The 52,829-nt window shown below is 58.7% G+C and overlaps 1 protein-coding gene across 1 annotated transcript; it reads left to right on the forward strand.

Moving 5' to 3' along the window:
• Window positions 1–90: 90 nt before the first annotated feature.
• On the forward strand, window positions 91–51,055 carry LOC140265465 (plectin-like; the record flags this gene model as incomplete). Its single annotated transcript, XM_072361404.1, has 6 exons — window positions 91–204; window positions 23,352–23,413; window positions 27,874–27,888; window positions 35,242–35,331; window positions 40,574–40,609; window positions 50,978–51,055. Coding segments are annotated over 6 exons (395 nt in total), but the record flags the coding sequence as incomplete, so codon positions are not given.
• Between the last annotated feature and the right edge of the window lie 1,774 nt (window positions 51,056–52,829).

Below are 52,829 nucleotides of genomic sequence, written 5' to 3' on the forward strand. Positions count from 1 at the left end.
TGTGGGCGTGGCCTAAAGAGGGAGGGCAAGCGTGGCCTAAAGGGGGGTGGGCGTGGCCTAACGGGGGAGTGGGCGTGGCTTGCGTGACAGTGGGCGTGGCCTGCGGAGGGGCGGAGCTTATTGGGCGTTGCGGGAGCTTTGCGGTGCGGATGGAGCGCTGCGGGAAGAGCCGGGCCGATCTGAGCGGCAGGATGTGCTGCGCCGGTGGGTCGGGGGGGGGGGGGGGGAGATATATAGGGGGATATGGGGGGCGATATGGGGCGATATGGGGCGGGGGATGGGGATGGAGGGGGGCAATGGGGGGGAGGGGGCGGGGACGGGACGCGGTTGTGGCCACGCCCACTTTGGGAGCGGCGCCGTGCCGTAGGCCACGCCCACTAGGCTGAGGCCACGCCCCCTTCCTGTAGCTTCATGGTAATTGGCCGCTTTGAGGCCACGCCCATCGCTCTGTGGCCACGCCCCCCCCCCCGCCGCCCTTCCCATTGAAGCTGCCTTAGGGAGGTGGAGGCCACGCCCACCTCTCCGAGGCCACGCCCACCTCTCCGAGGCCACGCCCCCTTTTGCGTCGGGTGGCGGGAATGCGTGGGGTGGGGCGGGGTGGGGCACAAAGCTGCCATGTGGGGCAGGGAAGAGAGGCCACGATGTGGGGCAGGGAGACCCCAATGTGGGGCAGAGAGACCATAATGTGGGGCAGAGTGCTGCCATATGGGGCAGAGGGGCCACAGTGTGGGGCAGAGTGCAGTGATGTGGGGCAGAGAGACCATAATGTGGGGCAGGGAGACCCCAGTGTGGGGCAGAGGGGCTGCTATGTGGGGCAGGGAGACCATAATGTGGGGCAGAGAAGCCACAATGTGGGGCAGAGTGCAGTAATGTGGGGCATAGAGGCCATAATGTGGGGCAGAGAAGCCATAATGTGGGGCAGAGTGCAGTAATGTGGGGCAGAGAAGCCTCAGTGTGGGGCAGAGAAGCCTCAATGTGGGGTACAAAGCTGTCATATGGGGCAGAGAGGCCATAATGTGGGGCAGAGGGGCCGCAGTATGGGACAGAGAGACCACTGTGTGGGGCAGAGCCCCATGATGTGGGGCAGAGCACTGTGATATGGGGCAGAGGGGCCACAATGTGGGGCAGAGTGCAGTGATGTGGGGCAGAGAAGCCATAATGTGGGGCAGAGTGGCCACAGTGTGGGGCACAAAGCTGCCATATGGGGCAGAGAGACCGCAATGTGGGGCAGAGAGACCACAATGTGGGGCAGAGTGCAGCTATGTGGGGCAGGGAGACCATAATGTGGGGCAGAGAAGCCTCAGTGTGGGGCAGAGCACTGCCATATGGGGCGGAGAAGCCATAATGTGGGGCAGAGTGCTGCCATATGGGGCAGAGGGGCCACAGTGTGGGGCAGAGTGCAGTGATGTGGGGCAGAGAGACCATAATGTGGGGCAGAGGGGCCGCTCTGTGGGGCAGAGAGACCATAATGTGGGGCAGGGAGACCCCAATGTGGGGCAGAGAGACCATAATGTGGGGCAGAGTGCTGCCATATGGGGCAGAGGGGCTACAGTGTGGGGCAGGGAGACCCCAATGTGGGGCAGAGGGGCCGGTATGTGGGGCAGGGAAGAGAGACCTCAATGTGGGGCTGAGGGGCAGCAGTGTGGGGCAGAGAGACCATAATGTGGGGCAGAGAGACCCCAATGTGGGGCAGAGTGGAGTGATGTGGGGCAGAGTGGAGTGATGTGGGGCAGAGGGACCTCAATGTGGGGCAGAGAGGGCACAATGTGGGGCAGAGGGGCAGCTATGTGGGGCAGAGAGACCATAATGTGGGGCAGAGAAGCCACAATGTGGGGCAGAGTGCTGCCATATGGGGCAGAGGGGCCACAGTGTGGGGCAGAGGGACCTCAATGTGGGGCAGAGAGGCCACAATGTGGGGCAGAGGGGCTGCTATGTGGGGCAGAGAGACCATAATGTGGGGCAGAGAAGCCACAATGTGGGGCAGAGTGCTGCCATGTGGGGCAGAGAGGCCACGATATGGGGCAGGGAGACCATAATGTGGGGTAGAGAAGCCTCAGTGTGGGGCAGAGAGACCACAATGTGGGGCAGAGAGGCCACAATGTGGGGCAGAGGGGCAGCTATGTGGGGCAGAGAGACCATAATGTGGGGCAGAGTGCTGCCATACGGGGCAGAGGGGCCACAGTGTGGGGCAGAGTGCAGTGATGTGGGGCAGAGAAACCACAATGTGGGGCAGAGAAGCCATAATGTGGGGCAGAGTGGCCACAGTGTGGGGCACAAAGCTGCCATATGGGGCAGAGGGGCCACAATGTGGGGCAGAGAGACCGCAATGTGGGGCAGAGTGCAGCTATGTGGGGCTGAGAGACCATAATGTGGGGCAGAGAAGCCACAATGTGGGGCAGAGTGCTGCCATGTGGGGCAGAGAGGCCAAGATATGGGGCAGGGAGACCCCAATGTGGGGCTGAGGGGCTGCAGTGTGGGGCAGAGAGGCCACAATGTGGGGCAGAGTGGAGTGATGTGGGGCAGAGGGACCTCAATGTGGGGCAGAGGGACCTCAATGTGGGGCAGAGAAGCCATAATGTGGGGCAGAGTGCTGCCATGTGGGGCAGAGAGGCCACGTAATGGGGCAGAGAGGCCACAATGTGGGGCAGAGAGACTATAATGTGGGGCAGAGTGCTGCCATGTGGGGCAGAGGGGCCACAGTGTGGGGCAGGGAGACCCCAATGTGGGGCAGAGAGACCATAATGTGGGGCAGAGTGCTGCCATATGGGGCAGAGGGGCCACAGTGTGGGGCAGGGAGACCCCAATGTGGGGCAGAGGGGCCGGTATGTGGGGCAGGGAAGAGAGACCTCAATGTGGGGCTGAGGGGCTGCAGTGTGGGGCAGAGAGACCATAATGTGGGGCAGAGAGACCCCAATGTGGGGCAGAGTGGAGTGATGTGGGGCAGAGTGGAGTGATGTGGGGCAGAGGGACCTCAATGTGGGGCAGAGAGGGCACAATGTGGGGCAGAGGGGCAGCTATGTGGGGCAGAGAGACCATAATGTGGGGCAGAGAAGCCACAATGTGGGGCAGAGTGCTGCCATATGGGGCAGAGGGGCCACAGTGTGGGGCAGAGGGACCTCAATGTGGGGCAGAGAGGCCACAATGTGGGGCAGAGGGGCTGCTATGTGGGGCAGAGAGACCATAATGTGGGGCAGAGAAGCCACAATGTGGGGCAGAGTGCTGCCATATGGGGCAGAGGGGCCACAGTGTGGGGCAGAGGGACCTCAATGTGGGGCAGAGAGGCCACAATGTGGGGCAGAGGGGCTGCTATGTGGGGCAGAGAGACCATAATGTGGGGCAGAGAAGCCACAATGTGGGGCAGAGTGCTGCCATGTGGGGCAGAGGGGCCACAGTGTGGGGCAGGGAGACCATAATGTGGGGTAGAGAAGCCTCAGTGTGGGGCAGAGAGACCACAATGTGGGGCAGAGAGGCCACAATGTGGGGCAGAGGGGCAGCTATGTGGGGCAGAGAGACCATAATGTGGGGCAGAGAGACCATAATGTGGGGCAGAGTGCTGCCATACGGGGCAGAGGGGCCACAGTGTGGGGCAGAGTGCAGTGATGTGGGGCAGAGAAACCACAATGTGGGGCAGAGAAGCCATAATGTGGGGCAGAGTGGCCACAGTGTGGGGCACAAAGCTGCCATATGGGGCAGAGGGGCCACAATGTGGGGCAGAGAGACCGCAATGTGGGGCAGAGTGCAGCTATGTGGGGCTGAGAGACCATAATGTGGGGCAGAGAAGCCACAATGTGGGGCAGAGTGCTGCCATGTGGGGCAGAGTGCTGCCATGTGGGGCAGAGAGGCCTCAATGTGGGCCAGAGAAGCCATAATATGGGGCAGAGCACTGCCATATGGGGCAGAGGGGCCACAATGTGGGGCAGAGAGACCGCAATGTGGGGCAGAGCACCATGATGTGGGGCAGAGAGACCACAGTGTGGGGCAGAGAAGCCTCAATGTGGGGCAGAGAGACCGCAATGTGGGGCAGAACACTGCCATGTGGGGCAGAGAAGCCTCAGTGTGGGGCAGAGAGACCACAATGTGGGGCAGAGCACCATGATGTGGGGCTGAGCCCCATAGAGCAGCAGCTATGGGTCAGGATGTGGGGCAGGGCCGTCTGGGTGTTGAATCCGGGTCAGGTTATGGGGCGGTTATGGGGCAGAGTCCATGTGGGGCGGCAGGCAGGATGTGGGGAGCGGCCGATCTATGGGGCAGGGCGTCACGTGACGGCACTTATGGGGCAGAGCCTCTCCTAGGGGCGATGTGGGCCCTTAAGCCACGCCCACTTCCAGAGGCCACGCCCCCTTGGTCCAACGCAACCAACTGAGGCCACGCCCCCTTCTATGAGGCCACGCCCCCTTCATTACAGCATCACTGTTCAGGCCACGCCCCCCTTTACGAGGCCACGCCCCCGTTGTGTTACTCAGCTCTTGAGGCCCCGCCCACCAACGAGACCACGCCCCTCGGTATAGCTACGCAGCGACCGAGGCCACGCCCATTTCCCAGAGACCACGCCCCCTTCCTCAGTGGCCACGCCCCTTTTCACCGAGGCCACGCCCATTTCCCCCCGAGGCCACGCCCCCCAGTTCCGCGGAAGCGCCGCCGTGCCACGCGGTGGGGGGGGGGGCGGTTGGGGGTCCCATTCTGTGGGGTGGGGGGGGTCGCTATGGGGCCGGAGGGGGGGTGCTGAGCCCCATAAGTGTGGGTCCTATGGGTACCGTGCCCCATAAGTGTGGGTCCTGTGCCCCATAAGTGTGGGTTCTGTGCCCCATAAGTGTGGCTCCTGTGCCCCATAAGTGTGGCTCCTGTGGGTCCTGTGCCCCATAAGTGTGGGTCCTGTGCCCCATAAGTGCGGCTCCTATGGGTCCTGCCCCATAAGTGTGGCTCCTGTGCCCCATAAGTGTGGCTCCTATGGGTCCTGCCCCATAAGTGTGGGTCCTGTGCCCCATAAGTGGCTCCTATGGCTCCTGTGCCCCATAAGTGTGGGTCCTATGGCTCCTGTGCCCCATAAGTGGGTCCTATGGGTACCATGCCCCATAAGTGTGGCTCCTGTGGGTGCCGTGCCCCATAAGTGTGGCTCCTGTGCCCCATAAGTGTGGGTCCTATGGGTACCGTACCCCATAAGTGTGGGTCCTGTGCCCCATAAGTGTGGCTCCTATGGGTCTTGTGCCCCATAAGTGTGGGTCCTGCCCCATAAGTGTGGCTCCTATGGGTCCTGTGCCCCATAAGTGGGTCCTATGGGGTACCATGCCCCATAAGTTTGGGTCCTGTGCCCCATAAGTGTGGCTCCTATGGGTCCTGCCCCATAAGTGTGGCTCCTGTGCCCCATAAGTGTGGCTCCTATGGGTCCTGCCCCATAAGTGTGGCTCCTGTGCCCCATAAGTGCGGCTCCTATGGGTCCTGCCCCATAAGTGTGGCTCCTGTGCCCCATAAGTGTGGCTCCTATGGGTCCTGTGCCCCATAAGTGTGGCTCCTATGGGTCCTGCCCCATAAGTGTGGCTCCTGTGCCCCATAAGTGCGGCTCCTATGGGTCCTGCCCCATAAGTGTGGCTCCTGTGCCCCATAAGTGTGGCTCCTATGGGTCCTGTGCCCCATAAGTGTGGCTCCTATGGGTCCTGCCCCATAAGTGTGGCTCCTATGGCTCCTGTGCCCCATAAGTGGGTCCTATGGGTACCATGCCCCATAAGTGTGGGTCCTGTGCCCCATAAGTGGCTCCTATGGGTGCCGTGCCCCATAAGTGTGGGTCCTATGGCTCCTGTGCCCCATAAGTGTGGGTCCTATGGGTACCATGCCCCATAAGTGTGGGTCCTGTGCCCCATAAGTGTGGCTCCTATGGGTGCTGTGCCCCATAAGTGTGAGTCATATGGGTGCCGTGCCCCATAAGTGTGGGTCCTCTGCCCTATAAGTGTGGCTCCTATGGGTCCTGCCCCGTAAATGTGGCTCCTGTGGATCCTGTGCCCCATAAGTGTGGGTCCTCTGCCCCATAAGTGCGGCTCCTCTGGGTCTTGTGCCCCATAAGTGGCTCCTATGGGTCCCCCCCCTCAATTCCCCGCTATGGGGCGGAGCTTTGGGGCGGCCCCGAAGGGGTTAAGGGGAATTCCTGTGGGTGTGGGGGGGGCTCCGCCCCGCGCACCTCGGCCGGGAGGGGCCGCTCCGCCTCAGCCCCGCACCGCGGCAGCGCCCCATAGACGCCCCATAGAAGCCCCATAGACGCCCCATAGACTCCCCATAGCCGCCCCATAGACTCCCCATAGACGCCCCATAGACTCCCCATAGACACCCCATAGACGCCCCATAGACGCCCCATAGCAGCTGCAGTGCCCCATAGCCGCCCCATAGACGCTCCATAGACGCCCCATAGAAGCCCCATAGACACCCCATAGCCGCCCCATAGCAGCTGCAGTGCCCCATAGCCGCCCCATAGCCTCCCCTTAGCCGCCCCATAGACTCCCCATAGACGCCCTATAGCAGCTGCAGTGCCCCATAGCCGCCCCATAGCCGCCCCATAGCCTCCCCATAGAAGCCCCATAGACACCCCATAGCCGCCCCATAGACGCCCCATAGACTCCCCATAGACTCCCCATAGCAGCTGCAGTGCCCCATAGGCTCCCCATAGCTGCCCCATAGACGCCCCATAGACTCCCCATAGACTCCCCATAGCAGCTGCAGTGCCCCATAGCCGCCCCATAGCCGCCCCATAGCAGCTGCAGTGCCCCATAGCCTCCCCATAGCCGCCCCATAGCCGCCCCATAGACACCCCATAGCCACCCCATAGCCGCCCCATAGCAGAGCCATGTCCCGCGATGGGGCGGCGGACCCCGCAATGGGGCTGAACGGATCCGAGGAGAATGTGTGGGGAGCCGTGCTCAGAGCTGCAGAGGGACGGAAAGGTGCGGGGGGGGGGGGGGGGGGAGGGTCAATGGGGGGGGATGGGAGGGTAATGTGTGGGGTGGGGGGGCATGTGTGGGGCAGGGGGGGGATGGGGGGGGCGGGGGAGGGATGTATGGGGTGGGGGGGGGGATGTGTGGAGGGGGGCAGGGGGGGATGGGGGGGCAGTGGGGGGGGAATGTGTGGGGCAGGGGGGTGGTGGGGGGGCAATGTATGGGGTGGGGGGGCAATGTATGGGGTGGGGGGGCAATGGGGGGCATGTGTGGGGCAGCATGTGGGGTGGGGGGCAAGTAATGTGTGGGGCAGTGGGGGGTGAGGGAGGGATGTGTGGGGCAGGGGGGGGTTGGGGGGGGCAGGGGGGAAGTGTGTGGGGCAGTGGGGGGAATAGGGCAGTAATGTGTGGGGTGGGGGGGCAATGGGCGGCATGTGTGGGGCAGTGTGTGGGGTGGGGGGCATGTGTGTGGCAGTGGGGGGAATGGGGGGGTAATGAGTGGGGTGGGAGGGCAATGGAGGTGTAATGTGTGGGGCAGTGTGTGGGGTGGGGGGGAAGGAATGTGTGGGGTGGGGGGGCAATGTGTGGGGCGGGGGGGTGGGGAGGGCAGCGAGGGGAATGGGGGGGCAGGGGGGGGATGTATGGGGTGGGGGGGGAATGTGTGGGGCAGTGGGGGGCATGGGGGGTAATGTGGGGTGAGGGAGCAATGGGGGGGGAATGTGTGGGGCGCGGGGGGCAATATGTGGGGCAACATGTGGGGTGCGGAGGAAGTAATGTGTGGGGTGGGGGGGGGGGATGTGTGGGGTGGGGGGGCAATGGGGTGGATGTGTGGGGCAGTGTGTGGGGTGGGGGGGAAATAATGTGTGGGGCAAGGGGGGTGGGGGGAACATGTCGAGCAGTGGGGGCGATGGGGGTAATGTGTGGGGTGGGGGGGCAATAGGGGAGGTAAAGTGTGGGGTGGGGGGGCAGGATGGATGTGTGGGGCAGCTTGTGGGGTGGGGGGTGAAGTAATGTGTGGGGCAGTGAAGGGGGTGGGGGGGTAATGTGTGGGGTTGGGGGGTAATGGAGGGGATGTGTGGGGCGGGGGGGGCAGGGGAGGGATGTATGGGGTGGGGGGGGAAGGTGTGGGGCAGTGGGGGGCAGTGGGGGAGAAGTAATGTGTGGGGCAGTGAGGGGGGTGGGGGGCAACTGGGGGGATGTGTGGGGCAGTGGGGGTAATAGGGGGGAGTAATGTGTGGGGCAGTGGGGGGCAGGGGAGGGATGTATGGGGTGGGGGGGAAGGTGTGGGGCAGTGGGTAATGTGTGGGGTGGGGGGCAGGATGGATGTGTGGGGCAGCTTGTGGGGTGGGGGGGCGGGGGGGGGATGTGTGGGGCAGCGTGTGGGGTTGGGGGACAGTGATATGTGGGGCAGTGAGGGGACATGAGGGGGTAATGTGTGAGGTTGGGGGGCAATGGGGGGCAGGGGAGGGATGTATGGGGTGGGGGGGCAATAGGGGAGGTAAAGTGTGGGGTGGGGGGGGCAGGATGGATGTGTGGGGCAGCTTGTGGGGCAGGGAGCGGCGTGGGGGGGCAGTGAGAGGGATGTGTGGGGCAGTGGGGGGGGGAATGTGTGGGGCAGGGGGGGGATGGGGGGGTAATGTGTGGGGTGGGGGGGGCAATGGGGGTGTAATGTGTGGGGCAGCGTATGGGGTGGGGGGGAAGTAATGTGTGGGGCACGGGGGGGATAGTAGTGGGGTTGGGGGTGGCAATGGGGTGGATGTGTGGGGCAGTGGTGGGGCTGGGGGGGCCAATGTGTGGGGTGGGGGGGTAATATGTGGGGTGTGGGGGCAATGGGGGGCATGTGTGGGGTGGGGGGGGGGATGTGTGGGGTGGAGGAGCAGTGGGTGGGATGTGGGGCAATGAATGGGGCAATGTGTGGGGTGGGGGGTGTGATGTGGGGGGCAGAGTGTAGGGATGTGGGGCAGAGCGCCGCAATATGGGGCAGAGCAATGTGATGTGGGGCAGAGCAATGTGATGTGGGGCAGAGCACTGTGATATGGGGCAGAGCACTGTGATGTGGGGCAGAGCGCTGTGATGTGGGGCAGACCACTGTGATATGGGGCAGAGCGCTGTGATGTGGGGCAGAGCGCTGTGATATGGGGCAGAGCGCTGTGATGTGGGGCAGAGCACTGTGATGTGGGGCAGAGCGCTGTGATGTGGGGCAGAGCAATGTGATATGGGGCAGAGCAATGTGATGTGGGGCAGAGCGCTGTGATGTGGGGCAGAGCGCTGTGATGTGGGGCAGAGCAATGTGATATGGGGCAGAGCGCTGTGATGTGGGGCAGACCACTGTGATGTGGGGCAGAGCGCTGTGATGTGGGGCAGAGCGCTGTGATATGGGGCAGAGCGCTGTGATGTGGGGCAGAGCACTTTGATATGGGGCAGAGCAATGTGATGTGGGGCAGAGCACTGTGATATGGGGCAGAGCAATGTGATGTGGGGCAGAGCACTCTGATGTGGGGCAGAGCAATGTGATGTGGGGCAGTGCACTCTGATGTGGGGCAGAGCAATGTGATGTGGGGCAGAGCGCTGTGATGTGGGGCAGAGCACCACAATGTGGGGCAGAGCGCTGTGATATGGGGCAGAGCTGTGTGATGTGGGGCAGAGCAATGTGATGTGGGGCAGAGCACCATGATATGGGGCAGAGCAATGTGATGTGGGGCAGAGCACCACGATATGGGGCAGTGCTCCACAATGTGTGTCTGTGGGGCGGCCCATGGGGGTGTTCTTTGGTTCAGTTGTGGGGCAGAAGCCCACCATGGGGCAGCTGTGGGTCAGGATGTGGGGCAGGATGTGGGGCGGGGTCCCCGGGTTGGGTTATGGGGCAGAGTCCATGTGGGGTGACGCGGCGGGCGGGATGTGGGGCACGGCCCTGCTTTGTGTCCCTGTTACTTATGGGGCTGAGCCCCATAGCGGTGTGGGGTTGTCCCCGTTACTTATGGGGCTGAGCCCCATAGCGGTGTGGGGTTGTTCCTGTTACACTTATGGGGCTGAGCCCCATAGCGGTGTGGGGTTGTCCCTGTTACACTTATGGGGCTGAGCCCCATAGTGGTGTGGGGTTGTCCCTGTTACTTATGGGGCTGAGCCCCATAGCGGTGTGGGGTTGTTCCTGTTACACTTATGGGGCAGAGCCCCACATTGCGGAGGTTATGGGGCCCTGCATAGAGCTGGTTATGGGGCAGAGCCCCACGGTGCAGGGGGGTCCCATGGTAAAGTTATGGGGCAGAGCCCCACATTGCGGAGGTTGTGGGGCAGAGCTCCTCATAGAGGTGGTTGTGGAGCAGAGGCCGTATTGGGGTGGCGTCCCATGGTTAAGTTATGGGGCAGGGCGCCCTATAGAGCAGTGGCCCCAGGTAATTCTGTGGGGCAGACCCTGAGCTATGGGGCAGACCCTGAGCTATGGGGCAGACCCCATTCTATGGGGCAGACCCCGAGATATGGGGCAGACCCCATTCTATGGGGCAGACCCCATTCTATGGGGCAGACCCTGAGCTATGGGGCAGACCCCATTCTATGGGGCAGACCCTGAGCTATGGGGGAGACACGGTGTTATGGGGCAGATGTGGTGCTATGGGGCAGACCTTGAGCTATGGGGCAGACCCCATTCTATGGGGCAGACACTGAACTATGGGGCAGACCCCATTCTATGGGGCAGACCTTGAGCTATGGGGCAGACCCCATTCTATGGGGCAGATGCGGCCCTATGGGGGAGACACGGTGTTATGGGGCAGATGTGGTGCTATGGGGCAGATGCAGCGCTATGGGATAGGCCTGCTGTTGTATGGCAGAACCTGAGCTGTGGGGCAGACCCTGAGCTATGGGGCAGACCCCATTCTATGGGGCAGACCCTGAGCTGTGGGGCAGATGCTGGACTATGGGCCAGATGCAACGCTATAGGACGGACACTGAGCTATGGGGCAGACCCAGGGCTATGGGGTAGGCCCACTATTATATGGCAGACACAGCGCTATGGGGCAGACGCGGCGCTATGGGGCAGATACGATGCTATGGGGCAGACGCAGCACTATAGGGCAGGTACGATGCTATGGGGCAGACACAATGCTATGGGGCAGACGCAGCACTATAGGGCAGATACGATGCTATGGGGCAGACGTGGCGCTATAGGGCAGATACGATGCTATGGGGCAGACACAATGCTATGGGGCAGACGCAGCACTATAGGGCAGACACAACGCTATGGGGCAGACACAATGCTATGGGGAAGACACAATGCTATGGGGCAGACACAGTGCTATGGGGCAGACCCAGGGCTATAGGGCAAACACTGAGCTATGGAGCAGGCCCTCTATTATATGGCAGACACAATGCTATGGGGCAGACACAATGCTATGGGGCAGGCCCACTATTATATGGCAGACGCAATGCTATAGGGCAGTCGTGGTGCTATAGGGCAGATGCAGCACTATAGGGCAGATACGATGCTATGGGGCAGACACAGCGCTATGGGGCAGACACAATGCTATAGGGCAGATGCGATGCTATGGGGCAGACGCAGCGCTATAGGGCAGATACGATGCTATGGGGCAGACACAATGCTATAGGGCAGATGCGATGCTATGGGGCAGACGCAGCGCTATAGGGCAGATACGATGCTATGGGGCAGACACAATGCTATAGGGCAGGCGTGGCGCTATAGGGCAGATACGATGCTATGGGGCAGACACAATGCTATGGGGCAGACGCGGCGCTATAGGGCAGACACAGCGCTATAGGGCAGATATGATGCTATGGGGCAGACACAGCGCTATAGGGCAGACGTGGTGCTATAGGGCAGACACAATGCTATGGGGCAGACGCGGCGCTATAGGGCAGATGTGGCGCTATAGGGCAGATACGATGTTATAGGGCATTCGCGGTGCTATAGGGCAGACGTGGTGCTATAGGGCAGATACGATGCTATGGGGCAGATGCATTGCTGTGGGGCAGATGCAGCACTATAGGGCAGAAACAGCGCTATGGGGCAGACACAATGCTATAGGGCAGATACGATGCTATGGGGCAGACACAGCGCTATAGGGCAGACGCAGCGCTATAGGGCAGACGCAATGCCGTGGGGCAGACGCAGCACTATAGGGCAGACACAATGCTATAGGGCAGACTCAGTGCTATAGGGCAGGTACGATGCTATGGGGCAGACGCAGTGCTATAGGGCAGATGCAGTGATATAGGGCAGACACGATGCTATGGGGCAGACACAATGCTATGGGGCAGACGCGGCGCTATAGGGCAGACACAGCGCTATAGGGCAGATACGATGCTATGGGGCAGACACAGCGCTATAGGGCAGATGTAGCACTATAGGGCAGACGCATTGCCGTGGGGCAGACGCAGCACTATAGGGCAGACACAATGCTATAGGGCAGACACAGCACTATAGGGCAGGTACGATGCTATGGGGCAGACACAATGCTATAGGGCAGATACGATGCTATGGGGCAGACACAGCACTATAGGGCAGATACGATGCTATGGGGCAGACGCAATGCTATGGGGCAGACGCGGCGCTATGGGGCAGATGCAGCACTATAGGGCAGATACGATGCTATGGGGCAGACAATGCTATGGGGCAGAAGTGGTGCAATGGGGCAAACACTGAGCTATGGGGCAGGCCCACTATTATATGGCAGACACAGCGCTATAAGGCAGACACAATGCTATAGGGCAGGTACGATGCTATGGGGCAGACACAGCGCTATAGGGCAGACTCAGTGCTATAGGGCAGGTACGATGCTATGGGGCAGATGCAGCACTATAGGGCAGATATGATGCTATGGGCCAGACACAATGCTATAGGGCAGACGCAGTGCTATAGGGCAGACACAGCGCTATAGGGCAGACGCAATGCCGTGGGGCAGACGCAGCACTATAGGGCAGACACAATGCTATAGGGCAGATACGATGCTATAGGGCAGGTACGATGCTATGGGGCAGACACATCGCTATAGGGCAGGTACAATGCTATGGGGCAGACACAGCGCTATAGGGCAGACACAGCGCTATGGGGCAGACACAATGCTATAGGGCAGATACGATGCTATAGGGCAGACACAGTGCTATGGGGCAGGCCCACTATTATATGGCAGACCCACTATTATATGGCAGACGTGGTGCTATAGGGCAGACGCAGCGCTATAGGGCAGACGCAATGCTATAGGGCAGACTCAGTGCTATAGGGCAGACACTGAGCTATGGGGCAGACACAGCGCTATAGGGCAGACGCAATGCTATGGGGCAGACACAGCACTATAGGGCAGATACGATCCTATATGGCAGACACAATGCTATAGGGCAGACGCAATGCTATGGGGCAGACGCGGCGCTATGGGGCAGATGCAGCACTATAGGGCAGATAGATACGATGCTATGGGGCAGATGCAAAGCTATAGGGCAGACACAGTGCTATAGGGCAGACGCAGTGCTATGGGGCAGACGCGGCGCTATAGGGCAGATGCAGCACTATAGGGCAGATACGATGCTATGGGGCAGACACAGTGCTATGGGGCAGACACAGCACTATAGGGCAGATAGATACGATGCTATGGGGCAGACGCAGCGCTATAGGGCAGATACGATGCTATGGGGCAGACACAATGCTATAGGGCAGACGTGGCGCTATAGGGCAGATACGATGCTATGGGGCAGACACAATGCTATGGGGCAGACGCGGCGCTATAGGGCAGACACAGCGCTATAGGGCAGATACGATGCTATGGGGCAGACACAGCGCTATAGGGCAGACGTGGTGCTATAGGGCAGATACGATGCTATGGGGCAGACGCGGCGCTATAGGGCAGATACGACGCTATGGGGCAGATGCATTGCTGTGGGGCAGACGCAGCACTATAGGGCAGACACAGCGCTATGGGGCAGACACAATGCTATAGGGCAGATACGATGCTATGGGGCAGACACAGCGCTATAGGGCAGACGCAGCGCTATAGGGCAGACGCAATGCCGTGGGGCAGACGCAGCACTATAGGGCAGACACAGCGCTATGGGGCAGACACTGAGCTATGGGGCAGGCCCACTATTATATGGCAGACCCAATGCTATAGGGCAGACTCAGTGCTATAGGGCAGGTACAATGCTATGGGGCAGACGCGTCGCCGTGGGGCAGATTCCGCCGTGGGGCGCGGTGTCTGACGGGTGGTGTCAGGCTGTTGGTGTCAGTGTGTTGCTGTATGTGGGGCAGTGCCGCCCCACGCAGCCAAACTCCGCCCCATCGGCTGCCCCACGGCGCCGCAATTCCTTCCGCCCACGGCTGCACCGCGCCCATGTGCCATGCGGGGCTGCATGCCATGCAGGGATGGGCCATGTGGGGCTGTGTGCCATGCAGGGCTGCGTGCCATGCAGGGCTGCATGCCATGGGGTGCCATGCGGGGCTGTGTGCCATGCAGGGATGGGCCATGTGGGGCTGTGTGCCATGTGGGGCTGATATGTGGGGCTGCCTGCCATGTGGGGCTGCGTGCCATGCAGGGATGGGCCATGTGGGGCTGCGTGCCATGCAGGGCGGCGTGCCATGGGGTGCCATGCGGGGCGGCGTGCCATGCAGGGATGGGCCATGTGGGGCTGATATGTGGGGCTGGGACATGTGGGGCTGTGATGTGTGGGGCTGTGATATGTGGGGCTGGGCCATGGGGTGCCATGTGGGGCTATGATGTGTGGGGCTGGGATGTGTGGGGCTGTGATGTGTGGGGCTGGGCCATGGGGTGCCATGTGGGGCTGTGATGTGTGGGGCTGTGCCATGTGGGGCTGTGATATATGGGGCTGTGATGTGTGGGGCTGTGATATTTGAGACTGATATGTGGGGCTGGGATATGTGGGGCTATGATGTGTGGGGCTGGTATGTGGGGCTGTGATATATGGGGCTGTAATATGTGAGGCTGTGATATATGGGGCTGTGATGTGTGGGGCTGGGATATGTGGGGCTGTGATTTGTGGGGCTGTGATGTGTGGGGCTGTGCCATGGGGTGCCATGCAGGGATGGGCCATGTGGGGCTGGGCCTTGTGGGGCTGTGTGCCATGTGGGGCTGTGATGTGTGGGGCTGGGCCTTGTGGGGCTGAGGCTGATATGTGGGGCTGATGAGTGGGGCTGTGATGTGTGGGGCTGTGATATGTGGGGCTGTGCCATGGGTTGCCATGTGGGGCTGTGATATGTGGGGCTGTGATATGTGGGGCTGTGATATGTGGGGCTGTGTGCCATGCAGGGCTGTGCCATGTGGGGCTGTGTGCCATGGGGTGCCATGTGGGGCTGTGATGTGTGGGGCTGGGCCATGTGGGGCTGTGCCATGGGGTGCCATGTGGGGCTGTGCCATGTGGGGCTGTGCAATGGGGTGCCATGCAGGGATGGGCCATGTGGGGCTGTGTGCCATGCAGGGCTGCGTGCCATGCAGGGATGGGCCATGTGGGGCTGCGTGCCATGGGGTGCCATGTGGGGCTGGGATATGTGGGGCTGTGCCATGCAGGGCTGTGTGCCATGCGGGGCTGCATGCCATGTAGGGCTGGGCCATGTGGGGCTGGGCCATGTGGGGCTGATATGTGGGGCTGTAATATGTGGGGCTGTGATATGTGGGGCTGTGCCATGGGGTGCCATGCAGGGATGGGCCATGTGGGGCTGTGATATATGGGGCTGTGTTATGTGGGGCTGTGATGTGTGGGGCTGTGATATATGGGGCTGTAATATGTGGGGCTGTGATGTGTGGGGCTGGGATATGTGGGGCTGTGATATATGGGGCTGTAATATGTGGGGCTGTGATGTGTGGGGCTGGGATATGTGGGGCTGTGATATGTGGGGCTGTAATATGTGGGGCTGTGATGTGTGGGGCTGGGATATGTGGGGCTGTGATATGTGGGGCTGTGATGTGTGGGGCTGTGATATATGGGGCTGTAATATGTGGGGCTGTGATGTGTGGGGCTGGGATATGTGGGGCTGTGATATGTGGGGCTGTGATGTGTGGGGCTGTGATATATGGGGCTGTAATATGTGGGGCTGTGATGTGTGGGGCTGGGATATGTGGGGCTGTGACATATGGGGCTGTGATGTGTGGGGCTGGGATATTTGAGACTGATATGTGGGGCTGTGATGTGTGGGGCTGTGCCATGTGGGGCTGTGTGCCATGGGGTGCCATGTGGGGCTGGGATATGTGGGGCTGTGCCATGTGGGGCTGGGCCATGTGGGGCTGTGCCATGTGGGGCTGTGCCATGGGGTGCCATGTGGGGCTGGGATATATGGGGCTGTGATATATGGGGCTGTGATATGTGGGGCTGTGATGTGTGGGGCTGTGATATATGGGGCTGTGATATGTGGGGCTGTGATGTGTGGGGCTGGGATATGTGGGGCTGATATGTGGGGCTGGGACATGTGGGGCTGTGATGTGTGGGGCTGTGATATGTGGGGCTGTGATGTGTGGGGCTGTGATGTGTGGGGCTGTGCCATGGGGTGCCATGCAGGGACGGGCCATGTGGGGCTGGGCCTTGTGGGGCTGTGTGCCATGTGGGGCTGTGATGTGTGGGGCTGGGCCTTGTGGGGCTGAGGCTGATATGTGGGGCTGATGAGTGGGGCTGTGATATATGGGGCTGTGATGTGTGCGGCTGTGATATGTGGGGCTGGGCCATGGGGTGCCATGTGGGGCTGTGATGTGTGGGGCTGTGCCATGTGGGGCTGTGATATGTGGGGCTGTGATATGTGGGGCTGTGATATGTGGGGCTGTAATATGTGGGGCTGTGATATGTGGGGCTGGGATATGTGGGGCTGGGATATGTGGGGCTGTGATGTGTGGGGCTGTGATATGTGGGGCTGTGATGTGAGGGGCTGGGATATGTGGGGCTGGGATATGTGGGGCTGGGATATGTGGGGCTGAGGCTAATATGTGGGGCTGTGCCATGTGGGGCTGTGATATATGGGGCTGTGATGTGTGGGGCTGTGATGTGTGGGGCTGTGATGTGTGGGGCTGTGATATGTGGGGCTGGGATATATGGGGCTGTAATATGTGGGGCTGTGATGTGTGGGGCTGGGATATGTGGGGCTGTGATGTGTGGGGCTGTGATGTGATATATGGGGCTGTGATATATGGGGCTGTGATATGTGGGGCTGTGATATGTGGGGCTGGGATGTGTGGGGCTGTGCCATGTGGGGCTGTGATATATGGGGCTGTGATATGTGGGGCTGTGATATGTGGGGCTGGGATGTGTGGGGCTGTGCCATGTGGGGCTGTGATATATGGGGCTGATATGTGGGGCTGTGATATATGGGGCTGTGATATATGGGGCTGGGATATGTGGGGCTGTGATATATGGGGCTGTGATGTGTGGGGCTGTGATATATGGGGCTGTAATATGTGGGGCTGTGCCATGGGGTGCCATGTGGGGCTGGGATATGTGGGGCTGTGTTGTGTGGGGCTGTGATATGTGGGGCTGTGCCATGGGGTGCCATGCAGGGATGGGCCATGTGGGGCTGTGCCATGTGGGGCTGTGCCATGGGGTGCCATGTGGGGCTTTGATGTGTGGGGCTGTGATATGTGGGGCTGTGATATGTGGGGCTGGGATATATGGGGCTGTGATGTGTGGGGCTGTGATATGTGGGGCTGTAATGTGTGGGGCTGTGATATCTGGGGCTGTGATATATGGGGCTGTGATGTGTGGGGCTGTGATATGTGGGGCTGTGATGTGTGGGGCTGTGATGTGTGGGGCTGTGATATATGGGGCTGTGCCATGCAGTGCCATGCAGTGCTGTGCCATGCAGGGCTGCATGCCATGCAGTGCCATGGGGAGCAGTGCAATGCAGTGCCGTGCCATGCATGCCATGCAGTGCCGTGCCACGTAGTGCCATGCGGTGCAGTGCTGTGCAGCTCCATGCAAGGAATGCATCCCCATGCATTACAGCTCCTCTCAATGCATCTCTGTGCTCTGCATCCCTGTGTGATGCATCCCCATGCGCTGCAGCCCTCTGCAATGCAACCCCATGCAGTGCAGCCCCCTGCAATGCAGCCCTGTGCATTGTGATCCCATGCAAGGCGTTCCCCTGCAATGCAGCCCCATGCACTGCATCTCTGTGCAATGCATCCACATGCATTGTTGCCTCCTGCAATGCAACCCTGAGCAACGCAGCCCCATGCAATGCATCTCTGTGCATTGTGATCCCATGCAGCGCATCCCTGTGCAATGCAGCCCCATGCAAATGCAGCCCTGTGCACTGCGATCCCATGCAGCACAGCCCCATGCAGCACAGCATCTGCATGCAGCGCGTCCCCATGCAGCAGTGCACTGCCATGCATCTCACAGTGCCTTTGTGCATTGTGTCCTCGTGCACGGCATCCCCATGCATTGCTGTGTCCTCATGCATGGCATCCCATGCATTGCCGTGTCCTCGTGCATGGCATCCCATGCATTGCCGTGTCCTCATGCATGGCATCCCATGCATTGCCGTGTCCTCGTGCATGGCATCCCATGCATTGCCGTGTCCTCATGCATGGCATCCCATGCATTGCCGTGTCCTCATGCATGGCATCCCATGCATTGCCGTGTCCCCATGCATGGCATCCCATGCATTGCCGTGTCCTCATGCATGGCATCCCATGCATTGCTGTGTCCTCATGCATGGCATCCCATGCATTGCTGTGTCCTTGTGCATGGCATCCCATGCATTGCTGTGTCCTCATGCATGGCATCCCATGCATTGCCGTGTCCTCGTGCATGGCATCCCATGCATTGCCGTGTCCTCATGCATGGCATCCCATGCATTGCCGTGTCCTCATGCATGGCATCCCATGCATTGCCGTGTCCCCATGCATGGCATCCCATGCATTGCCGTGTCCTCATGCATGGCATCCCATGCATTGCTGTGTCCTCATGCATGGCATCCCATGCATTGCTGTGTCCTTGTGCATGGCATCCCATGCATTGCTGTGTCCTCATGCATGGCATCCCATGCATTGCCGTGTCCTCATGCATGGCATCCCATGCATTGCTGTGTCCTCGTGCATGGCATCCCATGCATTGCTGTGTCCTTGTGCATGGCATCCCATGCATTGCTGTGTCCTCGTGCATGGCATCCCATGCATTGCTGTGTCCTTGTGCATGGCATCCCATGCATTGCCGTGTCCTTGTGCATGGCATCCCATGCATTGCCGTGTCCTCATGCACGGCATCCCATGCATTGCTGTGTCCTCATGCATGGCATCCCATGCATTGCTGTGTCCTCATGCATGGCATCCCATGCATTGCTGTGTCCATGTGTGCCGCATCCCCGTGCACCTCCATGCCTGCATGAGTCACATCCCCATGCATCATATCCGTGGGGGGGGGGCTCTGATGCATCACATCCCCATGCATTGCTGTGTGTGCGTGTCACATCCTGCTGCATCACTTATGGGGCAGCACTTATGGGGCAGTATTTGTGGGATGGTACTTATGGGACAGCACTTATGGGATGGTACTTATGGGGCAGCACTTATGGGATGGTACTTATGGGGCAGCACTTATGGGGCGGTACTTATGGGGCAGCACTTATGGGGCGGTACTTATGGGGCAGCACTTATGGGGCAGCACTTATGGGACGGTACTTATGGGATGGTACTTATGGGACGGTACTTATGGGGCAGCACTTATGGGGCAGCACTTATGGGACTGTACTTATGGGGCAGCACTTATGGGGTCAGTATTTAAGGGGCAGCCCTTATGGGGCAGCACTAATAGGGTCAGTATTTAAGGGGCCGTATTTATGGGGCTGTATTTAAGGGGCCGTATTTATGGGGCTGTATTAATGGGGTCGTATTAATGGGGTCGTATTAATGGGGCCGTATTTATGGGGCCATATTTAAGGGGCCGTATTTATGGGGCCGTATTTATGGGGCCATATTTAAGGGGCCGTATTTATGGGGCAGCACTTATGGGGCCGTATTTAAGGGGCAGCACTAATAGGGCCGTATTTATGGGGCCGTATTTATGGGGCCGTACTTATGGGGCAGCACTAATAGGGCCGTATTTATGGGGCAGCACTAATAGGGCCGTATTTATGGGGCCGTATTTATGGGGCAGCACTAATAGGGCCGTATTTATGGGGCCGTATTTATGGGGCTGTATTTAAGGGACCGTATTAATGGGGCCGTACTTATGGGGCAGCACTAATAGGGCCGTATTAATGGGGCCGTATTTATGGGGCAGCCCTTATGGGGCAGCTCTAATAGGGCCGTATTTATGGGGCAGCCCTTATGGGGCAGCACTTATGGGGCCGCTTTGCTGTGTGCGGTGCCCGCGGCAGCAGCGGAAGGGCGGTGGCTGAGCGGGGGGGGGGAATGGGGGGGAAGGAAACTGTGCCCGGGGGGTGTGGGGTGCGGCTGGGTTATGGGGCGGGGTTATGGGGCAGGGCTATAGGGCGGGGTTATGGTATGGAGCTATGGGGCGGGCTATGGGGCAGGGGTGTGGGGCGGAGCTATGGGGCGGAGCTATGGGCTGGAGCTATGGGGTGGAGCTATGGGGCGGGGCTATAGGGCAGGGCTATGGGGCAGGGCTATGGGGCAGGGCTATGGGGCGGGCTATGGGGCGGAGCTGTGGGGCGGGGCTATGGGGCGGGGCTATGGGCTGGAGCTATGGGGCGGGCTATGGGACAGGGCTGTGGGGTGGAGCTATGGGATGGAGCTATGGGCTGGAGCTATGGGGTGGAGCTATGGGGCGGGGCTATAGGGCAGGGCTATGGGGCAGGGCTATGGGGCAGGGCTATGGGGCGGGCTATGGGGCGGAGCTGTGGGGCGGGGCTATGGGGCGGGGCTATGGGCTGGAGCTATGGGGCGGGCTATGGGACAGGGCTGTGGGGTGGAGCTATGGGATGGAGCTATGGGGCAGGGCTATGGGGCGGGGTTATGGGGCAGGGCTATGGGGTGGAGCTATGGGGCGGGCTATGGGCTGGAGCTATGGGGTGGAGCTATGGGTTGGAGCTATGGGGCGGGCTATGGGGCAGCGCTATGGGGCGTTGCTATGTGGAGTTGCTATGGGGTGTTGCTATGGGGCTGTGCTATGGGGTGTTGCTATGGGGCTGTGCTATGGGGTGTTGCTATAGGGCAGCGCTATGGGGCGTTGCTATGGGGTGTTGCTATGGGGCGTTGCTATGGGGCGTTGCTATGGGGTGTTGCTATAGGGCAGCGCTATGGGGCAGTGCAGTGCTATGGGGCGTTGCTATGGGGCGTTGTTATGGGGCTGTGCTATGGGGCGTTGCTATGGGGCACAGCTATGGGGCTGTGCTATGGGGAAGTGCTGGCATTGCTATGGGGCGTTGCTATGGGGCGTTGCTATGTGGCATTGCTATGGGACGTTGCTATAGGGCAGTGCTATGGGGCGTTGCTATGGGGCAGCTCTATGGGGCAGTGCTGTGCTATGGGGTGTTGCTATGGGGTGTTGCCATAGCGCTGCCCCATAGCTGTACCCCATAGCGCTGCCCCATAGCAACACCCCATAGCAACACCCCATAGCGCTGCCCCATAGCACAGCACAGCCCCATAGCAACGCCCCATAGAGCTGCCCCATAGCACAGCCCCATAGTAACACCCCATAGCACTGCCCCATAGCACTGCCCCATAGCACATAGCTGTACCCCATAGCTGTACCCCATAGCACTGCCCCATAGCGCGGCCCCATAGCAACACCCCATAGCGCTGCCCCATAGCGGTGACCCATAGCGCTGCCCCATAGCGCTTCCCCATAGCGCGGCCCCATAGCGTGACCCATAGCAACACCCCATAGCAACGCCCCATAGCAACGCCCCATAGCGTGACCCATAGCGCTGCCCCACAGCGTGACCCATAGCTGCCCCATAGCGCTGCCACATAGCAACACCCCATAGCACAGCCCCATAGAGCTGCCCCATAGCGCTGCCCCATAGCACTGCCCCATAGCGCTGCCCCATAGCGCTGCCCCACAGCGTGACCCATAGCTGCCCCATAGCGCTGCCACATAGCAACACCCCATAGCACAGCCCCATAGAGCTGCCCCATAGCGCTGCCCCATAGCACTGCCCCATAGCGCTGCCCCATAGCGCTGCCCCATAGCAACAGCCCATAGCAACACCCCATAGCGCTGCCCCATAGCAACACCCCCATAGCTGTGCCCCATAGCTGTGCCCCACAGCACAGCCCCACAGCACAGCCCCATAGCACTGCCCCATAGTGCTGCCCCACAGCGTTGCCCCACAGCTCCGCCCCATTGTTGCTCCCAATTGCTCCCATTGTGCCCCATTACCCCCCATTACCCCCATTGTGCCCCATTGTTCCCATTGCCCCCCGTTGTGCCCCATTGCCCCCCATTACTCCCCATTGCCCCCCACTGTGCCCCATTGCCCTCATTACTCCCCATTGCCCCCCACTGTGCCCCATTGCCCTCATTACTCCCCATTGCCCCCCACTGTGCCCCATTACCCCCCATTGCTCCCATTACTCCCCATTACCCCCCATTGCTCCCCATTGCCCCCCATTGCTCCCCATTGCCCCCCATTGTGCCCCATTGCTCCCCATTGCCCCCCATTGCCCCCCATAGACCCCCATTGCCCCCCATTGTGCCCCATTGTACCCCTCATTACCCCCCATTGCCTCCATTGCACCCCATTACCCCCCATTGCTCCCCATTGCCCCCCATTACTCCCCATTGCCCCCCATTACCCCCATTGCCCCCCATTACTCCCCATTACCCCCCATTGTGCCCCATAGTGCCCCATTGCTCCCATTGCCCCCCATTAAACCCATTGCCCCCCATTGTGCCCCATTGCCCCCCATTGCTCCCCATTACCCCCCATTGTGCCCCATAGTGCCCCATTGCTCCCATTGCCCCCCATTACCCCCATTACTCCCCATTGCCCCCCATTGGCCTCCATTGCTCCCCATTGCTCCCCATTACCCCCCATTGTGCCCCATAGTGCCCCATTGCCTCCATTGTGCCCCATTACCCCTCATTACCCCCCATTGCTCCCATTGTGCCCCATTACCCCCATTGCCCCCCATAGTGCCCCATAGTGCCCCATTGCTCCCATTGCCCCCCATAGTGCCCCATAGTGCCCCATTGTGCCCCATTGCCCCTCCATTACCCCTCATTACCCCCCATTATGCCCCCCATAGACCCCCATTGCCCCCCATTGCACCCCATTACCCCCCATTAACCCCATTGCCCCCCATAGTGCCCCATTGCCCCCTCCATTACCTCTCATTACCCCCCATTGTGCCCCATTGTGCCTCTTTACCCCCCATTGCCCCCCATTGCTCCCCATTGCCCCCCATTACCCCCATAGTGCCCCATTGCCCCCCATTACCAGCCATTGCTCCCCATTGCCCCCCATAGTGCCCCATTGCCCCCATTGCCCCCCATTAATGTCTGCTCCCCCCCCGTTGTGTTTCAGATGAGCGTGACCGCGTGCAGAAGAAAACCTTCACCAAATGGGTCAACAAACACCTGCTCAAGGTAATGCAGCCGTGCAGCGCTGCAACAACAACACTGCAACACTGCTGCAACGCTGCAACAACAACGCTGCAACACACTGCAACGCTGCAACAACAACACTGCAACACGATGCAACACACTGCAATGCTGCTGTAACGCTGCAACAACACTGCAACAACAACGCTGCAACAACACTGCAACACACTGCAATGCTGCTGTAACGCCGCAGCATGCTGCAACAACACTGCAGCAGCACTGCAACGCTGCAACAACACTGCAACACGATGCAACACACTGCAACGCTGCTGTAACGCTGCAACAACACTGCAGCAGCACTGCAACACACTGCAATGCTGCTGTAACGCCGCAGCATGCTGCAACAACACTGCAGCAGCACTGCAACACACTGCAACAACAACGCTGCAACAACGCTGCAACAACACTGCAACACACTGCAATGCTGCTGTAACGCTGCAACAACACTGCAACAGCACGATGCAACACACTACAATGCTGCTGTAACGCTGCAACATGCTGCAACAACACTGCAGTGATGCAACATGCTGTAACACACTGCAACACTGCAACAACGCTGCAACAACACTGCAACAACACTGCAACACACTGCAATGCTGCTGTAACGCTGCAACACGCTGCAACACGCAACACTGCAGCAGCACTGCAACACACTGCAACAACAACGCTGCAACAACACTGCAACAACACTGCAACAACACTGCAATGCTGCTGTAACGCTGCAACATGCTGCAACAACGCTGCAGTGATGCAACACGCTGTAACACACTGCAACGCTGCTGTAACGCTGCAACACGCTGCAACAACACTGCAGTGATGCAACACGCTGTAACACACTGCAACACTGCAACAACGCTGCAACAACACTGCAACACACTGCAATGCTGCTGTAACGCCGCAACAACACTGCAGCAGCACTGCAGCAGCACTGCAACAACACTGCAACACGATGCAACACACTGCAATGCTGCTGTAACGCCGCAACAACACTGCAGCAGCACTGCAACACACTGCAACAACAACGCTGCAACAACACTGCAACACACTGCAACACACTGCAATGCTGCTGTAACGCTGCAACACGCTGCAACAACGCTGCAGTGATGCAACATGCTGTAACACACTGCAACGCTGCATCAACGCTGCAACAGCACTGCAACAACACTGCAATGCTGCTGTAACGCCGCAACATGCTGCAACAACACTGCAGCAGCACTGCAACACACTGCAACAACAACGCTGCAACAACACTGCAACACGATGCAACACACTGCAATGCTGCTGTAACACCGCAACATGCTGCAACAACACTGCAACAATGCAGCAACGCTGCAACACACTGCAACAACACTGCAGCAACAGCACTGCAACAGCACTGCAACAGCACTGCAACAGCACTGCAACGCTGCAATGCAATGCTGCAGCACACTGCAACAACACTGCAACGCCCTGCAACAACACTGCAACACATTGCAGCAACACTGCAGCACACTGCAATGCCGCTGCAATGCTGCAACAGCACTGCAACACACTGCAGCAACAACACTGCAGCAACAACACTGAAACACACTGCAACAGGCTGCAACACTGTTGCAACGCTGCTGCAATGCTGCAACAACACTGCAGCAGCACTGCAACACACTGCAACAACAACACTGCAACAACACTGCAACACACTGCAACGCTGCTGCAATGCTGCAACAACACTGCAGCAGCACTGCAACACACTGCAACAACAACACTGCAACAACACTGCAACACACTGCAACGCTGCTGTAACGCTGCAACATGCTGCAACAACACTGCGACACACTGCAACAACAACACTGCAACAACACTGCAACACACTGCAACGCTGCTGTAACGCCGCAACAACACTGCAGCAGCACTGCAACAACAACACTGCAACAACACTGCAACACACTGCAACGCTGCTGTAACACCGCAACACGCTGCAACAACACTGCAGTGATGCAACACGCTGTAACACACTGCAACGCTGCAACAACGCTGCAACAACACTGCAACAACACTGCAATGCTGCTGTAACGCTGCAACATGCTGCAACAACACCGCAACACGCTGCAACAACGCTGCAGTGATGCAACATGCTGTAACACACTGCAACACTGCAACAATGCACTGCAACATGCTGCAGTGCTGCAACACCGCACTGCACTGCAACAACACTGCAACAACACTGCAATGCTGCAAGAACACTGCAACACTGCTGCAATGCTGTGATGCACTGCAACAACATGCTGCAATAATACTGCAACGCTGCAACACACTGCAACGCTGCAATGCAATGCAACGCAGTGACACTGCACTGCAGCAACGCTGCAACATGCTGCATCACACTGCATCACACTGCAATGCACTGCAATGCACTGCAACAACATACTGCGACGCTGCAGCAACAGTGCAGTGCACTAGAACATGCTGCAATGCAGCATCAACATTGCAACATGCTGTATCACGCTGCATCACACTGGAAAATCTGCAGTGCTGCAACACTGCAGTGCTGCATCAAACACTTGCAACGCTGCATCACACTGCATCACACTGCAACACACTGCAACGCTGCTGCAACACACCACAACAAACTGCAACACGCTGCAACACGCTGCAACACGCTGCAATGCTGCAACACACAACAACACACTGCAACACGCTGCAACACACAGCAATGCTGCAACACACAGCAATGCTGCAACACGCTGCAACACGCTGCAACACTGCAACACGCTGCAACACACAGCAATGCTGCAACACACAACAACACACTGCAACACACTTCAACACGCTGCAGCACGCTGCAACACTGCAGCACGCTGCAACACACTGCAATGCTGCAACACGCTTCAACACACTGCAACACTCTGCAACACACAGCAACACGCTGCAACACACAGCAATGCTGCAACACACAGCAACGCTGCAACACTCTGCAACACACAGCAACACGCTGCAACACGCTGCAACACGCTGCAACACACTTCCATGCTGCAACACGCTGCAATACTGCAACACAGCAATGCCGCGACACTGCATGCCGCTGCAGCCGCTGAAGCGCTGCATCCACACTGCAGCACTGGGCCCCACATGTTGCGCCTTGCAGTGCCCCACAGCTCTGCCCCACAGCTCTGCCCCACAGCCCCCCATATCCCCCCATATCCCACCCATGTCCACCCCACAGCGTGTCAATGCGTGTTCCATGCGTGTCAATGCGTGTTCCATGCGTGTCAATGCGTGTTCCATGCATGTTTGTGTGTCACGTGCGTGTCAATGCGTGTTCCAACCGTGTCACTATGTGTCACATGTGTGTCAATGTGTGTTCCATGTGTGTCAATTCATGTTCCATGTGTGTCAATGCGTGTTCCATGCGTGTCAATGCGTGTTCCATGCATGTTTGTGTGTCACATGTGTGTCACTGAGTGTTCCAAGCATATCACTGCGTGTCACATGTGTGTCAATGTGTGTTCCATGCGTGTCAGTGCGTGTTCCATGCATGTTTGTGTGTCACGTGCGTGTCACTGCGTGTTCCAAGCATATCACTGCGTGTCACATGTGTGTCAATGTGTGTTCCATGCGTGTCAGTGCGTGTTCCATGCATGTTTGTGTGTCACATGCGTGTCACTGCGTGTTCCAAGCATATCGCTCTGTGTTACATGTGTGTCTCAGCGTGTTACATGTGTGTCAATGCATGTTCCATGCGTGTCAGTGCATGTTCCATGCGTGTCAGTGCGTGTTCTATGTGTGTCACTTCATCTTACATGTGTGTTGCAGCATGTTCCATGCGTATCAACGCATGTTCCATGCGTGTCAGTGCGTGTTCTATGTGTGTCACTTCATCTTACATGCATGTCACTGTGTGTTCCATGTGTGTCACTGCGTGTCCCATGCATGTCAGTGCATGTTCCATGTGTGTCACTGTGTGTTCTATGTGTGTCGCTGCGTGTTCTATGTGTGTCACTGCGTGTTCTATGTGTGTCACTGTGTCACATGCGTGTCACATGTGTGTTACATGCGTATCTCAGCGTGTTCCATGTGTGTCACTGTGTGTTCCATGCATGCTTCTGTGTGTCACATGAGTGCCAGTGCATGTTCCATGCATGTCGCTGCATGTAACATGTGTGTCATCCCATGTAAAGTGTGTCATCCCATATAACATGTGTGTCGTCCCATGTTCAATGTGTGTCGTCCCATGTAACATGTGTGTCATCCCATGTTCCACGTGTGTCATCCCGTGTTCCATACATGTCATTCCATGTTCCATGTATGTGCTCCCATGTTCCATGTGTGTCACCCCATGTTCCATGTGTGTCACCCCGTGTTCCATGTATGTAATCCCATGTTCCATGCATGTTGTTCCGTGTTCCCTGCTCCGTTCCCGCCCTGTTCCATGTTCCTCCCCTGATTTCTCTCCTCTCTCCCCTCCACAGCACTCATGCAAGAAGGTGGGTGTGAGCACACGTGTGTGTGCTTGTCTGTACATGTGTGTGTGTGTGTCTGTACACGTGTGTGTGTAAGTGTGTGTACACGTGTGTGTGTGTACACATGTGTGTGTGTACATGTGTGTGTGTATGTGTGTGTACACGTGGGTGTGCATATGTGTGTGTGTGTACACGTGTGTGTATGTACACGTGTGTGTGTATGTGTATGTACACGTGTGTGTGTACATGTGTGTGTGTATGTGTGCGTACATGTGTGTGTACTTGTGTGTGTGTGTGTACATGTGTGTGTCTGTACACGTGTGTGTGTACACATGTGTGAGTGTACATGTGTGTACACGTGTGTGTGTACATGTGTGTGTACATTTGTGTGTACATGTGTGTGTGTGTATGTGAGTATACTTGTGTGTGTACGTGTGTGTGTGTACATGTGTGTGTGTGTACGTGTGTGTGTGTACATATGTGTGTGTAAATGTGTGTGTGTATGTGTGTGTACACGTGTGTGTGTACATGTGTGTGTGTATGTGTGTGTCTGTACACGTGTGTGTGTGTATGTGAGTGTACTTGTGTGTGTACGTGTATGTGTACACGTGTGTGTACGTGTGTGTGTGTACACGTGTGTGAGTACATGTGTGTGTACATGTGAGTGTACATGTGTGTGTGTGTACATGTGTGTGTATGTGTGCGTACATGTGTGTATATGTGTGTGTACATGTGTGTGTGTGTACATGTGTGTGTCTGTACACGTGTGTGTGTATGTGTGTGTACACGTGTGTGTACATGTGTGTGTCTGTACACGTGTGTGTGTGTATGTGTGTACACGTGTGTGTGTGTGTGTGTACACGTGTGTGTGTGTACGTGTGTGTCTGTACACGTCTGTGTGTACATGTGTGTGTACACGTGTGTGTGTGTGTATGTGTGTGTACACGTGTGTGTGTATGTGTGTGTACACGTGTGTGTGTGTGTGTGTATGTGTGTGTACACGTGTGTGTGTGTGTGTGTATGTGTGTGTACACGTGTGTGTGTGTGTGTGTACACGTGTGTGTGTGTGTACATGTGTGTGTCTGTACACGTCTGTGTGTACATGTGTGTTTACACGTGTGTGTATGTGTGTGTACACGTGTGTGTGTATGTGTGTGTACATGTGTGTGTACATGTGTGTGTGTGTACATGTGTGTGTGTATGTGTGTGTACATGTGTGTGTACATGTGTGTGTGTGTACATGTGTGTGTGTATGTGTGTGTACATGTGTGTGTCTGTACACGTGTGTGTGTATGTGTGTACACGTGTGTGTGTACATGTGTGTGTGTATGTGTGCGTACATGTGTGTGTGTATGTGTGTGTGTGTGTGTACATGTGTGTGTATACGTGTGTGTGTACATGTGTGTATGTGTATGTGTGTGTACACGTGTGTGTGTATGTGTGTGTACATGTGTGTGTGTGTACACGTGTGTGTGTATGTGTGTGTACACGTGTGTGTGTACATGTGTGTGTGTATGTGTGTGTACATGTGTGTGTGTGTATGTGTGTATACATGTGTGTGTACACGTGTGTGTACACGTGTGTGTACACGTGTGCATGCGTGTGTATGTGTGTACATGTGTGTGTACATGTGTGTGTATGTGTGTGTACACGTGTGTATGTACACGTGTGTGTACACGTGTGCATGCGTGTGTATGTGTGTACATGTGTGTGTACACGTGTGTGTGTTCATGTGTGTGCATGCAAGTGTACATGCCTGTGTGTGTGTGTTCATGTGTGTGTGCACGTGTGAGCACGTGTGCATGTATACATGTGTGTGTTAACATGTGTGCATGTATGTGTGTGTACATGCATGTACATGTGTGTGTGTGTGTGTACACGTGTGTGTGTGTGTGCCCCCCATGTCACACCTGACCCTGCACTGCAGTAGGAGCCGCTGTGGGGCACACTGGGAGCTGTGGGGCACTGCAAGATCTATAGGGCACACTGGGATCTATGGGGAACATTGGGATCTATGGGGCACACAGATCTATGGGGCACACTGGGATCTGTGGGGCACACAGATCTATGGGGCACCCTGGGATCTATGGGGCACACTGGGATCTGTGGGGCACACAGATCTATGGGGCACACTGAGATCTATGGGGCACACAAATCTATGGGGCACACAGATCTATGGGGCACACTGGGATCTATGGGGCACACTGGGAGCTATGGGGCATGCTAGGATCTATGGGGCACACTGGGATCTATGGTGCATGCTAGGGTCTATGGGGCACACTGGAATCTATGGGGCACACAGATCTATGGGGCACACTGTGATCTATGGGGCACACTGGAATCTATGGGGCACACAGATCTATGGGGCACACTGTGATCTATGGGGCACACAGATCTGTGGGGCACACTGAGATCTATGGGGCACACAGATCTATGGGGCACAGTGGGATCTGTGGGGCACACTGGGATCTATGGGGCACACAGATCTATGGGGCACACTGGGATCTATGGGGCACACAGATCTATGGGGCACACTGAGATCTATGGGGCACACAAATCTATGGGGCACACAGATCTATGGGGCACACTGGGATCTATGGGGCACACTGGGAGCTATGGGGCATGCTAGGATCTATGGGGCACACTGGGATCTATGGTGCATGCTAGGGTCTATGGGGCACACTGGGATCTATGGGGCACACAGATCTATGGGGCACACTGGGATCTGTGGGGCACACAGATCTATGGGGCACACTGAGATCTATGGGGCACACAAATCTATGGGGCACACAGATCTATGGGGCACACTGGGATCTATGGGGCACACTGGGAGCTATGGGGCATGCTAGGATCTATGGGGCACACTGTGATCTATGGGGCACACAGATCTGTGGGGCACACTGAGATCTATGGGGCACACAGATCTATGGGGCACACTGGGATCCGTGGGGCACACTGGGAGCTTTGGGGCACCCTGGGATCTATGGGGCACACAGATCTATGGGGCACAGTGGGATCTGTGGGGCACACTGGGATCTATGGGGCACACAGATCTATGGGGCACACTGGGATCTATGGGGCACACTGGGATCTATGGGGCATACAGATCTATGGGGCACACTGAGATCTATGGGGCACACTGTGATCTGTGGGGCATGTGAGCATCTATGGGGCACACAGATCTATGGGCCACACTGGGAGCTATGGGGCACACTGGGATCTATGGGGCACACTGGGAGCTATGGGGTACCCTGGGATCTATGGGGCAGACTGGGATCCATGGGACACATTGGGATCTATGGGGCACACTGTGGGCTCTATGGGGCACACTGGGATCTATGGGGCACACAGCCAGGAGAAGCTGCTGTGGGGCAGGGGGTCACACCATGCCATTCATTCACTTCTGCCCCACAGCTCCCACCCCACAACCAACACTCCCCATAAGCTGACCCCAAAACCCTGCCCTCAACTGGGACACCCCATAACCTGCCCCACAACCACTGCCCCCCCATAACCTGCCCCCCATTTGCTCCCCATAACCTGCCCCCCAACCACTGCCCCCCATAACCTGCCCCATAACCTACCCCCCCATAACCTGTCCCCTATAACCTGCCCCCCAACCTGCCCCACAACCACTGCCCCCCGACCACTGCCCCCCATAACCTGCCCTCCATCCCCCCCTGACCCCCATGTCCCCCCATAACCTGCCCCATAACCTGCCCCCCATAACCTGCCTCCTATAACCTGCCCCCCATCTCCCCCCATAACCTGCCCCACAACCACTGCCCCCCATAACCTGCCCCCCATAACCTACCCCCCCATAACCTGCCTCCTATAACCTGCCCCCCATCCTACCCCCCATAACCTGCCCCCCAACCTTCCCCCCATATCCTGGCCCCCAACACTCCCTATAACCTGCCCCCCAACCTGCCCCATAACCTGCCCCATAACCTGCCCCCCAACCACTGCCCCCCATAACCTGCCTCCTATAACCTGCCCTCCATCTCCCCCCATAACCTGTCCCACAACCACTGCCCCCCATAACCTGCCCTTCATCCCCCCCCTGACCCCCATGTCCCCCCATAACCTGCCCCATATCCTGCCCCATAACCTGCCCCCCATCCCCCCTGACCCCCATGTTCCCCCCATATCCTGCCCCATATCCCCGCTGACCCCCATATTCTGCCCCATATCCTGCCCCATAAGCTGCCCCATATCCCCCCTGACCCCCCATGTACCCCCCATATCCTGCCCCATAAGCTGCCCCCCAACATTCCCTATATCCTGCCCCATATCCTGCCCCATATCCCCGCTGACCCCCATATCCTTCCCCATAAGCTGCCCCATAAGCTGCCCCCCATCCCCTCTGACCCCCATAACCTGCCCCCCAACATTCCCTATATCCTGCCCCATAACCTGCCCCATATCCCCACTGACCCCCATGTTCCCCCCATATCCTGCCCCATAACCTGCCCCATAACCTGCCCCATATCCCCCCTGACCCCCATTCCCCCCATAAGCTGCCCCATACCTGCCCCATATCCCCACTGACCCCCCTGACCCCAATAACCTGCCCCATATCCTGCCCCCCATCCACTCTGACCCCCATAACCTGCCCCCCAACATTCCCTATATCCTGCCCCATAACCTGCCCCATAACCTGCCCCATATCCTGCCCCATATCCGCTCTGACCCCCATGTTCCCCCCATATCCTGCCCCATAAGCTGCCCCATAAGCTGTCCCCCAACATTCACTATATCCTGCCCCATATCCCCGCTGACCCCCATATCCTGCCCCATAAGCTGCCCCATATCCTGCCCCCCATCCTCTCTGACCCCCATAACCTGCCCCCCAACATTCCCCATAAGCAGCCCCATAAGCAGCCCCATAACCTACCCCATAACCTGCCCCCCATCCCCGCTGACCGCCCTGTTCCCCTCATATTCTGCCCCATAAGCTGCCCCATATCCCTGCTGACCCCCATGTTCCCCCCATTTCCTGCCCCATACCCTGCCCCATATCCAGCCCCATATCCTGCCCCACAAGCAGCCCCATACCTGCCCCATAACCTGCCCCATATCCAGCCCCATATCCTGCCCCGTATCCTGCCCCATATCCAGCCCCATATCCTGCCCCATATCCAGCCCCATAACCAGCCCCCCATCCCCGCTGACCCCCATGTTCCCCCCATAAGCTGCCCCATATCCAGCCCCATATCCTGCCCCATATGCTGCCCCCCATCCCCGCTGACCCCCATGTTCCCCCCATACCTGCCCCATAAGCTGCCCCATATCCCCACTGACCCCCCATGTTCCCCCCGTATCCTGCCCCATAAGCTGCCCCATATCCTGCCCCATATCCCTGCTGACCCCCATGTTCCCCCCATAAGCTGCCCCATAATCTGCCCCATATCCCCCCTGACCCCCATTCCCCCCCTAAACTGCCCCATACCTGCCCTTTATCCCCACTGACCCCCCTGACCCCAATAACCTGCCCCATATCCTGCCCCCCATCCACTCTGACCCCCATAACCTGCCCCCCATCATTCCCTATATCCTGCCCCATACCTGCCCCATAACCCCGCTGCCCCCCATATCCTGCCCCATAACCTGCCCCATATCTCCACTGACACCCCTGTTCCCCCCATAACCTGCCCCCCAACATTCCCTATATCCTGCCCCATAACCTGCCCCATATCCCCACTGACCCCATAAGCAGCCCCATAACCTGCCCCCATAATCTGCCCCCCATCTCCGCTGACCCCCATATCCTGCCCCATAATCTGCCCCATATCCTGCCCCCCATCCCCTCTGACCCCCATAACCTGCCCCCCAACATTCCCCATAAGCAGCCCCATAATCTACCCCATATCCTGCCCCCCATCCCTGCTGACGCCCATGTTCCCCCCATATTCTGCCCCACAAGCAGCCCCATACGTGCCCCATACCTGCCCCATATCCAGCCCCATATCCTGCCCCACAAGCAGCCCCATACCTGCCCCATATCCTGCCCCAAACCTGCCCCATATCCAGCCCCATACCTGCCTCATATCCTGCCCCACAAGCAGCCCCACAAGAAGCCCCATAACCTGCCCCAAACCTGCCCCATATCCTGCCCCATACCTGCCCCATATCCTGCCCCAAACCTGCCCCATATCCAGCCCCATATCCTGCCCCACAGGCAGCCCCATACCTGCCCCATATCCTGCCCCATACTTGCCCCATATCCTGCCCCAAACCTGCCCCATATCCGGCCCCACAAGCAGCCCCACAAGCAGCCCCATACCTGCCCCATATCCTGCCCCCCATCCCCGCTGACCCCCGTGTTCCCCCCATACCTGCCCCAGAAGCAGCCCCATACCTGCCCCATAACCTGCCCCATACCTGCCCCATATCCAGCCCCATATATTGCCCCATATCCTGCCCCATATCCTGCCCCATATCCAGCCCCATATCCTGCCCCATAACCTGCCCCATATCCTGCCCCCCATCCCCGCTGACCCCCGTGTTCCCCCCATACCTGCCCCAGAAGCAGCCCCATACCTGCCCCATAACCTGCCCCATACCTGCCCCATATCCTGCCCCACAAGTAGCCCCATACCTGCCCCATATCCTGCCCCATAACCTGCCCCATACCTGCCCCATATCCTGCCCCATAACCTGCCCCACATCCTGCCCCACAAGCAGTCCCATACCTGCCCCATAACCTGCCCGATACCTGCCCCGTATCCTGCCCCATAACCTGCCCCATACCTGCCCCATAACCTGCCCCATACCTGCCCCAAACCTGCCCCATAACCTGCACCATAACCTGCCCCATACCTGCCCCATATCCTGCCCCATATCCTGCCCCATACCTGCCCCATACCTGCCCCATAACCTGCCCCATACCTGCCCCATATCCTGCCCCATAACCTGCCCCACATCCTGCCCCATATCCTGCCCCATACCTGCCCCACAAGCAGCCCCATACCTGCCCCATATCCTGCCCCATACCTGCCCCATATCCTGCCCCATACCTGCCCCACAAGCAGCCCCATACCTGCCCCACAAGCAGCCCCATATCCAGCTCCATATCCTGCCCCACAAGCAGCCCCACAAGCAGCCCCATAGCTGCCCCATATCCCTCCTGCCCTCCATTCTCCCCATAACCTGCCCCCCATATCCTGCCCCACATCCAGCCCCATATCCTGCCCCATAACCTGCCCCCCATCCACTCTGACCCCCATAAACTGCCCCCCATCATTCCCTATATCCTGCCCCATATCCTGCCCCGTATCCTGCCCCATACCTGCCCCATAACCTGCCCCATACCTGCCCCATACCTGCCCCCCAATCAGCCCCATAGCAGCCCCATAGCTGCCCCATATCCCGCAGGCTCAGCGCCACGTCCAGGATCTGTACGAGGATCTTCGTGACGGACACAACCTCATTTCGCTGCTGGAGGTGCTGTCAGGAGACACGCTGGTGGGTGCCCCATAGCAACCCCCCTCTGCCCCATAGCGAACCCTGTGCCCCATAGCAACCCCCCCTCTGCCCCATAGCGACCCCATAGCGGCACCTCTGCCCCATAACCTGCCCCCTCTGTGCCCCATAGCGACCCCTCTGCCCCACTGCAACCCCCTCTGCCCCATAGTGACCACATTGCGACCCCCCTCTGCCCCATAGCGACCCTATAGCAACCCCTAACTCTGCCCCATAGCGACCCCCCTCTGCCTTATAGCTACCCCCATCTGTCCTATAGTGACCCCCTCTGCCCCACTGCAACCCCCTCTGCCCCATAGCAACCCCTACACTGCCCCATAGCAACCCCTTCTGCCCCATAGCGACCCCCCCTCTGCCCCATAGCGACCCCTCTGCCCCACAGCGACCCTTCTGCCCCATAGTGACATAGCAACCCCCTCTGCCCCATAGCGACCCCCTCTGCTCCATAACGACCCCTCTGCCCCATAGCGACCCCCCTCTGTCCCCTAGCGACCCCTCTGCCCCAGAGCGACCCCTACTCTGCCCCATAGCGACCCCTCTGCCCCATAGCAACCCCCCTCTGCCCCATAGCGACCCCCTCTGCCCCACAGTGACCCCTCCTCTGCCCCATAGCGACCCCATAGCAACCCCTAACTCTGCCCCATAGCAACCCCCCTCTGCCCCATAGCGACCCCATAGCGACCCCCCCCTCTGCCCCATAGCAACCCCATAGCAACCCCCTTCTGCCCCATAGCAACCCCCCTCTGCCCCATAGCGACCCCATAGCAACCCCTAACTCTGCCCCATAGCGACCCCCCTCTGCCTTATAGCTACCCCCATCTGTCCTATAGCGACCCCTCTGCCCCATAGTGAACCCCTCTGCCCTATAGGGACCCCTCTGTGCCCCATAGCGACCCCTCTGCCCCATAGCGACCCCCCTCTGTGCCCCATAGCGACCCCTCTGCCCCACTGCAACCCCCTCTGCCCCATAGCAACCCCTACTCTGCCCCATAGCAACCCCCTCTGCCCCATAGTGACCCTATAGCAACCCCTAACTCTGCCCCATAGCGACCCCATAGCAACACCCCTGCCCCATAGCGACCCTATAGCAACCCCCCCTCTGCCCCATAGCGACCCCATAGCGACCCCCTCTGCCCCATAGCGACCCCTCTACCCCATAGCGACTCCTGTGCCCCATAGCAACCCCCCCTCTGCCCCATAGCGACCCCATAGCGACACCCCTGCCCCATAGCGACCCCATAGCGACCCCTAACTCTGGCCCATAGCGACCCCATAGCGACACCCCTGCCCCATAGCGACCCTATAGCAACCCCTAACTCTGCCCCATAGCGACTCCTCTGCCCCATAGCGACCCCCATCTGTGCCCCATAGGGACCCCCCCTCTGCCCCATAGTGACCCCTCTGCCCCATAGCGACCCCCCTCTGCCCCATAGCGACCCCCTCTGCCCCATAGCGATCCCTCTGCCCCATAGTGACCCCTCTGCCCCATAGCAACATAGCGACCCCCTCTGCCCCATAGCGACCCCTCTGCCCCATAGCGACCCCCACTGCCCCATAGCGACCCCCTCTGCCCCATAGCGACCCCTAACTCTGCCCCATAGCGACCCCATAGCGACTCCTCTGCCCCATAGCAACATAGCGACCCCTTTGCCCCATAGCGACCCCATAGCGACCCCCCTCTGCCCCATAGCGACCCCATAGCGACTCCTAACTCTGCCCCATAGCGACACCCCTCTGCCCCATAGCGACCCCCTCTGCCCCACTGCGACCCCTCTGCCCCATAGCAACATAGCGACCCCCTCTGCCCCATAGCAACCCCTCTGTGCCCCATAGCAACCCCTGTGCCCTATAGCGACATAGCGACCCCCTCTGCCCCATAGCAACCCCTCTGTGCCCCATAGCAACCCCTGTGCCCTATAGCGACATAGCGACCCCCTCTGCCCCATAGCAACCTCCTCTGCCCCATAGCGACCCCATAGCGACCCCCTCTGCCCCATAGCGACCCCTCTGCCCCATAGCGACCCCCACTGCCCCATAGCGACCCCCTCTGCCCCATAGCGACCCCTCTGCCCAAAAGCGACCCCTAACTCTGCCCCATAGCGACCCCTCTGCCCCATAGCGACCCCTAACTCTGCCCCATAGCGACCCCCTCTGCCCCATAGCGACCCTCTCTGCCTCATAGCGACCCCCCTCTGCCCCATAGCAACCCCTCTGCCCCACAGCGAACCCCTCTGCCCCATAGCGACCCCTCTGCCCCATAGCGACCCCTCTGCCCCATAGCGACCCCCCTCTGCCCGATAGCGACCCCATAGTGACCCCTCTGCCCCATAGCGATGCCCCTCTGCCCCATAGCGACCCCTCTGCCCTATAGCGATCCCTCTGCCCCATAGCGACCCCTCTGCCCCATAGCGACATAGCGACACCCCTGCCCCATAGCGAACCCCCCTCTGCCCCATAGCGACCCCCTTCTGCCCCACTGCGAGCCTCCCTCTGCCCCACTGTGACCCCCACTCTGCCCCGCTGCGACCCCCATCTGCTCTATAGCCACCCCCTCTGCCCCACTGCAACACCCCTCTGTGCCCCATAGCGACCCCCTTCTTCCTCACTGCAACCCCCCTCTGCCCCATAGCGACCCCTAACTCTGCCCCATAGCGACCCCATAGCGACTCCTCTGCCCCATAGCAACATAGCGACCCCTTTGCCCCATAGCGACCCCATAGCGACCCCCCTCTGCCCCATAGCGACCCCATAGCGACTCCTAACTCTGCCCCATAGCGACACCCCTCTGCCCCATAGCGACCCCCTCTGCCCCACTGCGACCCCTCTGCCCCATAGCAACATAGCGACCCCCTCTGCCCCATAGCAACCCCTCTGTGCCCCATAGCAACCCCTGTGCCCTATAGCGACATAGCGACCCCCTCTGCCCCATAGCAACCCCTCTGTGCCCCATAGCAACCCCTGTGCCCTATAGCGACATAGCGACCCCCTCTGCCCCATAGCAACCTCCTCTGCCCCATAGCGACCCCATAGCGACCCCCTCTGCCCCATAGCGACCCCTCTGCCCCATAGCGACCCCCACTGCCCCATAGCGACCCCCTCTGCCCCATAGCGACCCCTCTGCCCAAAAGCGACCCCTAACTCTGCCCCATAGCGACCCCTCTGCCCCATAGCGACCCCTAACTCTGCCCCATAGCGACCCCCTCTGCCCCATAGCGACCCTCTCTGCCTCATAGCGACCCCCCTCTGCCCCATAGCAACCCCTCTGCCCCACAGCGAACCCCTCTGCCCCATAGCGACCCCTCTGCCCCATAGCGACCCCTCTGCCCCATAGCGACCCCCCTCTGCCCGATAGCGACCCCATAGTGACCCCTCTGCCCCATAGCGATGCCCCTCTGCCCCATAGCGACCCCTCTGCCCTATAGCGATCCCTCTGCCCCATAGCGACCCCTCTGCCCCATAGCGACATAGCGACACCCCTGCCCCATAGCGAACCCCCCTCTGCCCCATAGCGACCCCCTTCTGCCCCACTGCGAGCCTCCCTCTGCCCCACTGTGACCCCCACTCTGCCCCGCTGCGACCCCCATCTGCTCTATAGCCACCCCCTCTGCCCCACTGCAACACCCCTCTGTGCCCCATAGCGACCCCCTTCTTCCTCACTGCAACCCCCCTCTGCCCCACTGCGACCCCTCCTCTGCCCCATAGCGTCCCCCCCTCTGCCCCATAACCACCCCTTTCTGCCCCACTGCAACCCCTCCTCTGCCTCACTGTGACCCTTCTCTGCCCCATAGCGACCCCCCTCTGCCCCATAGCGACCCCTTCTGCCTCACTGCAACCCCCCTCTGCCCCACTGCAACCCCCCTCTGCCCCACTGCAACCCCTCCTCTGCCCCACTGCGACCCCTCTGCCCCACTGCAACCCCTCCTTCTGCCCCATAACCACCCCCTTCTGCCCCACTGCAACCCCCCCTCTGCCCCACTGCAACCCCTCCTCTGCCCCACTGTGACCCTTCTCTGCCCCATAGCGACCCCCTTCTGCCTCACTGCAACCCCCCTCTGCCCCACTGCGACCCCTCCTCTGCCCCATAGCGACCCCCCCTCTGCCCCATAGTGACCCCTTCTCTGCCCCATAGCGACCTCCTTCTGCCCCATAGCGACCCCCCCTCTGCCCCATAGCGACCCCCTTCTCTGCCCCCTCTGTGCCCCATAGCAACTCCCCTCTGCCCCACTGTGACCCCCCTCTGCCCCACTGCGACCTCCCCCTCTGCCCCATAGTGATCCCCTCTGCCACACAGCTGCTCTCTCTGCCCCACAGCTGCTCCCTGCCCCTCTCTGCCCCATAGCTGCTCTCTGCTCCACAGCTGCTCTCTTTGCCCCATAGCTGCTCTCTGCCCCATAGCTGCTGTCTGTGCCCCACAGCTGCTCTCTGCCCCTCTCTGCCCCATAGCTGCTGTCTCTGCCCCATAGCTGCTCTCTGCCCCACAGCTCCTCTCTGCCCCATAGCCGCTCTCTGCCCCATAGCTGCTCTCTGCCCCACAGCTGCTCTCTGCCCTATAGCTGCCCTCTCTGCCCTATAGCCACTCTTTCTGCCCCACAGCCGCTCTCTGACCCACAGCTGCTCTCTGACCCTCTGCCCCACAGCTGCACTTTCTGCCCCACAGCTGCTCTCTACCCCACAGCTGCTCCCTGCCCCACAGCTGCTCTCTGCCCTATAGCTGCCCTTTCTGCCCCATAGCTGCTCTCTGACCCTCTCTGCCCCATAGCTGCTCCCTGCCACACAGCTGCTCTCTCTGCCCCACAGCTGCTCTCTGCCCCATAGCTGCTCTCTGCCCCACAGCTGCTCTCTACCCCATAGCTGCTCCCTGCCCCACAGCTGCTCTCTGCCCTATAGCTGCCCTCTCTGCCCTATAGCCGCTCTCTGCCCCACAGCCACTCTCTGACCCTCTCAGCCCCATAGCTGCTCTCTGCCCCACAGCTGCTCTCTGCCCTATAGCTGCCCTCTTTGCCCTATAGCCGCTCCCTGCCCCACAGCTGCTCTCTGACCCTCTGCCCTATAGCTGCTCTCTCTGCCCTATAGCCGCTCTCTGCCCCACAGCTTCTCTCTGCCCTATATCTGCCCTCTCTGCCCTATAGCCGCTCTCTGCCCCACAGCCGCTCTCTGACCCTCTCTCCCTCTCTCTCTGTCCCCCCCCCCTTTTCTCTTTCCCCCCCCGCTCCATGTGGGGCAGCCCCGGGAGCGTGACGTCATCAGGAGGTTACGCCTGGTGAGTGTGGGGCGCTGCCCCATAGCGCTGCCCCATAGCAACACCCCATAGCACTGACCCATAGCGCTGCCCCATAGCACTGCCAGCCCCATAGCGCTGCCCCATAGCAACACCCCATAGCACACTGCTATGGCACTGCCCCATAGTGCTGCCCCATAGCGCTGCCCCATAGCGCTGCCCCATAGCACTGCCCCATAGAACACTGCTATGGCACTGCCCCATAGTGCTGCCCCATAGCGCTGCCCCATAGCGCTGCCCCATAGCACTGCCCCATAGAACACTGCTATGGCACTGCCCCATAGTGCTGCCCCATAGCGCTGCCCCATAGCACTGACCCATAGCGCTGCCCCATAGCACTGCCCCATAGCGCTGCCCCATAGTGCTGCCCCATAGAACACTGCTATGGCACTGCCCCATAGCGCTGCCCCATAGCGCTGCCCCACAGCACAGCCCCATAATGCTGCCTGCCCCATAGCGCTGCCCCATAGCGCTGCCCCACAGCACAGCCCCATAGTGCTGCCTGCCCCATAGCGCTGCCCCATAGCGCTGCCCCATAGAACACTGCTATGGCACTGCCCCATAGTGCTGCCCCATAGCGCTGCCCCATAGCGCTGCCCCATAGCACTGCCCCATAGAACACTGCTATGGCACTGCCCCATAGCGCTGCCCCATAGCGCTGCCCCATAGCACTGACCCATAGCGCTGCCCCATAGCACTGCCCCATAGCGCTGCCCCATAGCGCTGCCCCATAGAACACTGCTATGGCACTGCCCCATAGCGCTGCCCCATAGCGCTGCCCCATAGCGCTGCCCCATAGCACACTGCTATGGCACTGCCCCATAGCTCTGCCCCATTGCACAACCCCATAGCGCCATTCTATGGGGCCGTTATGAGGCCATTCCATAGGGCCATGCTATGGGGCCATTCCATAGGGCCATTCTATAGGGCCATTCTATGAGGTCATTCCATGGGGCCATTCTATGGGGCCATTTCATAGGGCCATTCTATGGGGTCATTCCATGGGGCCATTCCATAGGGCCATTCTATGGGGTCATTCCATAGGGCCGTTCCATGGGGCCATTCCATAGGGCCATTCTATGGGGTCATTCCATAGGGCCATTCCATGGGGCCATTCCATAGTGTCATTCCATAGGGCTGTTCTATAGGGCCATTCTATGGGGTCATTCCATTGTGCTGTTCCATAGGGCCATTCTATGGGGTCATTCTATGAGGCCATTCTATGGGGCCATTTCATAGGGCCATTCTATGGGGTCATTCCATGGGGCCATTCTATAGGGCCATTCTATGGGGTCATTCCATAGGGCTATTCAATAGGGCCATTCCATAGGGCCGTTCCATGAGGCCATTCTATGGGGTCATTCCATGGGGCCATTCTATGGGGTCGTTCCATAGGGCCATTCCATAGTGTCATTCCATAGGGCCATTCCATGGGGCCCATCTATGGGGTCATTCCATTGTGCTGTTCTATAGGGCCATTCTATGGGGTCATTCCATAGGGCCATTCCATAGGGCCATTCTATGGGGCTGTTCCATAGGGCCATTCTATGGGGTCATTCCATGGGGTCATTCTATAGGGCTGCTCCATATGGCTGTTCCATAGGACCATTCTGTGGGGTCATTCCATAGGGCTGTTCCATAGGGCCATTCTATGGGGCCGTTCCATAGGGCCATTCCATAGTGGCATTCTATGGGGCCATTCCATAGGGCTGTTCCATAGGGCCATTCTATGGGGTCATTCCATAGGGTCATTCCATAGGGCCATTCCATGGGGCCATTCTATGGGGTCATTCCATAGGGCCATTCTATGGGGTCATTTCATGGGGCCATTCTATGGGGTTGTTCCATAGGGCCATTCCATAGGGCCATTCTATGGGGTCATTCCATGGGGCTGTTCCATAGGGACATTCTATGGGGCCATTCTGTAGGGTCATTCCATAGGGTCATTCCATAGGGCCATTCCATGGGGTCATTCTATGGGATCAATCCATAGGGTCATTCCATGGGGCTGTTCTATAGGGTCATTCTATGGGGTCATTCCATGGGATCAATCCATAGGGCCATTTTATGGGGTCATTCCATAGGGCCATTCCATAGTGCCGTTTCATAGGGCCGTTCTATGGGGCCATTCCATAAGGCCATTCTATGGGGTCATTCCATAGGGCCATTCTATAGGGCCATTCTATGGGGTCATTCCATGGGGCTGTTCTATGGGGCCGTTCCATAGGGCCATTCCATAGGGCCATTCTATGGGGTCATTCCATGTGGCCGTTCTATGGGGCCATTCTATGGGGTCATTCTATAGGGTCATTCCAGCGGGCCATTCTATAGGGCCATTCTATGGGGTCATTCCATAGGGCCATTCTATGGGGCCGTTCCATAGGGCCATTCTATTGGGTCATTCCATAGGGCCATTCTATGGGGTCATTCCATTCTGCTGTTCTATGGGGCCATTCCATAGTGTCATTCCATAGGGCCATTCCATGGGGCCCATCTATGGGGTCATTCCATTGTGCTGTTTTATAGGGCCATTCTATGGGGTCATTCCATAGGGCCATTCCATAGGGCCATTCTATAGGGCTGTTCCATAGGGCCATTCTATGGGGTCATTCCATAGGGCCATTCTATGGGGCCATTCCATAGGGCCATTCCATAGGGCCATTCTATGGGGCTGTTCCATAGGGCCATTCTATGGGGTCATTCCATGGGGCCATTCTATGGGGTCGTTCCATAGGGCCATTCCATAGTGTCATTCCATAGGGCCATTCCATGGGGCCCATCTATGGGGTCATTCCATTGTGCTGTTCTATAGGGCCATTCTATGGGGTCATTCCATAGGGCCATTCCATAGGGCCATTCTATGGGGCTGTTCCATAGGGCCATTCTATGGGGTCATTCCATGGGGTCATTCTATAGGGCTGCTCCATATGGCTGTTCCATAGGACCATTCTGTGGGGTCATTCCATAGGGCTGTTCCATAGGGCCATTCTATGGGGCCGTTCCATAGGGCCATTCCATAGTGGCATTCTATGGGGCCATTCCATAGGGCTGTTCCATAGGGCCATTCTATGGGGTCATTCCATAGGGTCATTCCATAGGGCCATTCCATGGGGCCATTCTATGGGGTCATTCCATAGGGCCATTCTATGGGGTCATTTCATGGGGCCATTCTATGGGGTTGTTCCATAGGGCCATTCCATAGGGCCATTCTATGGGGTCATTCCATGGGGCTGTTCCATAGGGACATTCTATGGGGCCATTCTGTAGGGTCATTCCATAGGGTCATTCCATAGGGCCATTCCATGGGGTCATTCTATGGGATCAATCCATAGGGTCATTCCATGGGGCTGTTCTATAGGGTCATTCTATGGGGTCATTCCATGGGATCAATCCATAGGGCCATTTTATGGGGTCATTCCATAGGGCCATTCCATAGTGCCGTTTCATAGGGCCGTTCTATGGGGCCATTCCATAAGGCCATTCTATGGGGTCATTCCATAGGGCCATTCTATAGGGCCATTCTATGGGGTCATTCCATGGGGCTGTTCTATGGGGCCGTTCCATAGGGCCATTCCATAGGGCCATTCTATGGGGTCATTCCATGTGGCCGTTCTATGGGGCCATTCTATGGGGTCATTCTATAGGGTCATTCCAGCGGGCCATTCTATAGGGCCATTCTATGGGGTCATTCCATAGGGCCATTCTATGGGGCCGTTCCATAGGGCCATTCTATTGGGTCATTCCATAGGGCCATTCTATGGGGTCATTCCATTCTGCTGTTCTATGGGGCCATTCCATAGTGTCATTCCATAGGGCCATTCCATGGGGCCCATCTATGGGGTCATTCCATTGTGCTGTTTTATAGGGCCATTCTATGGGGTCATTCCATAGGGCCATTCCATAGGGCCATTCTATAGGGCTGTTCCATAGGGCCATTCTATGGGGTCATTCCATAGGGCCATTCTATGGGGCCATTCCATAGGGCCATTCCATAGGGCCATTCTATGGGGCTGTTCCATAGGGCCATTCTATGGGGTCATTCCATGGGGCCATTCTATGGGGTCGTTCCATAGGGCCATTCCATAGTGTCATTCCATAGGGCCATTCCATGGGGCCCATCTATGGGGTCATTCCATTGTGCTGTTTTATAGGGCCATTCTATGGGGTCATTCCATAGGGCCATTCCATAGGGCCATTCTATGGGGCCGTTCCATAGGGCCGTTCCATGAGGCCATTCTATGGGGCCGTTCCATAGGGCCATTCCATAGGGCCATTCCATAGGGCCATTCTATGGGGCCATTCCATAGTGCCATTCTATGGGGTCACTCCATAGGGCCATTCTATAGGGTCATTCCATAGGGCTGTTCCATGGGGTCATTCTATGGGGTCATTCCATGGGGCCGTTCCATAGGGCCATTCTATGGGGCCGTTTCATAGGGCCATTCTATGGGGTCATTCCATAGGGCCATTCTATGGGGTCATTCTATGGGGTTATTCCATGGGGCTGATTTATAGGGCCATTCTATAGGGCCATTCTATGGGGTCATTCCATGGGGCCATTCTGTGGGGCCGTTCTATGGGGTCATTCCATAGGGCCGTTCCATGGGGCCGTTCCATGGGGTCATTCCATAGGGCCATTCCATGGGGCCATTCCATAGGGCCATTCCATGGGGCCATTCCATAGGGCCATTCTATAGGGCCATTCTATGGGGTCATTCCATAGGGCCATTCCATGGGGCCATTCCATGGGTCCTTTCCATAGGGCCATTCCATGGGGCCATTCTATGGGGTCATTCCATAGGGCCATTCCATAGGGCCATTCTATGGGGTCATTCCATGGGGCCATTCTATGGGGCCATTCCATAGGGCCGTTCCATAGGGCCATTCTATGGGGTCATTCCATAGGGCCATTCTATGGGGTCATTCCATAGGGCTGTTCCATAGGTCCATTCTATGGGGTTATTCCATGGGGTCATTCTATGGGATCAATCCATAGGGCCGTTCCATAGGGCCATTCTATGGGGTCGTTCTATGGGATCAATCCATAGGGTCATTCCATGAGACCAATCCATAGGGCCATTCTATGGGGTCATTCTATGGGGTCATTCCATAGGGCCATTCCATGGGGTCATTCTATGGGGTCATTCTATGGGGTCATTCCATAGGGCCATTCCATAGGGCCATTCCATGAGGCCATTCTATGGGGTCGTTCCATAGGGCCATTCCATGGGGCCATTCCATGAGGTCATTCTATGGGGTCATTCTATGGGGCTGTTCTATGGGGTCATTCCATAGGGTCATTCCAATGGGCCATTCCATAGGGCCATTCTATGGGGTCATTCCATGGGGTCATTCTATAGGGCTGCTCCATATGGCTGTTCCATAGGACCATTCTGTGGGGTCATTCCATAGGGCCATTCTATGGGGTCGTTCCATAGGGCTGTTCCATAGGGCCATTCTATGGGGTCATTCCATAGGGCCATTCTATGGGACATTCCATAGGGCCATTCCATAGGGCCATTCTATCGGGCCATTCCATGAGGTCATTGTATGGGGTCAATCTATGGGGTCATTCCATGGGGCTGTTCCATAGGGCCATTCTATGGGGCCATTCCATAGGGCCATTTTATGGGGTCATTCCATAGGGCCATTCTATAGGGTCATTCCATAGGGCTGTTCCATGGGATCATTCCATAGGGCCATTCTATGGGGCCATTCCATAGGGCTGTTCCATAGGTCCATTCTATGGGGCCATTCCATGGGGTCATTCCATGGGGCCATTCCATAGGGCCATTCTATGGGGTCATTCTATGGGGTCATTCCATAGGGCCATTCCATGGGGCCATTCCATAGGGCCGTTCCATGGGGCTGTTCCATAGGGCCATTCTATAGGGCCATTCTATGAGGCCATTCCATGGGGTCATTCTATGGGGCCATTCTATGGGGTCATTCCATAGGGAGCTGTTCCATAGGGCCATTCCATGAGGCCATTCTATGGGGTCTTTCTATGGGGCCATTCCATAGGGCCATTCTATGGGGTCATTCTATGGGGCCTTTCCATAGGGCCATTCCATAGGGCCATTCTATGAGGCCATTCCATGGGGTCATTCTATGGGCCATTCTATGGGGCCATTCTATGGGGCCGTTCCATAGGGCCATTCTATAGGGTCATTCCATGGGGCCATTCTATGGGGCCATTCTATGGGGCCTGTATGGGGCCATTCCATGGGGTCTGTATGGGGCCATTCTATGGGGTCTGTATGGGGCCATTCTATGGGTCTGTATGGGGCCATTCTATGGGGTCTGTATGGGGCCGTTCTATGGGGTCTGTATGGGGCCATTCTATGGGGTCTGTATGGGGCCATTCTATGGGGCCGTTCCATAGGGCCATTCTATGGGGTCTGTATGGGGCCATTCTATGGGTCTGTATGGGGCCATTCTATGGGGTCTGTATGGGGCCATTCCATGGGTCTGTATGGGGCCATTCTATGGGGTCTGTATGGGGCCATTCTATGGGTCTGTATGGGGCCATTCTATGGGTCTGTATGGGGCCATTCTATGGGGTCTGTATGGGGCCATTCTATGGGTCTGTATGGGGCCATTCTATGGGGTCTGTATGGGGCCATTCCATGGGTCTGTATGGGGCCATTCTATGGGGTCTGTATGGGGCCATTCTATGGGTCTGTATGGGGCCATTCTATGGGGTCTGTATGGGGCCATTCTATGGGTCTGTATGGGGCCATTCCATGGGTCTGTATGGGGCCATTCTATGGGTCTGTATGGGGCCATTCTATGGGGTCTGTATGGGGCCATTCTATGGGTCTGTATGGGGCCATTCTATGGGGTCTGTATGGGGCCATTCTATGGGGCCATTCTATGGGTCTGTATGGGGCCATTCTATGGGGTCTGTATGGGGCCATTCTATGGGTCTGTATGGGGCCATTCTATGGGTCTGTATGGGGCCATTCCATGTGGTATTGATGGGGTGGCCCTATGGGGTGGTGCTATGGGGTGGTGCTATGTCTTGGCACTATGGGGTGGCCCTATAGGTTGTCCCTGTATGTTGTCCCTATGGGGTGGCGCTATGGGGTGGCCCTATGGGTTGGCCATATGGGGTGGCGCTATGGGGTGGCCCTATGTGTTGTCCCTATGGGGTGGTGCTATGGATTATCCCTATGGGGTAGCGCTATGGGGTGGCCCTATGGGGTGTCCCTATGTGTTGTCCCTGTGGGTTGGTGCTATGGGGTGTCCCTATAGGGTGGCGCTATAGGTTGGTGCTATGGGTTGGCCCTATGGGTTGGCACTATTGGTTGGCCCTATGGGGTGGCCCTATGGGGTGGCGCTATGGGGTGTCCCTATGGGGTTGCCCTATGGGGTGGTGCTATGGGGCAGCCCTATGGGTTGGTGCTATGGGTTGGCCCTATGGGTTGGCTCTATTGGTTGGCCCTATGGGCTGTCCCTATGTGTTGTCCCTATGGGGTGTCCCTATGGGGTTGCCCTATGGGGTGGTGCTATGGGGCAGCCCTATGGGGTGGCCCTATGTGCTGTCCCTATGGGCTATCCCTATGTGTTGTCCCTATGTGTTGTCCCTATGGGGCAGCTCTATGGGGCGGCTCTATGGGGCAGCCTTATGGGTTGGTGCTATCGGTTGGCCCTATGGGCTGTCCCTATGGGCTGTCCCTATGTGTTGTCCCTATGTGTTGTCCCTATGGGATGGCTCTATGGGGCAGCTCTATGTGTTGTCCCTATGGGGCAGCTCTATGGGGCGGCTCTATGGGGTGGCTCTATGTGCTGTCCCTATGTGTTGTTCCTATGTGTTGTCCCTATGGGGCAGCTCTATGTGTTGTCCCTATGGGATGGCTCTATGGGGCAGCTCTATGTGTTGTCCCTATGGGGCAGCTCTATGGGGCGGCTCTATGGGGTGGCTCTATGTGCTGTCCCTATGTGTTGTTCCTATGTGTTGTCCCTATGGGGCAGCTCTATGTGTTGTCCCTATGTGTTGTCCCTATGTGTTGTCCCTATGGGGCAGCCCTATGGGCTGTCCCTATGCGTTGTCCCTATGGGGCAGCTCTATGGGGCAGCTCTATGTGTTGTCCCTATGGGGCGGCTCTATGGGGCGGCTCTATGGGGCAGCTCTATGGGGCAGCTCTATGGGTTGGTGCTATTGGTTGGCCCTATGGGCTGTCCCTATGTGTTGTCCCTATGGGGCAGCTCTATGTGTTGTCCCTATGGGCAGCTCTATGGGGCGGCTCTATGTTGTCCCTATGGGCTTTCCCTATGGGTTGTCCCTATGTGTTGTCCCTATGGGGCAGCTCTATGTGTTGTCCCTATGGGGCAGCGCTATGGGGCAGCGCTATGGGGCAGCCCTATAGGTTGGCGCTATTTGTTGGCCCTATGGGCTGTCCCTATGGGGCGGCTCTATGGGTGGCTCTATGTGTTGTCCCTATGTGTTATCCCTATGGGGTGGCTCTATGGGGCGGCTCTATGGGGCAGCTCTATGTGGTTGTCCCTATGGGCGGCTCTATGGGGTGGCTCTATGGGGCAGCTCTATGGGGCAGCTCTATGGGTTGGAGCTATTGGTTGGCCCTATGGGCCTGTCCCTATGTGTTGTCCCTATGGGGCAGCTCTATGGGGCGGCTCTATGTGTTGTCCCTATGGGCTTTCCCTATGTGTTGTCCCTATGTGTTGTCCCTATGGGGCAGCTCTATGTGTTGTCCCTATGGGGCAGCCCATGTGTGTTGTCCCTATGGGGCAGTGCTATGGGGCAGCCCTATGTGTTGTCCCTATGGGGCAGCTCTATGGGGCAGCTCTATGTGTTGTCCTATGGGGCAGCTCTATGGGGCAGCCCTATGTGTTGTCCCTATGGGGCAGCTCTATGTGTTGTCCCTATGGGGCGGCTCTATGGGGCAGCTCTATGGGGTGGCCCTATCTGTTGTCCCTATGTGTTGTCCCTATGATGTGCTGTCCCTATGTGTTGTCCCTATGTGTTGTCCCTATGGGGCAGCCCTATGTGTTGTCCCTATGGGGCGGCTCTATGGGGCAGCTCTATGGGGCAGCCCTATGGGGCAGCTCTATGTGCTGTCCCTATGTGCTGCCCCGATGGGCTTTCCCTATGTGTTGTCCCTATGTGTTGTCCCTATGGGGCAGCTCTATGTGTTGTCCCTATGGGGCAGCCCTATGTGTTGTCCCTATGGGGCGGCTCTATGTGCTGTCCCTATGTGTTGTCCCTATGGGGTGGCTCTATGGAGCAGCTCTATGTGTTGTCCCAATGGGGCGGCTCTATGGGGCAGCTCTATGTGTTGTCCCTATGGGGCGGCTCTATGTGCTGTCCCTATGTGCTGCCCCTATGGCTTTCCCTATGTGTTGTCCCTATGTGTTGTCCCTATGGGGCAGCTCTATGTTTTGTCCCTATGGGGTGGCTCTATGGGGCAGCTCTATGTGTTGTCCCTATGGGGCAGCCCTATGTGTTGTCCCTATGGGGCAGCTCTATGGGGCGGCTCTATGTGCTGCCCCTATGGGCTTTCCCTATGTGTTGTCCCTATGGGGCGGCTCTATGGGGTGGCTCTATGGGGCAGCTCTATGGGGCAGCTCTATGTGTTGTCCCTATGGGGTGGCTCTATGGGGCAGCTCTATGGGGTGGCCCTATGTGCTGTCCCTATGTGTTGTCCCTATGGGGCAGCTCTATGGGGCAGCTCTATGTGTTGTCCCTATGGGCAGCTCTATGTGTTGTCCCTATGGGGCAGCCCTATGGGGCAGCTCTATGTGTTGTCCCTATGTGTTGTTCCTATGGGGCAGCCCTATGTGTTGTCCCTATGGGGCAGCTCTATGGGGCAGCTCTATGGGGCGGCTCTATGGGTGGCTCTATGTGGTTGTCCCTATGTGTTGTTCCTATGGGGCAGCAATATGTGTTGTCCCTATGGGGTGGCTCTATGGAGCAGCTCTATGTGTTGTCCCTATGGGGCGGCTCTATGGGGTGGCTCTATGGGGCAGCTCTATGTGTTGTCCCTATGTGTTGTCCCTATGTGTTGTCCCTATGGGGCAGCTCTATGGGGCAGCTCTATGTGTTGTCCCTATGGGGCAGCTCTATGTGTTGTCCCTATGTGTTGTCCCTATGTGTTGTGCCTATGGGTCAGCCCTATGTGTTGTCCCTATGGGGCAGCTCTATGGGGCAGCTCTATGTGTTGTCCCTATGGGGCGGCTCTATGGGGCAGCGCTATGTGTTGTCCCTATGGGGCAGCCCATGTGTTGTCCCTATGGGGCAGCTCTATGGGGCGGCTCTATGGGGCAGCTCTATGGGGCGGTGCTATGGGGTGGCGCTATGGGGCAGCTCTGACCCCCCTGTCCCCACAGCCTCGCGAGAAGGGCCGGATGCGGTTCCACAAGCTGCAGAACGTGCAGATCGCGCTCGATTACCTGCGGCACAGACAGGTCTGCAATGGGGGACTGGGGGAAACTGGGGGCAACTGGGGGGCAACTTGGGGGGCACTTGGGGGGCACTTGGGGGGCTGGGGGGAACCTGGGGGCACTTGGGGGGCTGGGGGGCACTTGGGGGGCACTTACGGGGGACGTGGGGGGCACTTGGGGGGCAACTTAGGGGGGTGGGGAGGACCTGGGGCAACTTGGGGGGCTGGGGGGCACTTGGGGGGAACCTGGGGGCACTTGGGGGGCAATTGGGGGGCACTTGGGGGGCAACTTGGGGGGAAATTGGGGGGCACTTGGGGGGCAATTGGGGGGCACTTGGGGGGCAACTTGGGGGGAAATTGGGGGGCACTTGGGGGGCTGGGGAGCAACTTGGGGGGCTGGGGAGGACCTGGGGGCACTTGGGGGGCACTTGGGGGGGCAACTTGGGGGGCTGGGGGGCACTTGGGGGGCTGGGGGGCAATTGGGGGCAACTTGGGGGGAACCTGGGGGGCACTTTGGGGGCAACTTAGGGGGCTTGGGGGAACTTGGGGGCAATTGGGGGGCACTTGGGGGGCTGGGGGGCAACTTGGGGGGCACTTGGGGGGCTGGGGGGAGCCTGGGGGGCAACTTGGGGGGCTGGGGAGCACTTGGGGGGCACTTGGGGGGCTCGGGGGAGCCTGGGGGCCAACTTGGGGGGCTGGGGAGCACTTGGGGGGCACTTGGGGGGCAACTTGGGGAGCTGGGAGGAACTTGGGGGGCACTTGTGGGGCACTTGAGGGGCAACTTGGGGGGCACTTGGGGGGACATGGGCAACTTGGGGGGCACTTGGGGGGCTGGGGGGAGCCTGGGGGGCAACTTGGGGGGCTGGGGGGCACTTGGGGGGGAACTTGGGGGGCAACTTGGGGGGAAATTGGGGGGCACTTGGGGGGCTGGGGAGCAACTTGGGGGGCTGAGGAGGACCTGGGGGGCACTTGGGGGGCAACTTGGGGGCACTTGGGGGGCACTTGGGGGGCAACTTAGGGGGCTTGAGGGAACTTGGGGGGCACTTGTGGGGCACTTGAGGGGCAACTTGGGGGGCACTTGGGGGGACATGGGCAACTTGGGGGGCACTTGGGGGGCTGGGGGGAGCCTGGGGGGCAACTTGGGGGGCTGGGGGGCACTTGGGGGGGAACTTGGGGGGCAACTTGGGGGGAAATTGGGGGGCACTTGGGGGGCTGGGGAGCAACTTGGGGGGCTGGGGAGGACCTGGGGGCACTTGGGGGGCAACTTGGGGGGCTGGGGGGAACCTGGGGGCACTTGGGGGGTAACTTGGGGGGATGGGGGCAATTGGAGGGAACCTGGGGGGCACTTGGGGGGCTGGGGGGCAACTTGGGGGGCTGGGAGGCACTTAGGGGTCAACTTGGGGGACACTTGGGGGGCAACTTGCAACTTAGGGGGAAATTGGGGGGCACTTGGGGGGCTGGGGGGCAACTTGGGGGGCTGGGGAGGACCTGGGGGCACTTGGGGGGCACTTGGGGGGCAACTTGGGGGGCTGGGGGGAACCTGGGGGCACTTGGGGGGTAACTTGGGGGGATGGGGGCAATTGGAGGGAACCTGGGGGGCACTTGGGGGGCTGGGGGGAACTTGGGGGGCTGGGGGGCACTTGGGGGGCAACTTGGGGGGCAACTTCAGGGGCACTTGGGGGTACATGGGAACCTGGGGGGCAACTTCGGGGGCTGGGGGGAACCTGGGGGCACTTGGGGGGCACTTGGGGGGCACTTACGGGGGACGTGGAGGGCACTTGGGGGGCTGAGGGGAACCT

This window comes from Excalfactoria chinensis, unplaced genomic scaffold (assembly GCF_039878825.1).
Source record: "Excalfactoria chinensis isolate bCotChi1 unplaced genomic scaffold, bCotChi1.hap2 Scaffold_981, whole genome shotgun sequence".
In the NCBI taxonomy this organism is placed as follows: Eukaryota; Metazoa; Chordata; class Aves; order Galliformes; family Phasianidae; genus Excalfactoria; species Excalfactoria chinensis.